The sequence below is a fragment of the Rutidosis leptorrhynchoides genome, chromosome 5, assembly GCF_046630445.1.
Source record: "Rutidosis leptorrhynchoides isolate AG116_Rl617_1_P2 chromosome 5, CSIRO_AGI_Rlap_v1, whole genome shotgun sequence".
NCBI classification, from domain to species: Eukaryota; Viridiplantae; Streptophyta; class Magnoliopsida; order Asterales; family Asteraceae; genus Rutidosis; species Rutidosis leptorrhynchoides.
In genome coordinates, this window is record NC_092337.1 from 60,779,254 (window position 1) to 60,851,342 (window position 72,089).

A 72,089-nucleotide genomic window follows, 5' to 3' on the forward strand; every position below is an offset into this window, starting at 1 on the left:
TGAAGTTGGTTAGTTTTTTTTTTTAATTTGAATTGGGATTGCATATGCTTTTTTAAAAAATGAGGTTGTTTGAGAAAACAAGGTTCATGAATTGCAGGTGATAAAACATGAAAGGGGGAAGCGAATTAAACGAAATGACGAAAATACCCTCACATGCCTAGCACATGACTCACTTTAATGGAAAAAGTTAACAGTGTTAATGAACTGGGCTATCCTTGCTCCACTTTTAAGTCACAAGGACTGTCCACACTCAAAATATCAACTTTGTCTATCCATGCTGGCTGGTACAAACCACAGGGACTATCCGCGCAATTTTCTCCTTTTTTTAACCCTAAGGTGGATTTCCATAGATTTAAAAACAAAATTTAAGCCCAAACAAATGTGAAAATCCATTAGCTGGGTGTATCGTTTTAGTGTGTTGATTGTTTATGTTTGTTGTTCTTGGTTTGTTGCAGGTTATGCAGTTGTTTTTGTTTGTTCTGGTTCAACTTTGCCCATGATGTCTTGGTTCGTGTAAGCCCTTTTGTGTTAACAATATATTTTTCTAAAAAAAAAGAACGTAACACTCAAATTTATGAGATGATAAAATATGGCAAAAACTATACCGAAAAAGGGTTCACGTGGATGTATTGGTTCCGTACATTTTTTTTGGGAAAAAAAAAACTTTATAACTAGAAACTTTCATCAAAAATATAAAGAATCAGAACCAACACAATCAAATAACGGAAAGACTCGTAACTAGAGAAATAAGTTGATTGAGCAACATCTACACTGATCAATTTTCAATTAAGTTTCCATGACTCAACAACTCGGGCGAGTGTTTCAAAACCCGACCCACCGCGACTCAGTGAGTTCCTACCACTCGCCTCCAACTCTTTAGCCTTACATCTCAATTTCTTACCTTTTTCACCTTCCATAACCTCCCTAACCACCTTTGCAATCTCATCTCTCCCCACCACCACCGTCTCACCGCCGTCCCCCACCACCGGCACCTTCACGGCCACCCCAACCTCATCACTCAACACCGTTGCATTCATCCTCTGCTCAGAATACATAGGCCTTGCGATCATCGGCACACCATGTTTAACACTTTCCAACGTCGAGTTCCACCCGCAATGTGACAAAAACGCTCCCGTACTCGAGTGCTTAAGCACCACCACGTGTGGGGCCCATGAATTAACCACCAACCCGACCCGATTCGTTCGTTTCAAGAACCCTTCTGGCAAGTAACTACTCACCTCTTCATACTCACTCCCTACATCAAAAAACGCTGCAGCAGCGTAATCACTCGGCTTCCGTACAACAAAAACAAACCGTTGCTGACTCAGCTCTAAACCATAAGCCAACTCAGTGAGTTGCTCACTTGATAATGTCCCACCACTTCCGAGTGCAATAAACAGAACCGAGTCTTTCGGTTGTTTATCAAGCCATGCAATAATTTCTTTCTCGTGTTCATTACAAACCGGTTCGACCCGTTTCGTGAGCGGTCCGATTGGATAAACCGGTGGTGTAGGGATATCAAGAAAGAACCTTTCATTTTTCACAGCTTCAAGCGAAACTGGTTCAAGATCATCCCAAGTATTTACAAATATCCCTTTAACCATAGGTAACTTGCTTACATGCAACATGTACCATTTGTACTCGTCGGATTTTGGGTTTACGACATGGTATGCGTCTTGGTTTCGGACCGGGTTACAACCCGGTACCTTTATCGTTTCATTTAGATCCACAAACTCGCCTTCAATTTCGCGGTCCAACTTAAGAAGATACAATGAGAGAGTAAAAAGGACAGCTGAAGCGGTGAAAAACGAATAAATTGTAGAAGTAAAATTCGTAAATACAAACTGAGTTTTATTACAAATTCTTAGAAATATAAAGTTGACTGAACATAATATAAATGATAGACTAAAACGGTAGCCGAAGCTTGCGTTGAACGCAATTCCCTTAAAACAGATACGAGCCTATTTCCCAGGGTACGACGGCCTCAAGCTGCGTACAGCCGGAGTAGAATACTTGCCTGAAAATGCAGAGGTAATGTAAAGTGTTTTATGTGTTTTTCTTGGTGTATCTGTAATGGATGGAGGTGGTATTCATTTATACACAAAATACTCCACCTTCCAACTAACTCATTAAATGAGATATTAAATGAGTATCAATACTTCCAACTAACTCATTAAATGAGATATTAAATGAGTATCAGTTATCTCTTAAGATCAGGGATTTTAATCTTAAAGGAACTGGAAAGCTACAACTCATTAAATGACATTATACACCTCTCTTCGTAACATGATATCTCATTCACCATTACATAACTTTGGACACATAATATAACATCTTTAATCCCTTGTAAAGAGCTACGTAATATTATTCATAAATATCTTATATATGTAGTGACCCGAACTTTTCCATGATTATTCCATGATTATATTAAATGAAAACTATATTTGCATGATTAAATGTTTCCAACATGTTAAGCAATCAAACTTGTTAAGACTTGATTATTTGAAATGAGTTTCATGTAGACAATTGACCACCCAAGTTGACCGGCGATTCACGAACGTTAAAACTTGTAAAAACTATATGTTGATATATATATGGACATATATGTAACGATTATCGTTGTAACGACATTTTAAAGTATATATATCATATCAAGATATATTCATTGTTGGTGATTTGTGTCACCAATATGATTTAATTGTAATGAGATTAATTTGTTAACTAAAATAACCTTGTTAAATATCGAACAAGTTTGGAGAAAGTGTGGAGTGCACAATTGTTTGAACTTATCTTGATTATGACGGGGGTTCGGGGGCAGCGCCCCCGATAGCGGGGTTCAAGGGGTGGCAACCCCTGGCGGGGTCCAAGGGGCAGAGCCCCTGGCTGGGGTCGAAATTTTTTTTTTGGGTTAATATCGCTTTATTAAAAATGTGTTAAAAATTTGATTTTAAGATTTCAACAACATTAAATAAGATCGTTAACTAAGACACATATCAAAGTACTTCTACTTAGCAAAAATGCTTACAATTACATTTCCATTCTTTTTTTTCATCAACAATTCTACTCGTAGTCATTCATTATTCGTACCCGTATTATACACAGCTGCTAGACGTACTTACTATGAGTATATACCAATAGGAACTAGCATGGGATTCCACTCTTGATTATGTCATGCATGACAAATCAAATTTAACTTCTACCATGAACTAGTCAACTAACTAGAGCTCCTTTTAACCCCACTCACCACTCATCATTCACCACTCACCAATCAATCCATTTCACTTCCAATTCTCTTTCTAATTCTCTCTAAACACACACACACACTTAGGAATGAAATTTCCAGTAAACTAATCATCATATTCATCAAAAATTACTTCAAGAATCAAGCTGTAATCATAATAGGAAGAACACTTCAAGAACACTTAGAAAATCCTTTCAAGTTTGCTAGTTTACTTTTAATCTTGCAAATCCATTCCAAGTAATCATCTAAGATCAAGAAACCTTTGTTAATTACAGTAGGTTATCTTTCTTATTCAAGGCAATACTCATATCCAAACTTTGATTCGATTTCTATAACTATAAACTATCTTGATTCGAGTAATAATCTTACTTGAAATTGTTTTCGTGTCATGATTCTGCTTCAAGAACTTCCAAGCCATCAAAGATCCATTCAAGCTCAAGATTATTTTTGTCATTTCCAGTAGGTTTACCTACTATACTTGAGGTAGTAATGATGTTCGTAACATCATTCGATTCATATATAAATAACTATCTTATTCGAAGATTTGAAAATGTAATCATTAGAACATAGTTTAGTTAATTCTAAACTTGTTCACAAACAAAGTTAATCCTTCTAGCTTGACTTCTAAAATAAACTAAACACATGTTTTATATCTATATGATATGCTAACTTAATAATTTAAAACCGGAAAACACGAAAAACACCGTAAAACCGGACATACGCCGTCGTAGTAACACCGCGAGCTGTTTTGGGTTTGATAATTAAAAACTATGATAAACTTTGATTTAAAAGTTGTTCTTCTGGGAAAATTATTTTTCTTATGAACATGAAACTATATCCAAAAATCATGGTTAAACTCAAAGTGGATGTATGTTTTTCAAAATGGTCATCAAGACGTCGTTCTTTCGACTGAAATGACTACCTCTTACAAAAACGACTTGTAACTTATATTTCCGACTATAAACCTATACTTTTTCTGTTTAGATTCATAAAATAGAGTTCAATATGAAATCATATCAATTTGATTCACTCAAAACGTATTTAAAACGAAGAAGTTATGGGTAAAACAAGATTGGATATTTTTTGATTGTTGTAGCCACGGGAAATATTGTAACAATTCTATACAAATCATATCCTAGCTAACTTATATTGTATTATACATGTATTCTAATATATTATGTAATCTTGGGATACCATAGACACGTATGCAAATGTTTTGAAATATCATATCGACCCATGTATATATATTATTTGGAACAACCATAGACACTCTATATGCAGTAATGTTGGAGTTAACTATACAGGGTTGAGGTTGATTCCAAAAATATATATGCTTTGAGTTGTGATCTAGCCTGAGACGTGTATACACTGGGTCGTGGATTGATCCAAGATAATATACATCGATTTATTTCTGTACATCTAACTATGGACAACTAGTTGTAGGTTATTAACGAGGACAGCTGACTTAATAAGCTTAAAACATTAAAACGTATTAAAAAATATTATAAATATATTTTGAACATACTTTGATATATATGTACATATTTGTTATAGGTTCGTAAATCGACCAGTGGCCAAGTCTTACTTCCCGACGAAGTAAAAATATGTGAAAGTAAGTTATAGTCCCACTTTTAAAATCTAATATTTTGGGATGAGAATACATGCAACTTTATAAATGTTTTACGAAATAGACACAAGTAAACAAAACTACATTATATGGATGAATGATCGAAGCCGAATATGCCCCTTTTAGCTTGGTAGCCTAAGAATTTGGGAACAGACCCCCAAATTGACGCGAATCCTAAAGATAGATCTATCGGGCCCAACAAGCCCCATTCTGGAATTTGGAATGCTTTAGTACTTCGAAATTATCATGTCCGATGGGTGTTCCGGAATAATGGGGTTATTCTATATGCATATTGTTAATGTCGGTTACCAGGTGTTCGCCATATGAATGATTTTTATCTCTATGTATGGGATGTATTGAAATATAAAATCTTGTGGTCTATTATTATGATTTGATAATATATAGGTTAAACCTATAACTCACCAACATTTTTTGTTGACGTTTTAAGCATGTTTATTCTCAGGTGATTATTAAGAGCTTCCGCTGTTGCATACTAAAATAAGGACAAGATTTGGAGTCCATGCTTGTATGATATTGTGTAAAAACTGCATTCAAGAAACTTATTTTTGATGTAATATATTCTTATTGTAAACCATTATGTAATGGTCGTGTGTAAACAGTATATTTTAGATTATCATTATTTGATAATCTACGTAATGTTTTTTAAACCTTTATCGATAAAATAAAGGTTATGCTTGTTTTAAAAAATAAATGCAGTATTTGAAAAATGTCTCATATAGAGGTCAAAACCTCGCGATGAAATCAATTAATATGGAACGTTTATAATCAATATGAACGGGACATTTCAATATACGTATACATATTTAGGTCCAAAGTTCAGGAAAATTATACACTTGGAAACTAATTTTTCAACAATCCCCCACATGAATAGATATCAATTTAAAACACACAAACATACCGCATTTTCAACAGTTGAGTCTTGCATAGGATAGGTAGGTTTTATCCTTTGAACCTTCCCTTATGAAACATACTTAGTCTCCTGGCTCTCAGTAGACGCGATGTCCTTGAACTGATATGCCGCTTGTGTATACGACAATACATTTCACACATGACTCTCCCTGACAATTTCAACTCCTCATAGTCGTGTTCGTTGTGGTCCTGAACACTAGCCTGGTTCTGCGAGAGCTCTAGGAATTTTGCCCAATAATTCCTTTCGAAGCGACTCCACTTCTCTCTCACATAGGTGATTCACACATAATCATTAAAAGCTAAATGCTTATCCTCATAATAATGTCACTGAGTTAATAGGAATGGGCTAGAGAGTTTATTTGAACTCCCCCACAGTGACCTCCCTCAGTCTATACAATTAGGTTGTCCTATTGAACCTAGATCTTGGGATCTCCAGTCAACCAGGTTAGGTTTCCTTCATATAAACTCATTCATTCAAGGGCTTTAGTCCCATTCCTCTTGACGACCTATACACTACCTCTCTGCTTAAACCTTTTGTAAGCGGATCCGCTATATTATCATTTGACTTCACGTAGTCAATAGTGATAATTCCCGTCGAGAGTAGTTGTCGTATCGTCTTATGCCTACATCGTATATGCCGAGACTTACCATTATACATTAAGCTGTGAGCTCTGCCAATGGCCGATTGGCTGTTACAGTGTATACATATGGCCGACACCGGCTTAGGCCATTCTGGTATATCCTCGGTGAACTGACGTAGCCACTCTGCCTCTTCTCCACATTTATCTAAGGCAATAAATTCAGATTCCATTGTGGACCTAGCTATAACTGTCTGTTTACAAGACTTCCAAGATATAGCTGCACCTCCCAATGTAAAAACATATCCACTGGTAGCTCTGGAATCCTTTATATCAGAAATCCAATTAGCATCACTAAATCCTTCGATTACGGCAGGATATCTATTATAATGCAGTCCATATTCATGAGTAAATCTCAAGTACCTAAGTAGCCGAGTTATGCTCTTCCAATGATCAGTGATCGGATTACTCGTATATCTACTTAACCTACTCACAGCATAAGCTATGACAGGTCTAGTACAACTCATCAGATACATTAGACTGCCAATTATTCTTGAGTATTCAAGCTGAGCCACGGGTGCTCCTCTATTCTTAGCTAGATGTTGACTCGTATCAATTGAAGTCCTAGCTATGTTAGAGTCATTCTCATTGAATTTCTCAAGAATTTTGTCCACATAGTGCTTTTGACTTAATATAAGTCCATTCTGGGTTCTTATGATCTTGACTCTAAGAATCACATCAGCTAAACCCATATCCTTCATGTCAAACCTAGATTTCAACATGTCTTTAGTAGATATTATCATATCATTATTGCTTACAATAATAAGCATATCATCCACATAAAGACATAAGATGACATATCCAGATCCTGTGTGTTTCACATACACACACTTGTCACATTCATTTATTTTGAATCCACATTCTAACATGATGTGATCAAACTTTTGATGCCATTGTTTTGGAGCTTGTTTTAATCCATACAATGACTTGACAAGCTTACACACTTTCCTTTCTTGTCCTTGAGACCCAAACCCTTCCGGTTGCTCCATATAAATCTCTTCTTTTAGATTTCCATTAAGAAAAACTGTTTTTACATCCATTTAACCTCCAAGTTTCTGATGGCTGCAATGGCCAATACCATTCTTATGGAAGTTATTCGGGTTACTGGCGAGTAGGTATCAAAATAATCAAGACTTTCTCGCTTCCTATAACCTTTGATCACCAATCTAGCTTTATACTTATCAATAGTGTCATCGGCTTTCATTTTCTTCTTGAAAATCCAACGATAGCCTAATGGTTTACATCCCAGAGGAAGATCCATTAGCTCCCATGTGTGATTTTGAAAAATAGAATCTTTTTCATCTTTGATGGCTTCTTTCCATTGTGGCCCTTCCGAAGAGGTAATTGCCTCTTGGTATGTCTTAGGATCACTCTCTACCATGTAAGAGACGAAATCAGGACCAAAAGATTTCTCAATCCTAGCCCGTTTACTTCTTCTGGGCTCATCCTCTTCTTCCTCAACATGTTCATGTCTTTCTAGACTATCCAGTCTATCATCATCATGAATAACCTCATTAGGTTGCTCACATGAACTTAGACAGGGAAACACATTTTCAAAGAATGAAGCATTCCTTGACTCCATAATGGTATTCTTATGTATATCTAGAATCTTTGACTCGTGCACCAGAAATCGAAAGGCACTACTGTGGTGAGCGTATCCAATAAATATGCAATCCACAGTTTTAGTTCCGAGTTTAAGTGCTTTAGGTGGTGGAACAACCACCTTAGCTAAGCACCCCCACACTTTCAAGTATTTGTATGATGGTTTTTGTCCCATCCACAGTTCATACAGGGTTTCATCCTTCTTCTTACGGGGTATCCTATTTAAAAGATAGTTAGCCGACAAGATGGCTTCCCCCCACATGCGCTGGTTCAACCCTGAACTAATCAACATGACATTCACCATTTCTTTCAATGTGCGGTTCTTCCTTTCCGCAATTCCATTCGACTGTGGCAAATTGGGTGTGGTGAACTCATGCCTAATTCCATTTTGTGAACAAAAGTTAGCAAATGGAGATACATATTCACCTCCCCTATCGCTTCTAACAACCTTAATTTTCTTGTTAAGTTGGTTCTCAACTTCACTTTTGTACAAGACAAATTTCTCTATTGCTTCATCTTTACTCTTAGGTAAATACACATAGCAATACTTGGTGCAATCATCAATAAACGTAATAAAATACTTGTTTCCACCTTGTATTGGAATCGATTTTAAATCACACACATCGGTATGTACTATATCAAGGGGTTCGGTTTTTCTTTCAACTGATTGAAAGTATGATCTTGTTGTTTTTGCTTCAACACATGTTGGACATTTATAATTTGACTCAATATGAAATGTTGGTATGCAGTTTAATTTAATTAAGCGACGGATAGAATTAAAATTTACATGACCAAGTCGGCCATGCCAAACATTTGATGACTCAAGCATATAAGCCGAACTAGTAGATGCTTTATTCATTTCATTTTTAGTCACCATTACATTAAGCTTAAACATTCCATCCTGGGCATAGCCCTTACCAACAAACATTCCATTCTTACTTATAACAACTTTATTAGACTCAAACACAAGCCTAAAACCAAACTTGTTAAGCAACCAACCCGAAACAAGATTCTTACGAATCTCGGAAACAAACAAGACATTTTTGAGCTTAAGCTCTTTTCCCGATGTCATCTTTAACACGACATCTCCTTCACCCTTGATCTCGGCGGTAGCAGAATTACCCATGAACAATTTATCTCCGTTATTCACCTCTACAAGTGTATTAAAGAGGTTCCTATCGGAAGATACATGGCGAGTAGCTCCAGTGTCAACCCACCATCCTTTAACATCAGATCCAACAAGATTAACTTCTGAAATCATGGAAGTAATATCGGAAACCATAGCCACGAGGTCCATGTCTTCATCCATCATGTTTGCTTGACGTGGGGCCTCTTATTTCGGCTGTTTGGACTTAGCAGCTTTGTGACCCGGATGGCCACAATTATAGCACTTGAACTTCTTGAAAGTTCCACTTTTAACACCAAGGTTCTCAAACTTACCCTTGTTCTTTACATTAGTCTTGCTTTTGGAAGATTGCCCCACCTCAACAACATTAGCCTTGGAAGAATCATTAGAGTAAGTGTTCTTCAAAGCTAACTTGTTATCTTCTTCAATTCGAAGACGAACAATCAGATCTTCCACAATCATCTCTTTCTTCTTATGTTTAAGGTAGTTCTTAAAGTCTACCCAACCAGGTGGTAACTTTTCAATTATTGATGCCACTTGCAGCGTCTCACACATTTTCATTCCCTCGGAATGTATATCATGCAAAAGAAGTTAAAGATCTTGCACTTGACTCATCACGGTCTTTGAATCGATCATCTTAAAATCCAAGAATTGGGCAACCACATGTTTCTTTGATCCAGCATCCTCGGTTTTATATTTTTGGTCCAAAGATTCCCAAAGTTCCTTAGCCGTTTCTGTAACATCCTGCCTTTTTCCATTTACCTTCCGTTATGTCATTTTAAAGTCCGTTATATAATTATGACATCTTCCGTTAATACGCGTTTTAAATTATCCCGTTTAGGTAATTCACGCACCCGATTCAAACTTGAGGGACTAAACTCGCCAAGATGCTAAACATTTGACTAGGTCAAATGGTCAAGCTTTTTCTCATCCATTCATTCATCACTCTCTCTCTCTCTCTCTCTCTAATACTTCCATTCTTTTCTCTCAAACAACCAAACAAATAATCATCATCCATTTTGAATCTAGCAAGCGTCCTTCAAAATAAATTGCATATTTGGAATCCTTGCAACTTCCTCTTCGAATCCATACCAACTTCATTACACTTGGGTAACTTTCTAAAAACACTAGATTTTGTGTTCTTGATGTTTTTAACTTATAAAAGTGTTAATTAGTGTCTATGGCTCAAGTCAAACAAGAATATGTGAATTATATGCTCGAATGCCCGATCTTGTTATTTTAAGTAACTAGCATGAACTTGAAACTTGGTGTGTTTGATCTTGAGGTTTGGTTGCTTAAATGTTGTTAGATGTTAGAAATCCATGTATTAAATGTGTTACTAGCATCACTAGCTTCATTTTGATGTGTAGGTTGATTAAGAAAGCTTCACTAACATGATTATTGATTTTGAGATTTTGGTTAGGGTTTGATAGACTTGAATATGAACTTTTGGTGCATTGAATGCTTAACAATGTTGATTGTAGGTGTTTAGATGCAATGTATGTTTAATTACCTTCGAAACGGCGTATCATACATGTAAATTGGTTGCCCGAATCATGAAACGCATTTAATGGACTTGAATGTAATAAATGGTGAGCATTTAATGCAATTTTGGTTGTTGTAAATGTTAGATTGATTGATGAAATGTGCTTAGTTGCGTTCCTCATAAAATTACCTTTCCAACGGTATAAGATACATGTTTTGATTGTTTGCGGATCATAATTTGTGTTTGTTTAAGTTTTGGTTCGTGCACTTGTGTAATTTCAGCAATCAGATCTGTGCACTAATCTGGACGCCTTCCAGATTCTTGGACGCCGTCCAAGCATTCACATCTGGACGCCGTCTAGCAAATCTGGACGCCGTCCAGATGAACTGCCAGGTTCTGATTTGGTTGGTCATTTTTCGTTAAATTCTAACTATGCTACGCACCTCCGATTCACATGCAACTTGTTCTAACATGCTTATATATGATTAAAAACCTCAGAAAAATAGTTCGGGACCCGACCCGAACGTGTTGACTTTGACCCGACCAAAGTTGACTTTTGATCAAACTTAACCAATTACTTATGCAACCATTCTAACTTACTCTTATACTTGTAGCTTGCATGAAACTTGGTAAATTTGATTCACATGCAAATTAATCGAGTCGTAACGAGCCATAGGACTAATTGAACACTTTGACCGACCGTGTTTACCGATATTGATACAACCTACTTGTTTAGGTCAAGACTAGCATTCGTTCTTGCACACGTTACTTTGTGATTTACCTTATTTACTCGTGCACTCAAGGTGAGATCATAGTCCCACCTTTTCAACAACTTTTACTTTTAAACTATGGGATGAGAAACATATACGTATCATACTTTTATGCTTTGAACACAAGTACGAAAACAAACATTCCACAACGAGTTAGAACGAAAAGCCTCAATTCAATTATCATTAGTTACACTTGCAGGGTGTAAACGTGAACTTATGTTATGTGATCACATTGGGTTTGACGAGCCCTCATTCGGACGGTTCGCTACCATTAGCGGATGAAATATATTTTCGAGTATAGTGTATGTTCTAACACTACGTAACAGGGTACAAAACAGTTAAGTTTGATAATTGGGTGCTCGCAAACATACTTTTGGAATACAAATGATTTGGATAATCAACTATATTAAATCTTGTGGTTCAAAGACAACGTTACTTTTACACCTATGATTTCACCAACGTTTTTCGTTGACAGTTTTCTATATGTTTTCTCAGGTCCTTGAACGCTAGGTGATACATGCTTCCGCACATTATTTTTGATACTTGCTTGGATGTTGAGTATACATGCATACGTGGAGCGTCTTTTGACTTAACTTAATTTGTGTCGCATAGGTTTCAGTTGTACTTAAAACATTGTAACATGTTTGGTCGTCGAACTACTTTGTAAACTTTGAAACATCTTTATAATTGAAATGAATGCGATATATTTTGGTCAAACGTTGTTTTAAAGACTTATGACCACGTAACGGGACCTAAGTAGATGGCGCCGTCAATGACGATTTTGTCGGGTCGCTACAGATGGTATCAGAGCAGGTTTAAATTTAGCCGTAAAGGTAGTCGCGCGTCCGGCTGTCACGCCGGGGCGGACTATCCTTTTTAGCGGGTTAATCGTAGAGGGGGTTCTCACAGTGTTACCTGCGACGAAGCATTGGCTCTTACCCCTTGCGATCCCTTGGTTAGAGGGTTGGCAGTTTGGCAGAAATGCGGGCCGTAAAATCAGTGTCTGAGGTACACTCAGTGGTCACCAAGCGGTTAGCTGGAAAGGCACTGGGTGGGTTTCTACCCAATTTGTCATTACAGATGGTATCAGAGCATTGGTTGTAGGGATTTAGAGTTCATTAGTGTCAACCCCGAGTCATAGGGTAAATTAGTGAATCTAGACTACAACCGGCATATGGACTTAAAGTAGGAATTACTTGACTACTTGTGCATTTATACTCGAACTCTTCTATTCATATCTAACTTTTATTCCATCTTAATCTCACGTTGTTTAATTTGATTGACACACCACCTTGACTTAGTGAAATAATGTCGAATGCACATATGAATTAGGGTAATATAATTTCCGGGATTATATTACGGTGACTCATATGAACGTTCCGACATTATGACATAAAGAGTTTAAGGCAAGTCAAGGAAAATTTTCTCTTTATCCTCATTCTATATCACAGTTAGTATTATTGAGAATACTAATCAACGATATTCTTGTGTTTTGTAGGAACAATGCCTCCTCGCCGTGTACCACGCCATAAAACACACGAACAAGCTCTACAACGAATGATAGCCACCGCCGTGGATGCGGCCATGGCCGGTCACTCTTCCAACAACAACAACAATAACAACAACCACAACAACAACAACAATGGAGCCGGTAACTCGAACGAGCGATGCTCCTATAAAGCTTTCATGGGATGCAAACCTCACACATTCGATGGAACCTTGGGACCGGTTGTGCTCACCTGATAGTTTGAGCAAACGGAAGCCGTATTTAGCATAAGCGATTGTCGGGACCAAGACAAGGTCAAGTACTCCACTCACACTTTCGCCGGTGTCGCGCTCACTTGGTGGAACACTTATGTACAATCGGTGGGTACCGATGAAGCTCACGCCCTCTCTTGGGCCGATTTAAGGGAAAAGATGATCATCGAATATTTCCCTCGTGAAGAAACCTGAAAGCTCGAACAAGAGCTAAGAACTTTAAAAGCGGTCGAAAACGATCTCAAGGCTTATAATCAATGATTTTCCGAATTAGCCTTGATGTGCCGGAACCTTGTGAACCCCTAGTCTTCAAGGGTTGAACTTTACATGGATGGTCTTCCAAAGAACAACAAACACGGAGTAATGTCATCCAAACTAACTAATCATCAAGAAGCTTTGAATATGGCCCGCAAATTGATAGAAACGGTGGATGAAATCGTAGTACCGGCACCTAAGGCCGAGGATAAATCGGGTGGTAACAAAAGAAAATGGGAAGCCACTCCATCAAGCAACTACCACAACAACACTTTCACCAAAAAGCCTTTCACCTCCGACGACAAGAAAGGTTATGTCAGGAATAAACCATTTTGCAACAAGTTCCACAAATATCATTATGGTGAATGTGGCAAGCCATTTTGCAACAAATATCAAAGGAGTGGCCATGTGGCCAACGATTGTAGAAACGCCGCTCCCGTTGCTCAAAAGGGGCCCAATGTGTAGTGACCCGAACTTTTTCATGTTTATATATACTAAATGAAATTGTTATTTACATGATTAAGTGTTTCCAACATGTTAAGCAATCAAACTTATTAAGACTTGATTAATTGAAATAGGTTTCATATAGACAATTGACCACCCAAGTTGAACGGTGATTCACGAACGTTAAAACTTGTAAAAACTATATGATGATATATATATGATTATATATATATATATATATATATATATATATATATATATATATATATATATATATATATATATATATATATATATATATAGTTAACATGATATTATGATAAGTAAGTATCTCATTAGGTATTTTAACAATGAGTTATATACATAAAATTGAGTTTATTGAATTAAGAAACTCAAAACGATATATATAACGATTATCGTTATAACAACATCTTACTAAATACATATGAATCATATTAAGATATTGATACACTATGTTTAATCATGATAAATGATAAGTAAACATGTCATTAAGTGTATTAACAATGAACTACATATGTAAAAACAAGACTACTAACTTAATGATTTCGAAACGAAACATATATGTAACGATTATCGTTGTAACAACATTTAACTATATATATATATCATACTAAGATATATTAATATATCATAATATCATGATAATGTAATAATTTAACATCTCTTTAGATATAATAAACAATGGGTTAACAACATTTAACAAGATCGTTAACCTAAAGGATTCAAAACAACATTTACATGTAATGACTAACGATGACTTAACGACTCAGTTAAAATGTATATACATGTAGTGTTTTAATATGTATTCATACACTTTTGAAAGACTTCAATACACTTATAAAAATACTTCTACTTAACAAAAATGCTTACAATTACATCCTCGTTCAGTTTCATCAACAATTCTACTCGTATACACCCGTATTCGTACTCGTACAATACACAGCTTTTAGATGTATGTACTATTGGTATATACACTCCAATGATTAGCTCTTAGCAGCCCATGTGAGTCACCTAACACATGTGGGAACCATCATTTGGCAACTAGCATGAAATATCTCATAAAATTACAAAAATATTAGTAATCATTCATGACTTATTTACATGTAAACAAAATTACACATCCTTTATATCTAATCCATATACCAACGACCAAAAACACCTACAAACATTTTCATTCTTAAATTTTCTTCATCAAATTGATCTCTCTCAAGTTCTATCTTCAAGTTCTAAGTGTTCTTCATAAATTCTATAAGTTCTAGTTTCATAAAATCAAGAATACTCCCAAGTTTGCTAGCTTACTTTCAATCTTGTAAAGTGATCATCCAACCACAAGAAATCTTTCTTATTTATAGTAAGATATATTTCTAATACAAGGTAATATTCATATTCAAACTTTGATTCAATTTCTATAAATATAGCAATCTTATTTCGAGTGGAAATCTTACTTGAACTTGTTTTCGTGTCATGATTCTGCTTCAAGAACTTTCAAGCCATCCAAGGATTCTTTGAAGCTAGATCTATTTTTCTCATTTCCAGTAGGTTTATCCACAAAACTTGAAGTAGCAATGATGTTTATAACATCATTCGATTCACATATATAAAACTACCTTATTCGAAGGTTTAAACTTGAAATCACTAGAACATAGTTTAGTTAATTCTAAACTTGTTCGCAAACAAAAGTTAATCCTTCTAACTTGACTTTTAAAATCAACTAAACACATGTTCTATATCTATATGATATGCTAACTTAATATTTAAAACTGTAAAACACGAAAAACATCGTAAAACCGGATATACGCCGTCGTAGTAACATCGCGGGCTGTTTTGGGTTAGTTAATTAAAAACTATGATAAACTTTGATTTAAAAGTTGTTCTTCTGGGAAAATGATTTTTCTTATGAACATGAAACTATATACAAAAATCATGGTTAAACTCAAAGTGGAAGTATGTTTCCCAAAATGGTCATCTAGACGTCGTTCTTTCGACTGAAATGACTACCTTTACAAAAATGACTTGTAACCTATATTTTTGACTATAAACTTATACTTTTTCTGTTTATATTCATAAACTTAAGTTCAATATGAAACCATAGCAACTTGAAACACTCAAAACAGATTTAAAATGAAGAAGTTATGGGTAAAACAAGATTGGATATTTTTGCTTGTTGTAGCTACGTGAAAATTGGTAAAAAATTTATATTAATCATATCCTAGCTAACTTATATTGTATTATACATGTATTCTAATATATTATGTAATCTTGGGATACCATAGACACGTATGCAAATATTTTGACATATCATATCGACCCATCTATATATATTATTTGGAACAACCATAGACACTCTATATGCAGTAATGATGGAGTTAGCTATACAGGGTTGTGATGACCCGGAAATTTCTGACCAAATATAAACTTTATCTTTAAATGATTTAATGTTTCTGACACGATAAGCAAAGTCTATGAAGTTGAATCTCAAAATTTTAAACTATTCAATTACTCTTCAATTGTTCTCAACGATTCGCGAACAATTATATGTAAATAGATACATATGCTATAACTTGAAAACGTAACAAAGTGTTATGAAAATGATACTGTGCATTAACCTTAATGGTTTGATTATCTGTTTGATATTTAGATAAGTTAACTAAAACGTTTAAGATGAACCAGTAAAACACTAATTTGCTACAGTATTTTCGAATTGCTACAGTACCCGAAAAGCTACAGTGTTTTCAAAAATCACTATTTGCTACAGTAAAAATGACTTTGCTACAGTAAAACACTATTTGCTACAGTAACACTATTTGCTACAGTACACTATTGCTGCAGTGAACACTATTTGATGTCGACAAACTAGCAAACAAAAACGGATAAGGCGGTCATGCGATCGCATGGCAAAAACACTGAAAACTCATGCGATCGCATGAGGTACTGTAGCAGGCCACATACTATAAAAGCTCGATTCATTCCTCCGTATTATTATTATTATTATTATTATTATTATTATTATTATTATTATTATTAAGATTAATATTATTATTATTAATCTTATTATAATATTATTATTAGTAGTATATATACCTAAAATACTACGACGAGGTTATGAGCGTGTCACCTTCAAAATGGGTTTTTGAGCGGGATAGAGCTAAGGAAATTATGGGTTATTGCCAAGGAGGTTATGGGTAATGTTCGAGGGTATATTTGTGAATCAAATCTAGTGTTTATCATCTCTGTTGCGTCTACGTACTTTCATACAATATTGAATCTCAATATTGATACGTAAGCACTCATATTTTATCTTTTATACATTAATTGTGTATCCATGTCTAGTGCTCGAGTATATATATTTATGCAAGCTTGTATGCTAAATTTTGTCGTTAAACAGTTATGATGAATTACGAATATAATATATATATTACTGATAAAAGGTATATGATATGCATGTTTTTGGAAAGCTGGCGAAAAATCAATAACTTTTCATTTAGAAATCGTGAAATTTCGATGAACGAATTAAAAGATATGGGCAATTGAATTATGATCAACGTTAATTGAAATTGCTTTTGAATCTGCAATTAAGATTTAAACAACTTGTTTACGAGATTGATAAAATGGATTTTTAAATATTACCAGCCGAGTAAATGAATCCTTATTTAAGGCACGTCTCGTTTTGTTGAATAATTGTCAAAATTGACTGTTTTATCATGTTTTAAAGCCTTATAAAAACTATAGACTAATTTTACAAGAATTGGGAAACTATGTGAAATATTAAAATGTTTCGATTGCCATGATCATTGAACTATAGTATTAAGTCAGAATGACTTTTTGAAATGACTTTTGATAAACTTTTGTATGTCGATCTCGAGCATTAGGATTGTGCTATGACCTGACCTAGCTTGATAGACATTTATTGACCAACATATGTTTTCTAGGTTGAGATATACGGTTATTTGGTAATCCGAGTTTCAGTCACATTTTGGTGAACGACTTTATATGCTGCTAAGGTGAGTTTCATATGATCCCTTTTACTCAATATATTTTTGGGCTGAGAATATATGCGACTGTTTATAAATACTGAAAATACTAGATTTATATGCGTGAGTTTCATATGATCCCTTTTACTCAATATATTTTTGGGCTGAGAATACATGCGACTGTTTATAAATAAAGAAAATACTAGATTTATATGCGTGAGTTTCATTGATCCCTTTTTAATTGCTTTTGCAATATATTTTTGGGCTGAGAATACATGCAATTTATTTTAAACGCAATGGATACAAGTACATACTTAATTATACACTGAGTTTAAACCAAAAATCCCTTAGCTTTGGTAACTAGTAACTGCCAGTACATAGGATGTGGACTGGTGGGCGCGAATAACAGTATATGGATCCATAGGGCTTGATATCCCCGTCCGAGCTAGAGCACTAGCCTTTTAACGGACGTATGCTATTTGAGAAGCGTACACGTTGGTTTGCGTGTATTATTAAGATGATTATACAAAGGGTACAAATTATATATACGTTAAGTTTAGTTACCAGGGTGCTCAATTTCGTAGAATATTTTGATAAACGTTTCTGGATGAAACAACTGAAATCTTGTGATCCACCTTTATGTACAGATTATGCAAAACATTAAAACTATGAACTCACCAACCTTTGTGTTGACACTTGTTAGCATGTTTATTTTCAGGTTCCCTAGAAGTCTTCCGCTGTTTGCTTATATGTTAGACAAGATATGTACATGGAGTCTTACATGGCATATTTTTTAAGGAAACGTTGCATTCACCAAATCATCACCATGTATCTTATTTTGACTGCATTATCAACGGAAGTACTATTGTAAAATATTATTTACGGTGATTGTCTATATGTAGAAATCATTAGATGTCGAAAACCTTTGATTTAAATATTCATTTATGGTGTGCCTTTTCAAAAGAATGCAATGTTTACAAAACGTATCATATAGAGGTCAAATACCTCGCAATGAAATCGATGAATGACGTGTTCGTCCATATGGATTTGGAGCGATCGTCACAAGGGTTGAGGTTGATTCTAAAAAATATATATACTTTGAGTTGTGATCTAGCCTGAGACGTGTATACACTGGGTCGTGGATTGATTCAAGATAATATATATCGATTTATTTCTGTACATCTAATTGTGAACAACTAGTTGTAGGTTACTAACGAGGACAGCTGACTTAATAAACTTAAAACATTAAAACGTATTAAAAATGTTGTAAATATATTTTGAACATACTTTGATATATATGTACATATTTGTTATAGGTTCGTGAATCGACCAGTGGCCAAGTCTTACTTCCCGACGAAGTAAAAATCTGTGAAAGTGAGTTATAGTCCCACTTTTAAAATCTAATATTTTGGGATGAGAATACATGCAGTTTTATAAATATTTTACGAAATAGACACAAGTAAATGAAACTACATTATATGGGTGAATGATCGAAGCCGAATATGCCCTTTTGCTTGGTAGCCTAAGAATCATAAACCGATCTACTAATTGACGCGAATCCTAAAGATAGATCTATTGGGCCTAACGAACCCCATCCAAAGTACCGGATGCTTTAGTACTTCGAATTCGTTTTTATCATGTCCGAAGGATTTCCCGGAATGATAGGGGATATTCTTATATGCATCTTGTTAATGTCGGTTACCAGGTGTTCGCCATATGAATGAATTTTATCTCTATGTATGGGATGTATATTGAAATATGAAATCTTGTGGTCTATTATTATGATTTGATAATATATAGGTTAAACCTATAACTCACCAACTTTTTTGTTGACCTTTTAAGCATGTTTATTCTCAGGTGATTATTAAGAGCTTCCGTTGTTGCATACTAAAATAAGGACAAGATTTGGAGTCCATGCTTGTATGATATTATGTAAAACTGCATTCAAGAAACTTATTTTTGATGTAATATATTCATATTGTAAACCATTATGTAATGGTCGAGTATAAACGGTATATTTTAGATTATCATTATTTGATAATCTACGTAATGCTTTTTAAACCTTTATCGATAAAATAAAGGTTATGGTTGTTTTAAAAATGAATGCAGTCTTTGAAAAATGTCTCATATAGAAGTCAAAACCTCGCGACGAAATCAATTAATATGGAACGTTTATAATCAATATGAACGGGACATTTCACAATGCACCAAGACCGGGTGTTTGTTTTGAATGTGGCCAACCGGGTCATTATAGGAATGCGTGCCCAAAGAAGAAAGCTAACCCTAATACACATGGCCGAGCTTTCAACATCAACACCGAGGAAGTCCGGGATGACAATGAACTAGTCACAGGTACGTTTCTTCTCAACGATTCTTATGTCTCTTGTTTATTCGATTCGGGTGCCGATAAGAGTTTTGTAATCAAGACTTTGACTCATTCTTTTAGCACTCCACCACTTCCACTAGATACTACTTATACCATTGAAGTGGCCAACGGGAAACTATTGAGTGCCGACAAATTTTACCGGGGGTGTACGTTAAACTTAATGGGTAAAGAGTTTGAAATCGACTTGATACCTATAGAACTAGGGAGCTTTGATGTAATCATTGGTATGGATTGGTTAACTAAAACGAAATCTCACATTCTTTGCGATCTTAAAGCGATTCAAATTCCTATCGAGAGTGGTGAACCCTTGATTGTATATGGCGATAAGAGTTGCACCGGACTCAACCTCGTCTCGTGCCTTAAAGTTGAAAAGTACCTTCGTAAAGGTTGTTTCACAATTCTAGCCCACGTTAAGAAAGTTGAAACCGATGAGAAGCATACCGATGATGTGCCAATTGTTAGTGACTTTTCCGATGTATTTCCCGACGAATTGCTGGGACTTCCACCTCATCGACCGGTTGAATTCCAAATCGATCTTATTCCGGGAGCCGAATCCGTAGCACGTGCACCGTATAGACTTACTCCATCCGAAATGCAAGCATTGCAAAGTCAAATCCAAGAACTACTTGACTGTAGTTTTATCCAACCTAGCCATTCACCATGGGACGCTCCGATTTTATTCGTTAAGAAGAAAGATGGATCCCTACGAATGTGTATTGACTATTGTGAACTGAACAAATTGACGATTAAGAACCGATATCCTCTTCCATGCATCGATGACCTCTTTGATCAATTACAAGGATCTCGTGTATATTCGAAAATCGATCTCCGCTCGGGTTATCATCAATTAAGGGTTAAGGGGGAAGATGTCTCCAAAACCGCTTTCCGGACTCGTTATGGTAGTTATGAATTTCTTGTAATGCCATTTGGTCTCACTAACGCACCGGCAGTGTTCATGGATCTTATGAACCGCATGTGCAAACCATACCTCGACAAATTCATTATCGTGTTCATCGATGATATTTCGGTCTATTCTAAAAGCGAAGAAGAGCACGAACAATATCTCTGACTTGTGCTTGAACTCTTGAGACAAGAACGACTCTATACCAAATTCTCCAAGTGTGAATTTTGGTTGAAGGAAGTTCAATTTCTTGGTCATGTTGTAAGTGATCAAGGTATTAAGGTCGATCCATCGAAAATCGAAGCCATTAGCAAATGGAAAACTCCTACTCACATTTGTCAATTCTTGGGTCTCACCGGGTACTATCGTAGATTCATCGAAAACTTCTCCTTGGTTGCTCGTCCTCTAACCGCATTAACTCACAAGGGAAATAAATTCATTTGGGCAACCGAACAAGAATCCGCATTTCAAGTCTTGAAGACGAAGCTAACCACCGCACCTATCTTGTCACTTCCCGAAGGCAATGATGATTTTATTGTATATTGCGATGCCTCTAAACATGGTTTTGGGTGTGTATTGATGCAACGAAATAAAGTCATTGCTTATGCCTCTCGACAACTAAAAATTCATGAACGGAACTACACGACACATGATCTCGAACTCGGAGCCGTTATCTTTGCACTCAAAATGTGGAGACACTATCTTTATGGAACCAAGAGTACTATCTTCACCGATCACAAAAGCCTTCAACACATCTTCGATCAAAAACAACTAAACATGAGACAACTACGGTGGATTGAAACATTGAACGATTATGATTGCGAGCTTTGTTACCATCCCGGGAAGGCAAATGTAGTAGCCGATGCCTTAAGTCAAAAGGAAAGAGAGGTGCCTCTTTGTGTCCGAGCTTTAAACATCACCATCCACACCAATCTTAATAATCAAATTCGTGTAGCCCAAGATGAGGCTCTCAAGGATGAAAACATCTCTCTCGAACACTTGAACGTCCTCACCTCTCGATTCGAAGTTAAAAAAACCGGACTCCGATATTTCGCCGGAAGAATTTGGGTGCCTAGTTATGGAGACCTAAGTAGCCTTATTTTAGACGAAGCCCATAAGTCAAGATATTCGATTCACCCCGGTGCCAATAAGATGTACCACGACCTTAAGGAACAATATTGGTGGCCGAACATTAAAAGGGACGTCGCTACTTATGTTGGAAAATGCCTAACTTGCTCCAAAGTCAAAGTCGAACAACAAAGACCGTCCGGACTACTTCAACAACCCAAAATCCCGCAATGGAAGTGGGAAAGGATAACGATGGATTTTATCACAAAATTACCAAGAACGGTGAGCGGTTATGATACTATTTGGGTTATTGTAGACCGTCTCACCAAATCCGCGCACTTCCTAGCCATGAAGGAAACCGACAACATGGAAAAACTTGCACAACTTTACATTAAAGAGATCGTTGCCCGTCACGGTGTGCCTTTATCGATTATTTCCGACCGTGATGGCCGTTTTGTTTCTAGATTTTGGCGTACTTTACAAGAAGCGTTGGGAACACGTTTAGACATGAGCATCGCATATCATCCACAAACCGATGGACAAAGCGAACACACGATTCAAACCTTGGAAGACATGTTACGAGGTTGCGTAATTGATTTCGGAAAATCTTGGGACAAGCACTTGCCTCTCGCTGAATTCTCTTACAACAATAGTTATCACGCGAGTATTAACGCCGCACCATTCGAAGCATTATACGGCCGAAAATTTCGTTCACCTCTTTGTTGGACCGAAGTAGGTGACACACAAATCACCGGACCCGAACTCATTCATGAAACGACCGAGAAGATCGTTCAAATTCGAGATAGGCTTAGGACGGCCCGAAGTCGTCAAAAGAGCTATACCGACAAAAGATGCAACGACCTCGAATTTCAAGTCGGCGGCCGCGTAATGTTGAAAGTCGCGCCTTGGAAAGGTGTGATCCGTTTTGGGAAGCACGGGAAACTAAATCCGTGGTATATTGGTCCTTTCGAAATCTTGGAGCGTGTTGTAACCGTTGCTTATCGTTTAGATCTTCCGCCTCAACTGAGCTCCGTTCATCCTACTTTCCATGTATCGAACTTGAAGAAGTGTTTTTCCGAACCCGAACTCGTCATTCCTCTCGAGGAACTTACTATTGATGACCAACTTCATTTTGTGGAGGAACCGGTTGAAATTGTGGACACCTTCGTCAAAACGCTAAAACAAAGCCGAATTCCAATTGCCAAGGTCCGTTGGAATGCCAAAAGGGGACCCGAGTTTACTTGAGAAAGGAAAGATCAAATGCGAAAGAAATACCCTCATTTATTCGTGGATTCTGAAACGCCAGTTCTCGAGGAAGAAACCACGACCACTACGCTTACTTAAATTTCGGGACGAAATTTCTTTTAAGGGGTAGGTAATGTAACATCCCGCCTTTTTCCATTTACCTTCCGTTATGTCATTTTAAAGTCCGTTATATAATTATGACATCTTCCGTTAATACGCGTTTTAAATTATCTCGTATAGGTAATTCACGCACCCGATTCAAACTTGAGGGACTAAACTCGCCAAGATGCCAAACATTTGACTAGGTCAAATGGTCAAGCTTTTTCTCATCCATTCATTCATCACTCTTGTGACGATCGCTCCAAATCCATATGAACGAACACGTCATTCATCGATTTCATTGCGAGGTATTTGACCTCTATATGATATGTTTTGTAAAATTGCATTCTTTTGAAAAGGCACACCATAAATGAATATTTAAATCAAAGGTTTTCGACATCTGATGATTTCTACATATAGACAATCACCGTAATATAATAATTTACAATAATACTTCCGTTGATAATGCAGTCAAAATAAGATACATGGTGATGATTTGGTGAATGCAACGTTTCCTTGAAAAATATGCCATGTATGACTCCATGCACATAGCTTGTCTAACATATAAGCAAACAGCGGAAGACTTCTAGGGAACCTGAGAATAAACATGCTAAAAAGTGTCAACACAAAGGTTGGTGAGTTCATAGTTTTAATGTTGCGCGTAATCTGTATATAAAGGTGGATCACAAGATTTCAGTTGTTCAATCCAGAAACGTTTATCAAAATATTCTACGAAATTGAGCACCCTGGTAACTCAACTTAACGTATATATAATTTGTACCCTTTGTATAATCATCTTAATAATACACGCAAACCAACGTGTACGCTTCTCAAATAGAATACGTTCGTTAAAAGGCTAGTGCTCTAGCTCGGATGGGGATATCAAGCCCTATGGATCCATATATAACTACTCGCGCCCACCAGTTCTTATAACCGGCAGTTACTAGTTACCAAAGCTAAGGGATTTTCGGTTCAAACTCGGTGTAGAATTTAGTATGTACTTGTATCCATTGCGTTTAAAATAAAGTGCATGTATTCTCAGCCCAAAAATATAGATTGCAAAAGCAATTAAAAAGGGAGCAAATGAAACTCACCTTAGCAGCATATAAAGTCGTTCACCAAAATGTGATCGAAACTCGAATTACCAAATAACCGTAGATCTCAACCTAGAGAAAATATGTTGGTCAATAAATGTCTATCAAGCTAGGTCAGGTCATAGTGTATAACAATCCTAATGCTCAAGATCGACATACAAAAGTTATCCAAAGTCGTTTCAAAAAGTCAATTTTAACAATAATTCAACAAAACGAGACGTGCCTTATATATGGATTCATTTACTTGGCTGGTAATATTCAAAAATCTAATTTATCATTCTTACAAACAAGTTTCAAAAGCAATTTCAATCAATGTCAATCATAATTCAGTTGATCATATCTTTTAATTCGTTCACCGAAATTACGCAATTTCTAAATGAAAAGTTATTGATTTTTCGCCAGCTTTTCAAAAACATGCATATCATATACCTTTTATCAGTAATATATGTATTTACTTCGTGATTCATCATAACTGTTTAACGACAAAATTTAGCATACAAGCATGCATAAATATATATACTCGAGCACTAGACATGGATACACAATTAATGTATAAAAGATAAAATATGAGTGCTTACGTATCAATATTGAGATTCAATATTGTAGGAAAGTACGTAGACGCAACAGAGATGATAAACACTAGATTTGATTCACAAATATACCCTCGAACATTACCCATAACCTCCTTAGCAATAACCCATAATTTCCTTAGCTCTATCCCGCTCAAAAACCCATTTTGAAGGTGACACGCTCATAATCTCGTCGTAGTATTTTAGGTATATATACTACTAATAATAACATTATAATAAGATTAATAATAATAATATTAATCTTAATAATAATAATAATAATAATAATAATAATAATAATAATAATAATAATAATAATAATAATAATATAAAAAATAATAATACGGAGGAATGAATCGAGCTTTTATAGTATGTGGCCTGCTACAATACCTCATGCGATCGCATGAGTTTTCAGTGTTTTTGCCATGCGATCGCATGGCCGCCTTATCCGTTTTTGTTTGCTAGTTCGTCGACATCAAATAGTGTTTATTGTAGCAAATAGTGTTTACTGTAGCAAATAGTGTTTACTGTAGCAAAGTCATTTTACTGTAGCAAATAGTGTTTTACTGTAGGAAAGTCGTTTTTACTTGTACATATATATATATATATATATATATATATATATATATATATATATATATATATATATATATATATATATATATATATATATATATATACATACATATAATTGTTCATGAATCGTCGAGAGCAGTCAAATGTAATGAAACAGTTCTAAAATTTTGAGATTCAACTTCATAGACTTTGCTTATCGTGTCGGAAACGTTAAATCATTTAAAGATAAAGTTTAAATTTGGTCAAAAATTTCCGGGTTGTCACAACACTCTCTCTCTCTCTCTCTCTAATACTTCCATTCTTTTCTCTCAAACAACCAAACAAAGAATCATCATCCATTTTGAATCTAGCAAGCGTCCTTCAAAACAAATTGCATATTTGGAATCCTTGCAACTTCCTCTTCGAATCCATACCAACTTCATTACATTTGGGTAACTTTCTAAAAACACTAGATTTTGTGTTCTTGATGTTTTTAACTTATAAAAGTGTTAATTAGTGTCTATGGCTCAAGTCTAACACAAATATGTGAATTATATGCTCGATCTTGTTATTTTAAGTAACTAGCATGAACTTGAAACTTGGTGTGTTTGATCTTGAGGTTTGGTTGCTTAAATGTTGTTAGATGTTAGAAATCCATGTATTAAATGTGTTACTAGCATCACTAGCTTCATTTTGATGTGTAGGTTGATTAAGAAAGCTTCACTAACATGATTATTGATTTTGAGATTTTGGTTAGGGTTTGATAGACTTGAATATGAACTTTTGGTGCATTGAATGCTTGACAATGTTGATTGTAGGTGTTTAGATGCGATGTATTTTTAATTACCTTTGAAACGGCGTATCATACATGTAAATTGGTTGCCCGAATCATGAAACGCATTTAATGGACTTGAATGTAATAAATGGTGAGCATTTAATGCGATTTTGGTTGTTGTAAATGTTAGATTGATTGATGAAATGTGCTTAGTTACGTTCCTCGTCAAATTACCTTTCCAACGGTATAAGATACATGTATTGATTGTTTGCGGATCCTAATTTGTGTTTGTTTAAGTTTTGGTTCGTGCACTTGTGTAATTTCAGCAATCAAATCTGTGCACTAATCTGGACGTCGTCCAGATTCTTGGACGCCGTCCAGGCCTTCACATCTGGACGCCGTCCAGCAAATCTGGACGCCGTCCAGATGAACTGCCAGGTTCTGATTTGGTTGGTCATTTTTCGTTAAATTCTAACTACGATACGCACCTTCGATTCACATGTAACTTGTTCTAACATGCTTATATATGATTAAAAACCTCAGAAAAATAGTTCGGGACCCGACCCGAACGTGTTGACTTTTTCGTTGAGTTTGACCCGACCAAAGTTTACTTTTGATCAAACTTAACCAATTACTTATGCAACCATTCTAACTTGCTATTATACTTGTATCTTGCATGAAACTTGGCAAATTTGATTCACATGCAAATTAATCGAGTCGTAACGAGCCATAGGACTAATTGAACACTTTGACCGACCGTGTTTACCGATATTGATACAACCTACTTGTTTAGGTCAAGACTAGCATTCGTTCTTGCACACGTTACAACCTACTTGAGTCCAAGTTAAGCAAACTAAAGCATCATAATAATGATAGTAGCAACCTTTGACCAAATAGGTTTGAAATATATTTTATTTTATTAGATGTGCAGTGAGCTAAATGAAAGATATTTAGTGGAAACCACATCATAATATATCAATTAAATATGATATCATGATGAGATGAAACCACAAAATTTTGACACCAAACATGCAGACATCCAAAAGGTACTTTAAATTAAAACTCATGTCGGCCATAAAAAGAAGGTTTCAATAATTAATATCTATTTAGTCTAAATAGAGACAAACATGAGCAATATAAAACCCAGCTAACTAGTAAACGATACATAAACTTGATACAAACAAAATCACAGAAAAGATATCATGTTATTTGCAGAATGATAATCAATATTCATCTCGATACAAAACTGGTTCATACGAAACGTATATTGAAGATCAGGCAGAAAGTAAACAAGCATAAGGTAAATCGTATGAAAATTACTCAGTTTGTTTCGTATCTATTTTAAGACTGTAGAAGTAAAATTCGTAAATACAAACTGAGTTTTATTACAAATTCTTAGAAATATAAAGTTGACTGAACATAATATAAATGATAGACTAAAACGGTAGCCGAAGCTTGGTTGAACGGAATTCCCTTAAAACAGATACGAGCCTGTTTCCCAGGGTACGAAGGCCTCAAGCTGTGTACAGCCGGAGTAGAATACTTGCCTGAAAATGCAGAGGTAATGTAAAGTGTTTTATGTGTTTTTCTTGGTGTATCTGTAATGGATGGAGGTGGTATTCATTTATACACAAAATACTCCACCTTCCAACTAACTCATTAAATGAGATATTAAATGAGTATCAATACTTCCAACTAACTCATTAAATGAGATATTAAATGAGTATCAGTTATCCCTTAAAATCAGGGATTTTAATCTTAAAGGAACTGGAAAGCTACAACTCATTAAATGACATTATACACCTCTCTTCGTAACATGATATCTCATTCACCATTACATAACTTTGGACACATAATATAACATCTTTAAGCCCTTGTAAAGAGCTACGTAATATTATTCATAAATATCTTATATACGTATACATATTTAGGTCCAAAGTTCGGGAAAATTATACACTTGGAAACTAATTTTCCAACATAAATCGGGATTGATAAATCGGTACAAGTTTCGAACACGTCTGTAGAGAAAATGTCGATAACAAGAGCTTTTGGTTTCGTGTCGTTTAATTGGGATAATATGGAACAAAATTAAAGAATGTGATGTTCATGTTGAATGATTGTGCTTAGGCAGGCAATGGGTGTGGTGTAATTTGAGAGAAGGGTGGACATGTCATGATGAGGTGGCGGGAGGTGGATGACGTGGAGGTTTAGATGTGGGTTTAATTTGAGGTATTCGGTTTAGGCGCGGGTGGAGCCCGTTTTGATGAAGAGAAAAGTGACCCGAATGTTATGTTGGTTTACGAGGGCGAGCTCGTAAAGAGGGGTGAGGTGGCCTATTCCGGGGCTTGGGAGAAATACAACATGAGATTTTTGTAAAGACCCGTCCTAATCCATAAGAACGAATACAATAACATATGATTACATCGCGAGGTATTTGACCTCTATATGATACATTTTACAAACAATTCATTCATTTTAAAAGATAAACTTTCATTACATCGAAAGTTGACAGGCATGCATACCATTTCATAATATCCATCTATAAATGATCTAATCTGTCATTTACTTAATCATAATCTTTACTGAACTCAACGACTTGAATGCAACATCTTTTGAAATATGCCATGAATGACTCCAAGTAATATCTTTAAAATGAGTAAATGCACATCGGAATATTTCTTTAACACCTGAGAATAAACATGCTTTAGAGTGTCAACCAAAAGGTCGGTGAGTTCATTAGTTTATCATAAACGATCATTTTCATCATTTTAATAGACCACAAGATTTTCATTTCCATTTCTCATAAATATACGTCCCATGCATAGAGACAAAAATCATTCATATGGATTGAACACCTGGTAACCGACATTAACAAGATGCATATAAGAATATCCCCATCATTCCGGGACATCCATTGGACATGATATAAAAACTCGAAGTACTAAAGCATCCGGTACTTTGAATGGGGTTTGTTAGGCCCAATAGATCTATCTTTAGGATTCGCGTCAATTAGGGGTGCACTAATTCTCAAAATTAGTGATGTTCCTTAATTCTTAGGCTACCAAGCAAAAAAGGGCATATTCGGCTTCGATCATTCACCCATATAATGTAGTTTTGATTTCTTGTGTTTATTTCATAAAGCATTTATAAAACTTCATGTATTCTCATCCCAAAAATATTAAATTTTTAAAAGTGGGACTATAACTCACATAATTGTAATCGAACAAATTTATATATATAAATTTATTAATTATATCATTTTTATATTAATAACCTATTTGTTTCATATAGTCATTTTATATATATAAAATAAATAAAAATATACATTTTATTATGTTATATGTTTTAAAATATATATATATATATACATATATATATATATACATATATATATATATATATATATATATATATATATATATATATATATATATATATATATATATATATATATATATATATATATATATATATATATATATATATATATATATCGTTTGTTTGTTAAAATTATAATAATACTAAGATAATATTAGTAATGATAAAAATAATAATAATGATAATAGAGTTAAAAATGATACTCTTAATATAAATGATAAAGATGATAACTTTAATAAAAATGATAATTTTTAATAAAAATGTTAATGATAATGAATACTAATAATAATAACTATAAAAATAATGATTTTACTAATAATAATAATAATAATAATAATAATAATAACTATGATAGTAATAATAATGCTTATAATACTTATATAAATGATACTAATGTAAACTATATTAATAATAATAATAAAAATCATGATATCAATAATATAATAATAATAATAATAATAATAATAATAATAATAATAATAATAATAATAATAATAATGATAATACTTATACTCCTAATGATAATAATGTTAATGGTAATAATAATTCTTATCTTTAATAATAATAATGATTGATAATAATAATATCAATAATAATAATAATAATATTAATAAAAACTACCTTCAATGCTTTCCTAAAAATAAAATGCCTTAGACAGGACTCGAACCCGCGACCTCCAGCTCACTCACAAACACCTCTAAACCATCCATCTATTTCATGTTTTCTGATTTAATTCAGATATTAATTATATATAACCCGTATACAATTAATTTCCTTTTCTTCTTACAAACACCATTAATCATCATCATTATCGTTATATTAACAAACCCGTTGAGCAGATTAATGGCCCAGGACTACGACCCAACAACACACCAATCTAGTAGTCCATTAACCATGGCTAATTTAAATTGAACGATGGGTTTAGGTTTTAAAAGGTATACTTGCTTGATCCCAGCAGCTACGGTTGCTATCCCTATCACTTTTTAAAACGTCATCATCATTCTTTATAAAAAAACTCAATCATCCTCATAATCTAACGTTTATCATCACCATGATTAATCTTAAACTATTGTCATCAAACTACATCATGTCAATTGTTACCATATGATGTCGTGCGAGGTGTATATAAAATAGCTTATATTTTTACAGGAAAAACTATTAAATACGATACAATTTTACACAAGATATTTATTTATTCATAGAATGGATATACTTAAACCTTGCTACAACACTTATAGGCAGTGTACCTAATCGTACAGTAGTGTAGTTTTTAGTAAGTCCGGTTCGTTCCACAGGGAATCTTTTAATCAAAGCTTAACGCTATATTAGTTTACTTTTATAAAAATACAAATATATATATATAAGTAATATTATTATTATAAAGGGGGGGTTTTTACCGTTTAATGACCGGTTTGTCGATTTTAAAACTTTAGTCGCAGTTAAAACCAAATGTAAAATATTAAAATTAAATACAAGACTTAAATTAAAGCGTAAAGTAAATAACGATAATGAAATTGCGAATAATAAAAGTGCGATAAAATAAACTTGCGATAATTAAAAAGTACGATAATTAAAAGTGCAATTAAATACAATAACAATAAATAAAAAATGCGATAATTAGAAGTGCAATTAAATATGAAATAAAGGAAATTAAATATGAAATAAAAGAATTATGCTTATTTAAACTTCCGTAATCATGATGTTTGACGTGTTGATTTTAGTTTTATGCCCAAGGGTTAATTGTCCTTTGTCCTGGATTATTTAATATGTCCGTCTGATTTTTGTCCATAACAGTCCATCAGTCATAAATATAAAGTGCGAGTATCCTCGTCAAATTATCCTTATACCCGAAGTTAAATATTCCAACTAATTGGGAACTTAAACTGTAACAAGATTTTAATACTATGTTTAATAATTACACCAGGATGTCGACTGAGTGTAACCCAAGGTTTTAATATTTTGTTATCAATTATACCAAGTGTCCTTGTACATAATTTCACCCCTGTTTTAATTATTCTAGTGGCTATTAATCCATTCCCGTGTCCGGTTAAATAAACGATTATTTGTACATATAAATAACCCGCCCATCGTGTCCGATCGAGTGTATATGGTAATTTATAGGGACGCCCAATTGTAAATCTTTATATTAACATTAACAAACTATCATTTAGTTAAACAAATATAAAGCCCATTAATAGCCCATAGTCTAATTTCCACAAGTGTCGTTCTTTTGTCCAAACCCCAATTATGGTACAAAGCCCAATTACCCAATTTTAGTAATTAGCCCAACATCATGATTACTTCGTTTTAAATAAGCATAATAATAACTTAGCTACGAGACATTAAATTAAAAAGGTTGAACATAACTTACAATGATTAAAAATAGCGTAGCGTTACACGGACAGAATTTCGACTTACACCCTTACAACATTTGCTAACATACCCTTATTATTAGGATTTAAAATTAAAATTAAAATTAAAATATAAATTATATATATATTTTTACGTATATATTGAGAGAGAGATAGATATTAGATGATGAAAAATGATCAGAATTCGGTTGGCTTTATAGGGAATTGCAGAATTTGGGGCTCCGCGACTCGCAGCCCTTTTTGCCTTCAAACTCCGCGAGTCGCGGAGTTTGTAAATACAGCTCACTCATTTTGGAGTCTTTCTTGCCGACGGATTATTATTATTTATATAATATATAAATAATTATAAGAATTATTTAAATATTATATTATATTTATATGCATAGTTGACTTGTAATTTTTAGTCCGTTGCGTCGAGCGTTGAGAGTTGACTCTGGTCCCGGTTCCGGATTTTCGAACGTCCTTGCGTACAATTTTAATATCTTGTACTTTGCGTTTTGAATCTTGTACTCTTCTAATTTCGAGACGTTTCTTATCAATCCGGGGAGTATTTTTGGCACTTTTTAATATCTATCTAATATCTATTTACAATGATTTTGGGGGTGTTTTTGCATGTTTTTTCGAGGGTTATTTTCGCAGTGTTTTCTGTGGGTTTTGTGTGGACTGAGCTGTTCCAGCTCTTATATTTTTTTCTGTAATTCGATCCCTCCGCGAGTCGCGGGGTTTAATGATAATACTAAAAACGAACATATATTTCATAGCATTATTCCTCAAGAAAGACAAGCTTTTAGTTGCAATTGTTCTATTTACAAGTGATATTCGTTTAAATAATAAAAGGTGAAGACAAAAGACAGATTCGACGAATTGAAGACGCAAACGACCAAAAAGCTCAAAAGTACAAAATACAATCAAAGAGGTTCCAATTATTGATAAGAAACGTCTCGAAATTAGAAGAGTACAAGATTCAAAACGCAAAGTACAAGATATTAAAATTGTACGCAAGGACGTTCGAAAATCCGGAACCGGGACCAGAGTCAACTCTCAACGCTCGACGCAACGGACTAAAAATTACAAGTCAACTATGCATATAAATATAATATAATATTTAAATAATTCTTATAATTATTTATATATTATATAAATAATAATAATCCGTCGGCAAGAAAGACTCCAAAATGAGTGAGCTGTATTTACAAACTCCGCGACTCGCGGAGTTTGAAGGAAAAAAGGGCCGCGAGTCGCGGAGCCCCAAATTCTGCAATTCCCTATAAAGCCAACCGAATTCTGATCATTTTTCATCATCTAATATCTATCTCTCTCTCAATATATACGTAAAAATATATATATAATTTATATTTTAATTTTAATTTTAATTTTAAATCCTAATAATAAGGGTATGTTAGCAAATGTTGTAAGGGTGTAAGTCGAAATTCGGTCCGTGTAACGCTACGCTATTTTTAATCATTATAAGTTATGTTCAACCTTTTTAATTTAATGTCTCGTAGCTAAGTTATTATTATGCTTATTTAAAACGAAGTAATCATGATGTTGGGCTAATTACTAAAATTGGGTAATTGGGCTTTGTACCATAATTGGGGTTTGGACAAAAGAACGATACTTGTGGAAATTAGACTATGGGCTATTAATGGGCTTTATATTTGTTTAACTAAATGATAGTTTGTTAATGTTAATATAAAGATTTACAATTGGGCGTCCCTATAAATTACCATATACACTCGATCGAACACGATGGGCGGGGTATTTATATGTACGAATAATCGTTCATTTAACCGGACACGGGAATGGATTAATAGCCACTAGAATAATTAAAACAGGGGTGAAATTATGTACAAGGACACTTGGTATAATTGATAACAAAATATTAAAACCTTGGGTTACACTCAGTCGACATCCTGGTGTAATTATTAAACAAAGTATTAAAATCTTGTTACAGTTTAAGTCCCCAATTAGTTGGAATATTTAACTTCGGGTATAAGGATAATTTGACGAGGATACTCGCACTTTATATTTATGACTGATGGACTGTTATGGACAAAAACCAGACGGACATATTAAATAATCCAGGACAAAGGACAATTAACCCTTGGGCATAAAACTAAAATCAACACGTCAAACATCATGATTACGGAAGTTTAAATAAGCATAATTCTTTTATTTCATATTTATTTTCCTTTATTTTATATTTAATTGCACTTCTAATTATCGCATTTTTTATTTATTGTTATTGTATTTAATTGCACTTTTAATTATCGTACTTTTTAATTATCGCAAGTTTATTTTATCGCACTTTTATTATTCGCAATTTCATTATCGTTATTTACTTTACGCTTTAATTTAAGTCTTGTATTTATTTTTAATATTTTACATTTGGTTTTAACTGCGACTAAAGTTTTAAAATCGACAAACCGGTCATTAAACGGTAAAAACCCCCCTTTATAATAATAATATTACTTATATATATATTTGTATTTTTATAAAAGTAAACTAATATAGCATTAAGCTTTGATTAAAAGATTCCCTGTGGAACGAACCGGACTTACTAAAAACTACACTACTGTACGATTAGGTACACTGCCTATAAGTGTTGTAGCAAGGTTTAAGTATATCCATTCTATGAATAAATAAATATCTTGTGTAAAATTGTATCGTATTTAATATTTTTTCCTGTAAAAATTTAATAGCTATTTTATATACACTCCGCTACCACATCAAAGTATTTTTGGCGCCGCTGCCGGGGAATCGCTTAAAAGCCGGAAGCGCAACGCTAATATAAAAAAAAAAGATTTTTAGTTTACTTTTATTAAAATTCGTTTTTATAAAAATACGTTTTAAATATTCGAAAATATAAAAAGAAAAACAAAAATATAAATATTTTTAGGAGTTTGTTAAATATTTAAGTTTTATAAAGTTTCTTTAGTTTGTAAAAATATAAGTTTTATTTAATTTATTTTATAAATATATTTTATAAATATAAAAAACCGAAAATTTTTTTTTTTTTTTAAATCTATTTTTAAGATATTTTTAAAAATATAAAGTAGTTCTATTTTTATTTAAGTTTTTAAATATAAGTTTTTATTATACAAATATTTTGATATAAACAGAAAATATAAAAACAGAAAAAAAAACATCAAATTTAAAACTGTACCAGAATTGAATTTTGAAACCCCGCGACTCGCGGGGTTTGCTGCTTGAAATACCGCAACTCGCGGAGTTACTCTGACACCGACAGAAACCCTAAACATCATTAATTACGGGGTATTTATTAATTATTATTATTATAAACCCTAATTACTTATTATTATTATAATTAGTTTTATTTTAAAGTTTCTTTTTATTTAATTTGTTTTATTTAGTTAAATTAGTTTAATTAAATTGTAAAATTAATAGTTTTAATAAATAAATAATATAAAAATAATATTTTTATAAAAATTGTACTTTTTACAACTTTTTGTATATTTTTATATTTTGTCCCTTTTTAATCGTTTTAGTGTAATATTTGTATTTTTCGCTCATATTTAGTTTTAAACTTAGTTTTTGCCATAGTTATTTTTACTTCTAGATTTTTAGGCTTTGCCGTAGAATTCCTTAAGTGCTTTTTCTTTAGACTAAGATTTAGGTGCTTTAGAATTTTGCGACGCCTTTTTTAAGTTTTAGTTTCTTTTTAAGTTATTTCCATTTGGGATATAGTTTTTCCTGTAAGCTTTAATATTTTTAGACGACTTTTACCTATGTATCAATTATCATTCCAATTAGTAATCTCAATTTGCGATTATAATTTTAAGTTAATTGTAGTAATAAGGTTAGGTTAGTCAAGTATTTTTAAGTTTTATAAGTTTCTTTTATTTTTCCGTCACCTTTTATTTTTCAACCATTTTTCTTTTTCGACCTTTTTCCGACGAACTCTTTTTCTTTCTTATTTCTCGCTATTCTAGTTTTAGGACATAGATTTTTATTCTACTTCTTATCTAAATTTCTTAAAATTACGAAAATTTATTTTGAGTGGTTAAATTGATAGACATCAAAATTTTCTGGTTCGTAGTAATAGTTGGATTTGTACGTGGACCGGGTTATTGGAGCCAAACAGTACTCAATTATATTGAGACCAAACGAATCCTGCCCCTCTACTGCATCTTTTGGCTATTCGAAACGTGGGCAAAATCAGAAAAAGACTATTGATTGGATAACTTATTATAATTTTTCTTTCCTTTTAAAAACTAATAGGATATTCAGTGAATGCACCGAGCAAGACGTTCACCACCTTTTGTACGTTCACCACCTGTAACTAGATCAAGACATTTAGCAAATATTACTGCCGTTGATTTTTCTTTAGAATCGTCATCCAGTCGACCAAGTACTCCAGTTCAAATTTCCGATAATCCATTTTTTGAACCCGACCTCACAATTGAGAATCCGGAGAATATTCAGGAACGATTCATAGATCATGAACCACTAAACTTTCCTCCGGAACCACCAATCATTCAAACAGAGATTGTTGAGGAACGAACCATTAAATCAGAATCCTCTAGTGATTCCAATTCAACAAGTTCAATTATGGAGAATCTGGAACCTTTAAGTATGGAATACCGAATGAGAGCTAAACGCACTGGCCAAGGTCACGCAATAACTCATCCAGACATTAATGCGCCAGATTATGAAATCAAAGGACAAATTCTACACATGGTGACTAATCAATGCCAATTTAGTGGTGCGCCGAAGGAAGATCTAAATGAACATCTACGTACCTTTAATAGGATCTGCACACTATTTAAAATAAGAGAAGTGGAGGATGAACAGATATATCTCATGTTATTTCCCTGGACTTTAAAGGGAGAAGCCAAAGATTGGTTGGAATCGTTACCTGAAGGGGCGATCGATACATGGGACGTTTTAGTTGAAAAATTTCTTAAACAATTCTTTCCGGCATCTAAAGCCGTAAGACTTCAAGCAGAAATTGTTACGTTTACACAGAAGCCGAATGAAACTCTATATGAGGCGTGGACAAGATTTGGAAAGTTATTAAGAGGATGTCCGCAACATGGTTTAGACACCTGTCAAATAGTACAAATATTCTACCAAGGATGCGACATCACTACAAGGAAAGACATAGATATAGCAGCTGGTGGTTCTATTATGAAGAAAACCGAAACTGATGCTTACAAAATTATTGATAACACTGCTTCCCACTCACATGAGTGGCACCAAGAAAAAGATATCGTTAGATCATCTAAAGCAGCTAGAGCCGATTCTAGCCATGACTTAGATTCCATTTCCGCAAAGATAGATGCTGTCGAGAGACGAATGGAAAAGATGACTAAAGATATTCACTCAATACGAATTAGTTGTGAGCAGTGTGGAGGACCACATTTGACAAAAGATTGTCTCAGTATTGAATTAACAATGGAACAAAGAGAGAATATTTCATACATAAACCAAAGATCTGGAAATAATTATCAGAATAATTATCAACCGCCAAGACCTATTTACAATCAAAACCAGAATTATAACAGAAATATTCCATACAACAACCAACAAGGTCCTAGCAATCAATAAGTATCCAATAATACTTACAATCAGCAAAGACCTAATTTTCAAAACCAACCACCACAACAAACCGATGATAAAAAGCCGAATTTAGAAGATATGATGATGAAGCTAGTTGAAACTCAAACACAGTTTTTCACATCTCAAAAACAAACCAATGAACAAAATGCTCATGCATTTAGAAATCAACAAGCTTCTATTCAAAATCTGGAACAAGAAGTAAGTAACCTAGCAAGGTTAATAGGTGAAAGAAAACCGGGAAGTCTACCTAGTGATACAAATGCTAACCCCCGGAATGAAACAGCTAAAGCCATTACCACAAGAAGTGGTACAACACTTAAACCACCTGTATTTACCTATAACTTCTGATGAAGCTATTCCTACTCCACAAGAACCACAACCTGATCAAGATAAGGAAAAAGAACCGGTAGTTGAAAAGGTTAATGAAGATAACACAGTTAAGGCTAAACCTTATGTTAAACCATACCAACCACCACTTCCTTACCCGAGTAAAATGAAGAAAGAGAAACTTGAAGCCGAGCAATCCAAATTCTTGGATATGTTTAAACAGATAAATGTAAATCTTCCTTTCATTGATGTGATTTCAGGAATGCCTAGATATGCTAAATTCTTGAAAGATCTAATCTCAAATAGAAAGAAAATGGAAGAACTCTCGGCTATTACTATGAATGCTAATTGTTCAGCAGTGCTGTTGAATAAGATACAAGAAAAATTATCTGATCCAGGAAGTTTCACAATTCCATGTTTTCTGGGTAGTCTTAGTTCAATAGAAGCATTGGCAGACTTAGGTGCTAGTATAAATTTAATGCCGTATTCACTATACGCTAAACTAGACCTTGGAGAATTGAAACCAACCAGAATAAGCATACAACTAGCCGATAGATCAATAAAATATCCTAGAGGGATAATGGAGAACATGCTAGTTAAAGTTGGTACTTTAGTATTTCCAGTAGATTTTGTTGTTCTGGACATGGAAGAAGATTCTCAAGTTCCTCTCATATTAGGAAGACCATTCTTAAACACAGCTAAAGCAATGATAGACGTGTTCGGTAAGAAATTGACCCTAAGTATAGAGGATGTGAGTGTTACCTTTTCAGTTGATAGAGCAATGCAACAACCGCAATCTGCAGATGATACATGTTATTATATTCAAACTATAGATGCACATGCAGAATTATTAGAAGAATTTCCAGAATTACAAGGAACAGGAGAATGTTCTTTAGGAGAAGGTAATGAACCAATTGATGAAGCTGAAATGTTAGCTACACTTATAGCTAATGGATATGAACCAACAACAGAAGAAATTCAAATGCTAAAAGAAGAAGACAGATATCGATACAAATCATCGATAGAAGAACCTCCGAAATTAGAGTTAAAGCCACTTCCAAACCATTTGGAATACGCTTATTTACATGGTGAATCTGAATTACCTGTAATAATATCGTCTTCTCTTACTGAAATTGAGAAATCACAACTCATTTCTGTGTTGAAAGCTCATAAACCAGCCATTGCATGGAAGATTCATGATATTAAAGGAATAAGTCCTTCGTATTGCACACATAAAATCCTTATGGAAGAAGGTCATAAAACGTATGTGCAACGCCAACGAAGACTAAATCCTAATATGCAAGATGTAGTTAAGAAAGAGATTATTAAACTGCTAGATGCAGGTTTAATTTATCCAATCTCTGATAGTCCATGGGTAAGCTCAGTTCAATGCGTGCCTAAGAAGGGTGGCATGACTGTCATTACAAATGAGAAAAATGAGCTTATTCCTACTAGGACTGTAACAGGATGGCGTGTGTGTATTGATTATAGAAAATTAAATGACGCCACCAGAAAAGATCACTTTCCCTTACCTTTCATAGATCAAATGTTGGAAAGATTAGCCGGAAATAGTTACTATTGTTTTCTAGATGGATTTTCCGGATATTTTCAAATTCCAATAGCACCCGAAGATCAAGAGAAAACCACATTCACGTGCCCTTATGGTACTTTTGCTTACAAACGCATGCCATTTGGACTTTGTAACGCCCCTGCAACCTTTCAAAGGTGTATGATGGCGATTTTTCACGACATGATAGAAGAATGCATGGAAGTTTTCATGGATGACTTTTCAGTCTTCGGTGATACATTTGAAACATGTCTAGCTAATCTTGAACGAATGCTCATTAGATGCGAACAATCAAATCTAGTACTTAATTGGGAGAAATGCCATTTCATGGTTAAAGAAGGCATCGTTCTTGGACATAAAATTTCAAAAGAAGGAATTGAAGTGGATAGAGCTAAAGTAGATGTAATTGCTAAACTTCCACATCCCACCAATGTTAGAGGAGTTAGGAGTTTTCTAGGGCATGCCGGTTTTTACCGACGTTTCATAAAAGATTTTTCTAAAATTGCCACTCCTATGAATAAACTCCTAGAAAAGGATGCTCCATTCATCTTTTCAGATGAGTGTATCAAATCTTTTAATATTCTTAAAGAGAAACTCACTAATGCACCGATCATGATAACACCAAATTGGAATCTACCATTTGAACTAATGTGCGATGCAAGTGATTTTGCAATGGGAGCCGTTTTAGGACAAAGGATTGAAAAACGATTTCAACCTATATATTATGCTAGTAAGACGTTACAAGGAGCACAAACGAACTATACAACTACTGAAAAAGAACTCCTTGCTATTGTCTTTGCTTTTGACAAATTTCGTTCATATCTCGTTCTAGCAAAAACGGTGGTCTATACCGACCATTCTGCTCTTAGATACCTATTTTCAAAACAAGATGCTAAACCAAGATTAATTCGTTGGATCTTACTCTTACAAGAGTTTGATATTGAAATCCGAGATAAAAGAGGAGCAGAAAATCTCGCCGCTAATCATCTTTCTCGTCTTGAAAATCCCGAATTAGAAGTTCTAAATGAATCGGCCATACAAGACAACTTTCCTGATGAATATCTATTGAAGATAGATTATAAAGAAATTCCATGGTTTGCAGACTATGCAAACTATTTAGCATGTGGATTCCTTGAAAAAGGATTATCGTACCAAAAACGAAAGAAATTCTTCAGTGATATAAAACACTATTTTTGGGAAGATCCACATCTGTTTAAAAGTTGTCCCGATGGAATAATACGCCGATGTGTATTTGGAGATGAAGCTAGTAAAATTTTAAACCATTGTCACACAGGACCAACAGGAGGGCATTATGGGCCTCAACTAACAGCAAGAAAAGTTTATGATGCTGGATTCTATTGGCCTACAATTTACAAAGACGCACACCTTCTTTGCAAATCCTGTGATGCATGTCAAAGGGCCGAAAAAATAAGTCAACGTGATGAAATGCCACAAAATGTCATCCAAGTATGTGAAGTATTTGACATTTGGGGTATTGACTTTATGGGTCCATTTCCAAAATCTCATAATAATCTATATATACTCGTAGCCATTGATTATGTATCTAAATGGGCGGAAGCACAAGCTCTCCCAACTAACGATGCACGAGTTGTAGTCAACTTTTTAAAACGTCTTTTTGCAAGGTTTGGAACACCGAAAGCTTTAATAAGTGATCGGGGTACTCATTTCTGTAATAATCAACTTGAGAAAGTTCTTAAAAGATATGGAGTAACTCATAAAATCTCCACCGCATATCATCCACAAACAAGTGGACAAGTTGAAAATACCAACCGAGCTCTAAAACGTATTCTAGAGAAAACCGTAGGATCAAATCCGAAGGAATGGTCCATTAAATTGGAGGATGCACTCTGGGCTTTTAGAACAGCCTACAAAACTCCAATTGGAACCACACCTTTTAGACTTGTTTATGGAAAAGCATGTCATCTTCCAGTAGAAATTGAACACAAAGCATTTTGGGCTTTGAAGACATGTAATCTTGATTTACATGAAGCCGGACGTCTACGATTAAGTCAACTAAACGAATTAGAAGAATTAAGACATGAAGCATATGATAATTCGTTAATCTATAAAGAAAGAACGAAGAAATGGCATGATAAAAGAATCAGAAGTTCAAAAGAATTTAAAGAAGGAGACATAGTTCTTCTTTTCAATTCACGATTCAAGCTATTTCCTGGAAAATTGAAATCAAGATGGTCTGGACCATTCATAGTTAAAAGAGTTTTTCCATACGGAACGATAGAATTAATAAATTCAAATGGGATTGAATTTAAAGTTAATGGTCACAGAGTTAAACACTACATAGATAGTCCGATGGAAGTCGACAACGAAGTTAATCACAATTTCGACACCACAGCTAACTAAGTGTGGGGAGAATCAAGTCTTTAAAGGATAATATGTATTTTTGTTAGAGTTAGATTGTCTGTTTTCGTGTAGTTCTCGAAAATGGAACCCGAATGGTCTTTCCCTAGCAGACCCTAAAGAACTAGTCTTCTCCCCCCATTCTGAATTTTTAATTTTTTTAGGTTTTTACAAAATGAAGACTGCCTGTGAACTAAACCATGGTCTAATGCTACACGCTTTGATCACTAAACATAATAATGACACACTTTCGAGTGAAATAGTATCAGTAATCAGAGAAAGAATGGACGGAGTTAGAAAAGAATCCATATGCGAAGATAATAAGTTACAATTTGGTAAAGGAAAATCAAAATCCGCAGCAAAAAGAAGAGCACGACACCTAGAAAGATGTCACAAATGCGGAAAATGGTCACATAGAGGTAAATGTTCAAATAATAAACCTATTCAAATACCGAATTTGTTACTTTATGCAGAGACGGACCGTTCATATGTTTAGAAGAAAAGACACTGAATGCTCGAGGTTACGCCTATGTAGCTATGGAAAACCAATTAAACCGACTATCTTATGAATGGGATAGATCATATAACTAAGAAATCTATTTCACAGGTATGTTTATACAGTTTTTTTTTATTTTTTTTATTTTTAACCTTTTGATAATAAACGCTAATTTGTTCGCTATAAAGTATTAAATTGGTATTGAATAAAATTAGGTTTGGCGACCGAAATTATTGATATCATTCAAAAATTTATTACATCACTGCGAAATTTAACGTTTATTCTTAAGGTATAAATATCTTTAATCAATCAACCCAAAATATTTCAAAAATTCGTCATGAGTTAAATTAGGTCTTGGAATCGAAATTACTTTACCGAAAAGAGGGGCGCATATTTTTGATAATATTTGATTGATAAAAGTGGGATAAAAAGCCAAAAAGATTTTTAATTTTATTTTTACCATGTTTTTGTAAACTTTGTAAAAATAATATATTTAAAATTGTAAATATTTGAAAAATTAATATAAGTTTGGTGTGAATTTATAATCGGCATTTTTAAATTAAGTTTGGTGTGAATTTTTTTTTTTATTTTTAAAATATGAATTTTTAATTTTATGCATTTCAAATTTTAAGTTTGGTGTGAATTTTTAATATTAATTTTGAATTTTATATTTAAATTGTGTGAATTTAAAAACAAAAATTTACTTTATCTCATTAAGTTAAAAATATGATTTTTAAAATTCGTCGTAAGTTGAAGACTAGGTCTTTGAACCGAAATTGCTTTACCCAAGGGAGGGACGAGAACTTTTATTATCATTATTTTTAATCTTATTGAATTAAAGTATGCTAAAAACATAAAAAAAACCCCAAAAATCTTAGCTTTTAAAACAATCGCTACAAAAAGACAAATTTTAAAATTTTGTCGAGGAACGGACTACGACATCGATCCGAAACGACCTCGTCCTAAATAACAAGGGAAACAAAATTTTAAAATTAATTACTTAATTGTTTTAATTAGTATAAGATATATAAAAAAAAACAAACTCCGCGACTCGCGGAGTTTGAAGCTTTAAACCCCGCGACTCGCGATGGGATCGAATTACAAAAAAAATATATAAGAGCTGGAACAGCTCAGTCCACACAAAACCCACAGAAAACACTGCGAAAATAACCCTCGAAAAAACACGCAAAAACACCCCCAAAATCACAATTTTTAACCGTTAATCATCAAATCTTTTACTAAAATCATGTTGAGAAGGATGCTATCAAGGAATTACTCAAGAAAAATGGTAAATTTCTACACCTAAACACCATTTAATCCGAAAATTAGTGTTCTTGAGCAATTTTTTCCCCAATTTGATTTTGATGCTTTTTAGTGTAATTATGCTTAAATTGTTTATGTATTATGCTTGTGTAACCTAGATTGATGCTATTTAACATGATTAGAAGCCTTAAACTTCAAATTTTGAGTAATCTAGGGTTTGTGTTCTTGAGCAAATTTGGGGCTTTTTGATATAAACAGGTTATGGCCGATTTTTGTCATGAATTGTTGCTAAATTAAGTAGTGTAACATGTTTAGGTAGTTAAATGATCCAAACTTTGAGCCTAAACATGATTTTGAGAATTAAAGTGGACTTTTTCAAGTCTAAAATTCATGAACTTGATTTTTGAGAGATAATGCCATTTGAAACTTGTTTAATTGCTAGTAATGATTATTTTAACATGTTATTTGAGTTGAATGCTTATGAACTTGACGAACATTTTCGTATATGCTTATTTGAAAAAGTGTAGATTTGATAAAAATGTGAAAATGAGCTTAAGTTTGATATAAATTGATCATGTCATTGTAATTATTTTGATTGATTATTTTTCTGACACTAATGCATATTTGGATGCACAAAAATTGTGTTTGATGTGTTTTGCAGACTGAAAAGGGTGAATCTTCATCCCAAGCTCGCAATGCTCCTGCTGAGAATGCGGAACAACAGGAGGGGGATAACTACTACAAGCAAGATATACCTCATCCAGTCATGACATTTTCTGATATGCACTTGGAAGATTTGCACCCGAACCTGAGATTTGACAGACTTTGGATAGATTATCCAAAATACCAAAGGGATTTGCATACTCTTCATTCTAAAGTTGTTGAGGTACCTAGGGTCATAGAATGAGGACCATTAGAAGCTGTAGAATTGGCCGGGCCAATTAGGAAATTACTTGCACAGAGGTATGGTAATTCTACTTTTAACGACTGGGTACGTTTATTCACCAAGCGTAGACCTGTATATAAAGTATGGTGTGAAGAATTGTTGTGTAGTATAGAATTAAATGATCGGGTAGCTAGTTTAACCGATCGATCTTTTATTAGATTTTTGTTAGGAGGTTCGATGCGCCACATGTCTTTACTAGACATGGCTCAGGCTTTACGTATATATACACCTGAGGAGTTAGCATCTGCCGATTGTAGAGGGTTGATACTAAATGGTAGAAAGATAGATGAAAATTTTGATACACATGGTGTATGGAGTCAAATGACAAGCCATCACCGATTCAAAGGGGGAAATTACTCTTATTTAGATATAGATAGAGCTGAATTAAGAGTGATTCATAGGTTTTTAGCTAATTCGATTACACAAAGAGGTAAGAACAAGGAAAAGGTAAATGAACAGGATTTGTTTTACCATATGTGTATTCGAGACCCACAAAGCGCTGTAAGTATACCTTATTGTGTGGGTTATTATTTATCAGCTATGGTTAGGGAGATGAGACCGCATAGCATAATAGGAGGTGGTATTTTTATTACTTTGATTGCTGAATATCTCGGTGTGGATATAAGTCGGGGGGGATTATTAGTCGAAGAACCAGAACCCCGCAATACTATAGGTTTAAATGTATACCATGGTGCGAAAGTTTTGAAGAGGCGAAATAACGCCACAGTACAATACCATGGTAGACATCCACAGGTTGAGAGAAACCAACAACACGGTAATGTAGGAGGGGGAAATGAAATGCAAGAAATGCAAAGGTTTATAGCTTCACAGGAGTACGAAAATGCTAGCCAGAGAGCATTTGAAGATTGGCAAGTTCATCAAAACCAAATCATAGCTCATTGCCAACATATAGGTAGAAACTATATTCCTACCCCAAAACCCATATTCCCTCCCTGGTCTATAGAGATGCAACCACCGTATCCTACGTATAACCCTGCCGAAGCATTTTATAGCACCTATGGTTATGCTTGGAACCCCTATTGGTACCAGTATCATCCCTAGTCTACTTAGTTTTATTTATTTTGTAATTTGTAATGTTGATACGTTTAATACTTATGTTAATATTGTAATAGTTTTTATAATTTTCTAACTTTTATTCTTAGATTTTAATAATTTTTGAATGTGGGGTAATATACCAAACTTCAAAAATATGTATATATGTTTGCAGTTTATCTTATGTACACAACAGGGTAAAACAACGCATTTTCAAAGACTGGCATTAAGTTCAGCAAAAGCAACTAATTTTGAAGACAAGATGCAAAATATATGTGAAATAACAACAAGACGGAATGAACAAATGATGTGCACCATTTATCATTCAGCAAACAAATGCCAATATATTTGGAAACTTTGGTAAAATTTAATCATTTTCACACAAATCACCCTCAATAATTTAAATTGTTACTGATTTCTTGCAAATGAGGGCATTGCAAGATCTTAAGTGTGGGAAGGGGTTAAATTCTTTCGTATTTTAAAATTTTTACTTTATACACTGGGTTACCATTAAAAATACTAGTAAATTAGTAGTTGTATTAGAATCTAGTGCTCTCTGATAATAAAGAACAGCCCTAGTCTTATATACTGACTACCCAATTCTAGTAAAATTTTTCAAAATTTTCAATTAAATGAACTCAAAATCATGTTTATACATATTTATGAACGATAAAACTAGGTTTTAACACCGAAATTATTGTAACCTCGGAAAGGACATAAATTGAGAAACAAACCAAAATGTTAAAATTCATTTAAAATGGAATAGAGGACAATAAAAAGGAAAATAAAAGCCAAGTGTGGGAAAATTCTCCAAGTTATTCAAAACATATGTCACATATTTTTGTACAAATAACTGAAAATACTTTTGCTTTGGACTAAACTAAACTGTTTTACCCGATGAAAGAAAAGAAGAGATGGATCTACACGATGAATCAATTCCATCATTAAAAGGAAGTAAAGTCTTTCAAAAAAAGACACGCGCTTCTTGATATAGGTCAAGAAGTTGTCGTCCAGACCAGCTGTAGGTTGACGAAAAATCTAGAAAAGTCATCACTAAAATCAGCAGGAAATCCACGGACCTCAGCATTAAACAAGGTCGCCAAGTGGTCAGATTTATCCTAACCATGAGAAGGATTTATCTCGTAAAATGGGGGGGCACCATGCAAATTAGCTGGATAAGACTAATGAATCAGATCCCCAGAAAGGATAATCTCCTTAAAAGATTAAAAATCAGCTTTTAAGCCTGATATTACTCAATCCTTGAGATTGACCTTAAAGATTGAGAATTACAAACTCATGGAATTCAATGATATCTAAACTCGAGCTTGAACGAGAAAATATTTTGATCAAAATTACAAACCGATTTGTTTTCTGAAAACCCTATTTTCAATGCGTTCATTACCATTGAACGTAAAATCCTAGGAATTCACCTGGAATTCATTAGGTCACCTGAACTAAATCGGGTGTCAACCATAAGAACGGTGGTTGCATAGCATGGTCAAAGACAGGACCTTGTGCCAGACCGAAAAATCATAAGGGTGAGCTTTACTATTGCTCCTACCAAGGATAGTAATTGCGTCCGACACGTTATAGACCATAATTAAAAGCATGTCAGGGGACATTGCCTTAACAGTTGCTTGTTCAACGCTTTCCTTTACAACCGGACGGTAGTTTACCGAAAGGTAATATACGGGACAAGTAAACTGGACTTGTTGCTTTCCAAATACAAGGTTAGCAAGTGGGTGACACAAAACCATAAGTTTTGAGCTAAAATTTTCAAATCTGAAACCCACCAAACCCACAAAAATATTTTGCAAACACCGGTAAAGGGTTATTCTGGAAAACTTATCTAGGGTAAAAACTAGATTTAATTTTCAAAAGATCAAATGTTTTCATAAAGATCCAATTTCCTTAATGGATCTAAATTTTTATAGTCATGTGGGACTGTAAACCATATCGTTACTACCATTGTTTATACCGCCGTAAAGAAATCACTGATGTACAAAGTGTGAAGAATAAAGAAGTGATTCTAGTATTTCAAGACTATATTGCTTGAGGACAAGCAACGCTCAAGTATGGGAATATTTGATAATGCTAAAAACGAACATATATTTCATAGCATTATTCCTCAAGAAAGACAAGCTTTTAGTTGCAATTGTTCTATTTACAAGTGATATTCGTTTAAATAATAAAAGGTGAAGACAAAAGACAGATTCGACGAAGTGAAGACGCAAACGACCAAAAAGCTCAAAAGTACAAAATACAATCAAAGAGGTTCCAATTATTGATAAGAAACGTCTCGAAATTAGAAGAGTACAAGATTCAAAACGCAAAGTACAAGATATTAAAATTGTACGCAAGGACGTTCGAAAATCCGGAACCGGGACCAGAGTCAACTCTCAACGCTCGACGCAACGGACTAAAAATTACAAGTCAACTATGCATATAAATATAAAATAATATTTAAATAATTCTTATAATTATTTATATATTATATAAATAATAATAATCCGTCGGCAAGAAAGACTCCAAAATGAGTGAGCTGTATTTACAAACTCCGTGACTCGCGGATTTTGAAGGCAAAAAGGGCCGCGAGTCGCGGAGCCCCAAATTTTGCAATTCCCTATAAAGCCAACCGAATTCTGATCATTTTTCATCATCTAATATCTATCTCTCTCTCAATATATACGTAAAAATATATATATAATTTATATTTTAATTTTAATTTTAATTTTAAATCCTAATAATAAGGGTATGTTAGCAAATGTTGTAAGGGTGTAAGTCGAAATTCTGTCCGTGTAACGCTACGCTATTTTTAATCATTGTAAGTTATGTTCAACCTTTTTAATTTAATGTCTCGTAGCTAAGTTATTATTATGCTTATTTAAAACGAAGTAATCATGATGTTGGGCTAATTACTAAAATTGGGTAATTGGGCTTTGTACCATAATTGGGGTTTGGACAAAAGAACGACACTTGTGGAAATTAGACTATGGGCTATTAATGGGCTTTATATTTGTTTAACTAAATGATAGTTTGTTAATGTTAATATAAAGATTTACAATTGGGCGTCCCTATAAATTACCATATACACTCGATCGGACACGATGGGCGGGGTATTTATATGTACGAATAATCGTTCATTTAACCGGACACGGGAATGGATTAATAGCCACTAGAATAATTAAAATAGGGGTGAAATTATGTACAAGGACACTTGGTATAATTGATAACAAAATATTAAAACCTTGGGTTACACTCAGTCGACATCCTGGTGTAATTATTAAACATAGTATTAAAATCTTGTTACAGTTTAAGTCCCCAATTAGTTGGAATATTTAACTTCGGGTATAAGGATAATTTGACGAGGATACTCGCACTTTATATTTATGACTGATGGACTGTTATGGACAAAAACCAGACGGACATATTAAATAATCCAGGACAAAGGACAATTAACCCTTGGGCATAAAACTAAAATCAACACGTCAAATATCATGATTACGGAAGTTTAAATAAGCATAATTCCTTTATTTCATATTTAATTTCCTTTATTTTATATTTAATTGCACTTCTAATTATCGCATTTTTATTGTTATTGTATTTAATTGCACTTTTTAATTATCGTACTTTTTAATTATCGCAAGTTTATTTTATCGCACTTTTATTATTCGCAATTTCATTATCGTTATTTACTTTACGCTTTAATTTAAATCTTGTATTTATTTTTAATATTTTACATTTGGTTTTAACTGCGACTAAAGTTTTAAAATTGACAAACCGGTCATTAAACGGTAAAAACCCCCCTTTATAATAATAATATTACTTATATATATTTGTATTTTTATAAAAGTAAACTAATATAGCGTTAAGCTTTGATTAAAAGATTCCCTGTGGAACGAACCGGACTTACTAAAAACTACACTACTGTACGATTAGGTACACTGCCTATAAGTGTTGTAGCAAGGTTTAAGTATATCCATTCTATGAATAAATAAATATCTTGTGTAAAATTGTATCGTATTTAATAGTTTTTCCTGTAAAAATATAAGCTATTTTATATACACCTTGCACGACATCGTTACGCCAGTTGTCACTGAATGTAACCCACCTTAACTTTAATTAGCCTTTTAATTATTAATTCATTCACGTATCCGTTTCAATGAATAATTTTCTATATATATAAATAATCTGTCTTCCGTGTCCGGTCAACGTATGTTGAAACAACCCGTCCTTACCCCCCTGGACGAAGTCATCAACATTTAGTCCCATTGCGATGATCGACTCCAAGTAATGTCCTTAAATTGAGCAAATGCACAGCGGAAGACTTAATTCGTACCTGAGAATAAACATGCTAAAAGTGTCAACCAAAAGGTTGGTGAGTTCATAGGTTTATCGTAACAACAGTTATCAATAGTTTCAATAGACCACAAGATTTCATAATCATAAACATAATACACTCGCAAGTGTATGTAAAGCATTCTAAGTGGTTGAGCACTTGGTAACCATACTTAACATTTAATCAACGTCGCATATCCCCTTTATTATGAAATCTCCCTACACTGTACCAAGTGTAGTAACGAAACGAAGTACTGTGCAACCGTTGAATACTGGTCGTCCAGTCCGGTTGGGGTTGTCAGGCCCGATAGATCTATCAACAGGATTCACGTTTACAATACCGCATGTAAATGGTAGTTACCAAGCTACAGGGAAATATGCCAGTGGTACAACTCAACGTAGAATACATTTTTAAGTACTTGTGTCTATTTTGTAAACATTTATAAAAGCAGCGCATGTATTCTCAGCCCAAAAATATATATTGCAAAAGCAATTAAAAAGGGAGCAAATGAAACTCACCAATTGTATTTTGTAGTAAAAATACATAGGACGACATTTAACAAGTATAGGGTTGGCCTCGGATTCACGAACCTATATCATGTATATATATATTAACACACATTTATTGTAATCGAACAAAGTTATATATATATATATATATATATATATATATATATATATATATTAGTTATATTATTTTTATATTATTAACCTATATGTTTAATATATTCATTAAATAAAAATATAAATTTTGTTATGCTATATATAGTAAATATATTTTTGTATATATACATATAAATATATTTTTGTATATATATATATCGTTTGTTTGTTAAAATTATAGTAATACTAAAATAATATTAGTAATTGTAAAAATAATAATAATGATAATAGGGTTAAAAATGGTACTTTTAATATAGATAATAAAAATTGATACTTTAATAAAAATGATACTTTTTTAAAAATATTAATTTTCATAATAATAAATAATAATTATTAAAAAAATAATGATTTTACTATTAATAATAATGATGATGATAATAATAATAATAATAATAATAATAATAATAATAACTACCTTACAAGAAAAAGGCTCCAAAAAAGTAATTGCCCTTGCTAGGACTCGAACCCAGGACCTCTCGCTCACAAAGACAACACCCTAACCAACCCTCCATTATTTCGTTTCTGTTTAATATACATACCGTAAATTTATATCTATTTATTTCGGCCCAAATAGCAAAGGAAGAACTCGACCCGACAGTTGAAGAATCACGGCCCAACAGGAACATTTATTGGACTTCGGCCCAACTTAATAATAATAGGATACAGGCCTGTTTCTTCGATCCAGTAAACATGTGGTATACTTCCATGGAACACTTCACTAGTTTAAAAAAAAATAATCACACTAAAAAAAAACGTCTCCTTTATTTGCCTCCCTTTGGTCGGCCATAATTGGTCACTTTATCCCACTTGTTTTATTAATACATCATCATATATTAATAATTCTATAATCCCACTTATTTTAATTTATAAATCCCCTTTTCTTTTGTTAAGGTACTTGACCTAAGAGTAACGAATAGCAGGCATAGCAGCTTTGCAGCAGTTAGTCGCTGCTTTGGATGTCTGTTTTCGACGGAGACAACAAGCAAATGCAACAGAGTTCGAGAGAAAAGAAGTTGAAAGGTTGATCTAGGTTTACGAATAAGAAATTCAAGAAAGAGAGAAAAATGATGTAGCGACGTTTTGGGCAGCAGCAAGTTTATATATTCACGATGGGTTTGAGAGTTTTAAATTCGGTTAAAGATGCTGATGAGGGTGTCGAAGGGATTAGTGGTTGTCTAAATATTCATGGTAATGGCGGTTTGATTATATATAGAAAACCGATGCAACAAATTAAGAGAGAGAGTGATATAGTGTGAGGTTCTTGGTAATGATGGTTAGCGATGGAGGTGGTGGCGGTTCGAGATGGTTGAGTGATGGTTGTTCATGGTTGTCGAGTGAGAGAGAAAGAGTGAGATGACACTATGGTTTTTGGATGGTTCGAAGTAACAGAAGAAAACAGATAGAATATTTGTAGTAGTTTAGCAAAAATTGGTGATCAAGGTGGTGGTTTACTATGTTGTAATCGTAGCTCAATGGTGAAGAAGAAAGACAAGTAATGATGGTGTTCAAGTTGGGTTTGGAAGTGGTGTTGAAGAGTTTGGGTGTCGGGTTGTTGAAGATGAAATGGGTGTGATGATCTTCGAACAAAAACAAACAACGGTTTCGGGTGGTGTATATGGTGATTAATGGTTGTGAACCGAAAGGAAGCAGAGAAATAAGGTGTAGTGTGGTGTTCGATTTTATAACGGTTGATCGAAGATGGTTTTAGTTCTTGGTGCTGATCTTGAGTTCGGTGAAGATAGTTATCGAGCAAAACTAGGAGTGAGAGGGAGATATAGAGAGAAGGGAAAGAGATTGAGGCTGTAGAAGGTGGTGTATCATAGTTGCAATGGTTGCCAAAAACAGAAATAGATATATAATATTTCATGTGTTACGTACATATATATAGATAGTGCACTGAGATGAAGAAAAATATAATACATATAGGATAGATAGATGAGATTGGGGGTAGGTGGTAAAGGAAAGAACAAAAACGTTATCAATCATTCAATTAGACACAGTAATGTTACTTTTAATAATTCAATTCATGTGATAATTTTTAACCGTTTCTATGTCGACATATATTTAGGGGTATTATTTCGTACTCCGTTGTTACTCAGTGATGGATAAAAAAATCCCAAAATTTTAAATTAAATGTCTTTATTTATTTCAGTCATTATGGTATAAAATTCAATCATTAAATAAATAAAAAAAATTTAACTCACTGTCCACTCCTGATCCCAAGTAAAAAAAAATTTAAAACTTATCAAATAGTTGTTAAATACATATTTACTAAGCCTATAACTTATATAACTCATTTTCGAATCACCATTTATTTTAGAATCATATAATTTCGAATTTAACTTGTTTATTATCAATCGAGCATATTACAATTATTTAATATTTATCTTTAATATACTTTCATTTATGTTTTTAAATACTAAATATTATAATATCATATTTCATGACAATAACGTTTAATATTTCAAACTATACCTCCAATTATTATTTATACATATACACACATATCTATTTACAATTAGTTGTTCGTGAATCGTCGAACACAGTCGAAGGTCAATTGAATATATGAAATAGTTCAAAATTTTGAGATTCAATATTATAGACTTGCTTATCGTATCGAAATCATATAAGATTATGTTTAAATTTGGTCGAAAATTTCCGGATCGTCACAGTACCTACCCGTTAAAGAAATTTAGTCCCGAAATTTGAGTGTGGTCGTCATGGCTAACAATAAAAATGTTTTCATGACGAATATGAGTTGATAAATAGAGTTTTATCATCATTGAGTGACATGGATAAACAATTCGATTACTCAAAGAGTAAGAGTGAATCTGTCACAAAAGAGTGAAATGAGGAAATTAAAGATTCGTCTTAACTTTTAACGTAGTCATGGTGGATTTTCGAAATTCAAGGAATTTAAGGAAATCTTCTAATCAGAAAGAAAATGTAATAGCACGATTTACTAGCAGACTGTTGGAATTACGGAAGAACAGAAATATCAAGGAAATATTTCCGTGATATGCTTAGAGATTAAATAGAATGAAAGAGTCGTGTGACATGGCACATGATGAGGGTAAGATCTGTGAACCATCATCACATTCCATTAGAAATTTAGCATGACTTACTGTAATATAATCACGTTGGCCTGACATCATTATATTATACTAACTCATGCTTCAATTCCCTACACTTCTCTAGGAAATCATTCATATTTTATACTTAGATTTTACAGAAGTTTTCAATATAATGGAATACTGAAAACACGAAGAGGTAGATAATTCCGGACAGGAATATTTATGAAAATATCCTCAAAATATCGAAGATATTTATGATGATATTTTGGAATTTCTAAGTTCGAGAGTTGATGAAGAAAGGTTTTCGCAAGATTTTAATCTGACTTCGGAGCAAGATATTTTCTAAAGATTTCAGCGGATCCAGAATTACCTGGATTCTTTGAATACAGGGTTTGGTTCTTGTATTCGTCCTTGATCTCCTTCATGATTAACTTAATCCATTTTTCAGTTCCAAATTTTCTATCGAGCATTCCCAACACTCCATTCTTTTATCAAGTTTTGGCCATTAAGACCGTCTACAACATGCTGATTCGTCAGCATTTTCAAAGTTAACAGATATGGATCATTGGTTATCAAATCGAGGTGTTTTCAGGAGAATTGCGTTTTGAGATGATTAAATGCTGATGATAGTATGGTGGAATATAAAAGGTTCTCTGGTAACAATAACAATGGCAAGCGTATATATCCAAGTTATAATAAGGTTGATTCGAACGAAAAGTCGAAGTTGACTTGCTGGAGCTGTGACAAAATTTGCTAATTTGAAGAAGAACTGCAAAGTTATTTGGGTAATAATAACACTAAAGGAATTAGCACATCTACGTGTTAAACGTTTACTCAGTTTCCGAGGGTTTTTCAGGTGTATAACTATATGCATCAATCTTTTCTTCCGTAGATGAAGTGCGGCTGGTTCATTCTCTCGATCGAGGTGTTTTCAAGAATCATGAAAGATTTAAACATGGATTGGAATCGTCAAGATTCAAATGATGTTTAAGATGAAATCAAGTGGCAAACTTGAAGAAATGTTTAGTTTCATATGTTATAATCAATATTTTAATTCATTTTAATTGTCCAATATTATTAGTCCAATAATTCATATATAGTTTAATATATAATATTCGAATTAATTAATACGTTTCGTGACCCGTATACGTCTCAGACTCGATCACAACTCAAAGTATATATATTATTATAGAATCAACCTCAACCCTGTATAGAGAACTCGATCATTACTGCATATAGAGTGTCTATGGTGATTCCAAATAATATATATAGATGCATCGATATGATATGTCAAAACCTTGTATACGTGTCCCGATATTTAAAGTGCGTAAAATAAATACAGAAATTAAATGACGATAAATAAAATGCGTAAAGTAAATAACAGAAATTAAATGACGATAAATAAAATTGCGAGAATGTAAATTGCGATAATTAAATTGCGATAAATAAAGTGTAATCAGTTAGCTGGGAACAATTAGCTAGGAACAGTTAGTGTGGATTCTTAACAAAATTTCTCATTGTTAATTTGTTTGTTTCTAACAAATTTTATTTTGTCAAATGTTTCCTTCATTAAGCCACTTGATTTTTGATAAATCAAAATCCAAATATGAAATTGGATGAATATGATTATTCTGCGGTGAATGGATACGTATATCTGTAGATGTAAACAGGATAGTAAATGACTGTTGAATCAGATTTGAAAGAATGTACAGTGTAACTTATTAATTTGAAATCTAAATATTCCTCGAGTATTACCTACCCGTTAAAATATTTTCACCATTAACAATTTGTACAAAAGAATTATTAATTACATTCTTTATGAAAACATATATACATATATATTTTCTTCAGATGTAATCATAGATTTAATGAGTCAATAAGATATTAAACTCATTTGATTTATCGCTAATACTAGATTACATAATCTCTAAAACTTTAGAAATTACGTAATCGCCATGTCGAGCGAAGATAATCGATGTAGAACGATATGTAGAACGAAGATCATACTCGAAGTACAGATGGTGATATTGAAGCGTGTGAGATTGATATCCGAGGTACAGTTTATGATGTTGAGGTTTATGACGCGATTGTGGTTGGGAGTGATAAGGGTACTGTTGGCGTTGATGATGGTGGTACTGATTATGCTGCTGATGCTGCTGCTGGTGTTTGCAACCTCCGCACTATGTTCTCCAAGGCCGTCACGCGAGCGCGGAGTTCGTTAACTTATGCTAGTACACCGGGATGATTGGTGGTTGGAGCGAGCGAATGAACAAGATCTGACATATGGGATATTATGTAATCGTGACGAGATACTCTAGAAATGAGAGAGAAAATGGTTTCTCGAACAGGTTCGCCGGTAAGTGCTTCAGGTTCATCGCCAAGAGGGCAATTTGGTAGATGGAATGGATTACTTTCTTCTTGTCTCCAGTAATTTAGTATATTACAGACCCATCCCCAATTCATCCAGAATAGATGATGGGAAATTGGTTGATCCATTCCGGTCACACTGTTGTCGGAGCTCGAGTGAGAATCCATATCGGAATAGTTGTCGGGATCGGAGGAATTTGAACTAGATGCGGAATCCATCTTGTATAATCGGGGAAATGAATTTTTGGTATGGAATAGATTATAGAAGTTAGATTTGGTACTATTCAATACATAATTTACATATGTATATATAATACCAAAATCCCGTAAATTACGGAGAATCTTTGAAAAGATGTCAGCCAAAGTCCAAAGTAACAGATATGCTAAGATATGAATTTTTTTCTATACACTATCAATGCACTAAATGCAGTAAGACGTGTCTAGACTTATGAATGGTAAGCAGGCAATTCCCTAAGAATGATAAGATGTTTTCCGACTAATTATGATAAGCAAAACTTTTGACATGCAGACACGGTCAAAGTCCAGACCCGCTAATGCATCTAAACAACTATCAGCTAGACACACTAATGCAAGACCTGGTTCGCTAAGACCAAGGCTCTGATACCAACTGAAACAACCCGTCCTTACCCCCTGGACGAAGTCATCAATATTTAGTCCCATTGCGATGATCGACTCCAAGTAATGTCCTTAAATTGAGCAAATGCACAGCGGAAGGCTTAATTCGTACCTGAGAATAAACATGCTAAAAGTGTCAACCAAAAGGTTGGTGAGTTCATAGGTTTATCGTAACAACAGTTATCAATAGTTTCAATAGACCACAAGATTTCATAATCATAAACATAATACACTCGCAAGTGTATGTAAAGCATTCTAAGTGGTTGAGCACTTGGTAACCATACTTAACATTTAATCAACGTCGCATATCCCCTTTATTATGAAATCTCCCTACACTGTACCAAGTGTAGTAACGAAACGAAGTACTGTGCAACCGTTGAATACTGGTCGTCCAGTCCGGTTGGGGTTGTCAGGCCCGATAGATCTATCAACAGGATTCGCGTTTACAATACCGCATGTAAATGGTAGTTACCAAGCTACAGGGAAATATGCCAGTGGTACAACTCAACGTAGAATACATTTTTAAGTACTTGTGTCTATTTTGTAAACATTTATAAAAGCAGCGCATGTATTCTCAGCCCAAAAATATATATTGCAAAAGCAATTAAAAAGGGAGCAAATGAAACTCACCAATTGTATTTTGTACTAAAAATACATAGGATGACATTTAACAAGTATAGGGTTGGCCTCGGATTCACGAACCTATATCATGTATATATATATTAACACACATTTATTGTAATCGAACAAAGTTATATATATATATATATATATATATATTAGTTATATTATTTTTATATTATTAACCTATATGTTTAATATATTCATTAAATAAAAATATAAATTTTGTTATGCTATATATAGTAAATATATTTTTGTATATATACATATAAATATATTTTTGTATATATATATATCGTTTGTTTGTTAAAATTATAGTAATACTAAAATAATATTAGTAATTGTAAAAATAATAATAATGATAATAGGGTTAAAAATGGTACTTTTAATATAGATAATAAAAATTGATACTTTAATAAAAATGATACTTTTTTAAAAATATTAATTTTCATAATAATAAATAATAATTATTTAAAAAAATAATGATTTTACTAATAATAATAATGATGATGATAATAATAATAATAATAATAATAATAATAATAATAATAATAATAATAATAATAATAATAATAATAATAATAATAATAATAATAATAATAATAACTACCTTACAAGAAAAAGGCTCCAAAAAAAGTAATTGCCCTTGCTAGGACTCGAACCCAGGACCTCTCGCTCACAAAGACAACACCCTAACCAACCCTCCATTCTTTCGTTTCTGTTTAATATACATACCGTAAATTTATATCTATTTATTTCGGCCCAAATAGCAAAGGAAGAACTCGGCCCGACAGTTGAAGAATCACGGCCCAACAGGAACATTTATTGGACTTCGGCCCAACTTAATAATAATAGGATACAGGCCTGTTTCTTCGATCCAGTAAACATGTGGTATACTTCCATGGAACACTTCACTAGTTAAAAAAAAATAATCACACTAAAAAAAAACGTCTCCTTTATTTGCCTCCCTTTGGTCGGCCATAATTGGTCACTTTATCCCACTTGTTTTATTAAAACATCATCATATATTATTAATTCTATAATCCCACTTATTTTAATTTATAAATCCCCTTTTCTTTTGTTAAGGTACTTGACCTAAGAGTAACGAATAGCAGGCATAGCAGCTTTGCAGCAGTTAGTCGCTGCTTTGGATGTCTGTTTTCGACGGAGACAACACGCAAATGCAACAGGGTTCGAGAGAAAAGAAGTTGAAAGGTTGATCTAGGTTTACGAATAAGAAATTCAAGAAAGAGAGAAAAATGATGTAGCGACGTTTTGGGCAGCAGCAAGTTTATACATTCACGATGGGTTTGAGAGTTTTAAATTCGGTTAAAGATGCTGATGAGGGTGTCGAAGGGATTAGTGGTTGTCTAAATATTCATGGTAATGGCGGTTTGATTATATATAGAAAACCGATGCAACAAATTAAGAGAGAGAGTGATATAGTGTGAGGTTCTTGGTAATGATGGTTAGCGATGGAGGTGGTGGTAGTTCGAGATGGTTGAGTGATGGTTGTTCATGGTTGTCGAGTGAGAGAGAAAGAGTGAGATGACACTATGGTTTTTGGATGGTTCGAAGTAACAGAAGAAAACAGATAGAATATTTGTAGTAGTTTAGCAAAAATTGGTGATCAAGGTGGTGGTTTACTATGTTGTAATCGTAGCTCAATGGTGAAGAAGAAAGACAAGTAATGATGGTGTTCAAGTTGGGTTTGGAAGTGGTGTTGAAGAGTTTGGGTGTCGGGTTGTTGAAGATGAAATGGGTGTGATGATCTTCGAACAAAAACAAACAATGGTTTCGGGTGGTGTATATGGTGATTAATGGTTGTGAACCGAAAGGAAGCAGAGAAATAAGGTGTAGTGTGGTGTTCGATTTTATAACGGTTGATCGAAGATGGTTTTAGTTCTTGGTGCTGATCTTGAGTTCGGTGAAGATAGTTATCGAGCAAAACTAGGAGTGAGAGGGAGATATAGAGAGAAGGGAAAGAGATTGAGGCTGTAGAAGGTGGTGTATCATAGTTGCAATGGTTGCCAAAAACAGAAATAGATATATAATATTTCATGTGTTACGTACATATATATAGATAGTGCACTGAGATGAAGAAAAATATAATACATATAGGATAGATAGATGAGATTGGGGGTAGGTGGTAAAGGAAAGAACAAAAACGTTATCAATCATTCAATTAGACACAGTAATGTTACTTTTAATAATTCAATTCATGTGATAATTTTTAACCGTTTCTATGTCGACATATATTTAGGGGTATTATTTCGTACTCCGTTGTTACTCAGTGATGGATAAAAAAATCCCAAAATTTTAAATTAAATGTCTTTATTTATTTCAGTCATTATGGTATAAAATTCAATCATTAAATAAATAAAAAAAATTTAACTCAGTGTCCACTCCTGATCCCAAGTAAAAAAAAAATTTAAAACTTATCAAATAGTTGTTAAATACATATTTACTAAGCCTATAACTTATATAACTCATTTTCGAATCACCGTTTATTTTAGAATCATATAATTTCGAATTTAACTTGTTTATTATCAATCGAGCATATTACAATTATTTAATATTTATCTTTAATATACTTTCATTTATGTTTTTAAATACTAAATATTATAATATCATATTTCATGACAATAACGTTTAATATTTCAAACTATACCTCCAATTATTATTTATACATATACACACATATCTATTTACAATTAGTTGTTCGTGAATCGTCGAACACAGTCGAAGGTCAATTGAATATATGAAATAGTTCAAAATTTTGAGATTCAATATTATAGACTTGCTTATCGTATCGAAATCATATAAGATTATGTTTAAATTTGGTCGAAAATTTCCGGATCGTCACATATGTGATTAATTATACATATATCAAATTAAAAGTATAAGTGTAATGTGTTTAACAAGTCGTCACTTAGTTAATTAATTACCATACCCATTCATAGTTAAAATCCCAATTTTCCTTAAGGTCGTTCTTTATTTAAATATTAACCGTTGTACAAATTTAGATTAACCCATTTCCTATTTTTAGTCAAACATCACAACTACTTGGGTTAAATAAGCATAATATTAATTTAGCTACTAAACATGGTAGAAAAGTAAATAATACTTACAAAAAAGTTCTTAGCTTCCATTAATTCGATGCGGTAGAAACTTGATAGAAATAACCCGTTCGATAATAAATTATAATACCCAAACTACTAATTTAATATAAGTGAAATGGAACTTGAAACTGAAAATAAAAGTACTCTGTAACTGTGTAACACTGTGAAAACTCTCTGTGTATCCCTCTGAATGTAACTGAATATTTTCTGTGACCAGTCTCCGAATTGTGAACTGAATTGTGAATTATATCTCTCACTTCTAACAGTGTATGACAGCACACCTAAATTAATTGTAACTTGTGTGCGTAACTTTCTTCTTCTCAAATGTTAGAATATATAATTTAGAAAAGTTGCATCTCTTTCCTACTTGTCTGCCATTACTCTTGAATCCTTTGTCTCATTGCATTTGGTTTGAAATGAAAAGCATCCAACTCATTTCAATTATTCTATGCATATGTTTTCTCTCTTGGCTGCTAGTGTTTGTTTTAGTATTATTTTAAACGTCCACTAACTCGAGAGGCTGCAACAAACTTTCTTTGGTCAGACACCCCATGCGATCGCATGGGGTTATAGAGGAAAATCCATGCGATCGTATGGATCCAAATTCCAGCTCATTTGATTTTTGTACACTAGCTTGTAGGCATATTATTTAAATATATATAATATATATAATTTATATTAATTATATATATATATATATATATTATATTATATTCTTGTGCATAGTTGACTTGTAATTTTAGCTCTGTTGTCTCGTACATTTACGCCTGGTTTATATCTTTGTTCCGAATTTTCGAACGTCTTTTCGTACGTTTAGATATCTTGTACTTTGCATTCCGCGGCTTGTACTCTTATCAATATTTAGACGTTATTCATCAATAAATTGAACCACTTGGATTGTAACTTGTACATTTGAGCTTTTTGGTCATTTGCGTCTTCAAATCTTCGTTTTCTTCTTTTGTCTTCGCACTTATTTATTTAAACGATTATTACATAAAAATAGAACAATAGTAACTAAAAGCTTTACATATTGGAAGGATATTGCGCCTAAATATATGTTCATTTGGAGCACTATCAAATATCCCCACACTTGAATGTTGCTTGTCCTCAAGCAATACAGAACTTGAAATAAAACAAACTTCACTCGAATCACTTTTTTATTCTCACACTTTATACATCAGTGATTTTGATACAGCGGTATAAACAATGATAGTAACGATGTGGTTTACAGTCCCACATGACTATGAAAATTTAGATCCTTTAAGGAAATTGGATCTTATGAAAACATTTGATCTTTTGAAAATTCATTCTAGCTTTTAACCTAGATAAGTTTTCCGGAATAACCCTTCACCGGTGTTTGCAAAGTATTTTTGTGGGTTTATTTTGGGTTTCAGATTTTAAAATTTTAGCTCAAAACTTGTGGTTTTGTGTCACCCACTTGCTAACCTTGTATTAGGAAAGCACACGTCCAGTTTACTTGCTCCGTATATTACCTTTCGGTAAACTACCGTCCGGTTGTAAAGGAAATCGTTAAACAAGCAACCGTTAAGGCAATGTCTAATGACATGCTTTTGTTCATGGTCCACAACGTGTCGGATGCAATTACTATCCTTTGTAGGAGAAATAGTAAAGATCACCCTATAGTTTTTCGGTCTGGCACAAGGTCCTGTCTTCAACCATGCTATGCAACCACCGTTCTTACTGTTGACACCCGATTTGGTTTAGGTGACCTAATGAATTCTGATGAATTCTCAGGATTTTACGTTCAATGGTAATGAACGCATTGAAAATAGGTTTTCAGAAAACAAATCGGTTTTAATTTAATCAAAATATTTTCTCGTTCAAGCTCGAGTTTAGATATCATCGAATTCCATGAGTTTGTAATTCTCAATCTTTAAGGTCAATCTCAACGATTGAGTAATATCAGGCTTAAAAGTTGATTTTTAATCTTTTAAGGAGATTATCCTTTCTGGGGGTCTGATTCATTAGTCTTATCAAGCTAATTTGCACGGCGCCCTCCCCATTTTACGAGACAGATCCTCTCATGGTTAGGATAAGTCTGACCACATGGCGACCCTGTTTGATGCTGAGGTCCGTGGATTTCCAGCTGATTTTCGAGAAAACTTTTCAAGATTTTTCGTAGACTCTACAACTGGTCTGGATGACAACTTCTTAACCTAAATCAAGAAGCGCATTTCTTTTTTTTAAGACTTTACTTCATTTTAATGATGGAATTGATTCATCGTGTAGATCCATCTTTTCTTTCATCTTTATTAAAATATTACGGGTAAAGCAGTTAATTTAGTCCAAAACAAAAGCATCTATAATAACTTTATAGAAACATGTGATAGACAATTTTTAATTGAATAACTTGGTACATTCTCCACACTTAGCTTTTTTTATGCGTCTTTTTATTTTTAATAAATAAATTCAAGCGTTTTAGTTGTTTCTCAATTTATGTCCTCTTTTTAGGGTAACAATAATTTCGGTATTAACACCTAGTTTTATCGTTCATAAATATATATAAACAAGATTTTGAATTCATTTAGTTGAATTTTTTTTTTTAAAATTCTCATAAAATTTAGAAAATAAGCCAAGTATAAACCCGAGAGAATTTATAACCCTTTCCCACACTTGAGATCATGCAATGCCCTCATTTGCATGAAATCAGACTATAATTATAAATTCATGAGGGTGATTAGTGTAGAAAAGTAATTAAAAATACCCAGTTTGTAATTACAAAGCTCGTCGAATGATGGATGGCGCTCCTCTTTGTTCATTACTTTTGTTGTTTTATCACACATGTTTTTCTTCAAAAACGGTTGCTTTTCTGAACTGTTTGCTAATTTTTGAAAATGCGTATTTTACCCTAACTTATCATGCGTTTTTATTAATGATTTATGCACTAATCCGAACCCCGTATTTAACGTTAAGTGGGGTTAGACTTCCCCACACTTAGTTGACGACATGTGAAGTCGATAGAATAAGTTCCACGAATTAAAATAGTGAGCCAGTTATTTATATCTCGGGTGGTGTATAATATATCAATGGGTTTAAAGTTTAGACCCACCCGATCGTCAATTCTTAATTCTTTTTTAAGTGTAGCTTTTAGTAAATGGATATGTCTCTTTTCTGGTTCTTGATCAAATGGATCGTTATACACTGACATAAATATTTCTTTAGGGTGGACAATTCCTAACATTTCCTTCCGTCTATTTTCGGGATCAAAGTTTTCACCTCTATTACCCAATTGGGTGAAATCCGAGGTGTCAATATCTATTACAGCTCGTAGTTCATCTTTGGTAGATGACTCGTCTATTGATAATATTGGGTTGGAAGGTTGTGGGATGGTGAATTTCGGGATCGAAGCAAATTCTTCTTCTTTAACGGTCCTTATTGGTCCCACCACTTTGGTCTCGGGGGTAAAATTTTTAACGTTATCGTTTTTCCAAGAGTACCAATTTGTCACCCTTACTTCTTCTTCATCCATTGATGGATTGATGATTTCGTCGGTAGAGGCTAATGTGTCGATATGTTGTGAAATTGGTAAAACTGAATAAAAAGTATCATCGGGATAATTGGTGATTTCGGAGCTCTCGAATTCATCAAAATTCGATGATATGAGATTTTTTTGCACAATACTCCTCAGATCAACGGGTGTATAGTCTGATAGAGTTTCAGTTTGCCTAGTTGCAAACTCTCTCATTTGTTCATTTTGAGCATTAAGTTCTTCGAGTTTGATTTTCATATAATCTAAAAAAATTTCAGACACATAATTTTCCTCGTCCTCTAGTTGTTGAGTTTGGATATATTCTTGAGAATAATCCCAATTTGAATTGTATTCCTCATAATCATTCCATTCAGGTTCCCTAGGTGCATAATTTTCTATAGGAACGTAATAATAACATTCCCATGTTGAATGATAATCTCCACAGATTTCACAACCAGTTATTGTTTCGTCATTCGTGATCCAATATTGACTGAACGAATTGTCATCAACACCCGTTTGAGAGTATTGATGTAATTGATTTTGTATTTCAAAAAGAGTTTCCAAGGTCTTTTCTTCAAAAATTTTCATTATATTGTTATGACCAAATTTTTAGCTACAAACTTAATGTCTAAAAATTATTAACTTTTATTAAAATCTATATTTCTATATCTATCTAATTAAGTATTAAGTAAAATTAATATTAAAATTCCTATTCCTAATAAAATAAAACTAATAATAAAAAGACAGTGCAGTAGATTAGAGTAGGTACTCGAATAGTGTAAATTTTGATAGGAATCTCATTTTCTCTATCTACACCTCATTTCAACTACAGTATCTTTCTGTCTCTATTTTCAATATTTTGTACGAAGCATTTTAAATAAGCTTAGAGATTTGAATTGTAGTTAATTTTTGGGTGTAATTTTTATGTCCTATATATTACCTCAAATTTTTTTTTTTTTTTTTTTTGAGTTGGGAGTTGCGATTGCAGCAGCCGTGTGCCTTTACCTTTAACAAAAATCAAGGTTAGCAATAGTAAAGTAATTAACTAATCAAAATATTATATCCCATGAAAATGAAAGCTTGTCGTAATTTTGTGGGTATTATGACTTTTTGCATGGATTCTTGAAAAAATAGAGAAAATATATAAGAAAGAAAAAAAAATACAAATATTTATATATTCAAACTATGTAGAAAGTGGGATTTCACTTTGGTCAAAGCAACAATAAAAGAGAAAAAGAGTTGGTGGTTGCAACGATTGGGACCCCCATCTTGTGAGGGTAGTTCTTGTTTGTGTCTTTGGCCACGAAAACCAACAGAGTACAATAGGCAAAATTATTTTGGGCAATTGGTGCAAGTCAAATAACTGGGTCCACCTTGATGTGAACCCGCGTGTATAGATCAAGGAAAGAAGGCAAAATAAATTAATTGTTTATGTCGGTCTTGGGGTCATGAACAGAAGCACATGAAGCCAAAATATGTGTATCTATATTCGTACCTATTGATAAGTATGTCTAACCACAAAGTACAAACTAAATGTAAAACAAAAGAAATAATGTGATTAATAAGTTGAATGGTCAACTTAATACACCTACGGGCTAAAATTGATCATTATGCAAAACAAAAGGAGTTGTAAGGCTAGGTGGTTTGGAATGGTTAACTAGAAATTACTTTCGAATTAAAAAGTCATTATACCCATTTCTAAGACTAAATAATTATACACATTTACAACTCATTTGTCCACTAATTTATACTAATAATCAAACGCATTTATCCACTATGATTAAATAATTGTCCACTAAGATTAAATTATTTGTCCACTAATTACACAAAAACTAGTTAGTAGAAATGGTTATTATTGACATAAACTAATTACAAGTGTTTACAGTGAGTTTTCTTGTGGAAATAGAAATGACGATAATACACAAAAACTTGATGTTAAAAATGAAAAAACTAGATGTTAAATATGTCCAGACACTTGATGTTAATTAAATAGCACTTGTGTAAAATTAATTTTTTTTTTCAAATATAATTCAATCTATACTTATCTAAAATTTATGTATTTTACAAATTCTAACTTAACTAAGTTAAATATCTAAAATAACCCGTAAAGACACAAAAAGTGTCCCCGGCAGCGGCGCCAAAAATACTTGATGTGGTAGCGGAGTGTATATAAAATAGCTATTAAATTTTACAAGAAAATACTATTAAATATGATACAATTTTACACAAGATATTTATTTATTTTGAGAATAGATATACTTAAACCTTGCTACAACACTTATAGGCAGTGTACCTAATCGTAGAGTAGTGTAGTTTTTTAGTAAGTCCGGTTCGTTCCACAGGGAATCTTTTTAAACAAAGCTTAACGCTATATTAGTTTACTTTTATAAAAATACAAATATATATATAAGTAATATTATTATTATAAAGGGAGGTTTTTACCGTTTATTGACCGGTTTGTCGATTTTAAAACTTTAGTCGCAGTTAAAACCAAATTAAAAATAAATACAAGACTTAAATTAAAGCGTAAAGTAAATAACGATAATGAAATTGCGAATAATAAAAGTGCGATAAAATAAACTTGCGATAATTAAAAAGTACGATAATTAAAAGTGCAATTAAATAAAATAACAATAAAAATGCGATAATTAGAAGTGTAATTAAATATAAAATAAAGGAAATTAAATATGAAATAAAAGAATTATGCTTATTTAAACTTCCGTAATCATGATGTTTGACGTGTTGATTTTAGTTTTATGCCCAAGGGTTAATTGTCCTTTGTCCTGGATTATTTAATATGTCCGTCTGGTTTTTGTCCATAACAGTCCATCAATCATAAATATAAAGTGCGAGTATCCTCGTCAAATTATCCTTATACCCGAAGTTAAATATTCTAACTAATTGGGGACTTAAACTGTAACAAGATTTTAATACTTTGTTTAATAATTACACCAGGATGTCGACTGAGTGTAACCCAAGGTTTTAATATTTTGTTATCAATTATATCAAGTGTCCTTGTACATAATTTTACCCCTGTTTTAATTATTCTAGTGGCTATTAATCCATTCCCGTGTCCGGTTAAATGAACGATTATTTGTACATATAAATACCCCGCCCATCGTGTCCGATCGAGTGTATATGGTAATTTATAGGGACGTCCAATTGTAAATCTTTATATTAACATTAACAAACTATCATTTAGTTAAACAAATATAAAGCCCATTAATAGCCCATAGTCTAATTTCCACAAGTGTCATTCTTTTGTCCAAACCCCAATTATGGTACAAAGCCCAATTACCCAATTTTAATAATTAGCCCAACATCATGATTACTTTGTTTTAAATAAGAATAATAATAACTTAGCTACGAGACATTAAATTAAAAAGGTTGAACATAACTTACAATGATTAAAAATAGCGTAGCGTTACACGGACAGAATTTCAACTTACACCCTTACAATATTCGCTAACATACCCTTATTATTAGGATTAAAATTAAAATTAAAATTAAAATTAAAATATAAATATAAATATATACGATATAGATAGAGAGATGGATATATGAGTTATGAAAAATGATCAGAATTCGGTTGGCTTTATAGGGACTTTCAAACTTTGGGGCTCCGCGACTCGCGGCATTTTTTGCCTTCAAACTCCGCGAGTCGCGGAGTTTGTAAATACAGCTCACTCCATTTTGGAGTCTTTCTTGCCGACGGTTTATTTTATTTATATAATATATAAATAATTATAAGAATTATTTAAATATTATATTATATTTATGTGCATAGTTGACTTGTAATTTTTAGTCCGTTGCGTCGAGCGTTGAGAGTTGACTCTGGTCCCGGTTCCGGATTTTTGAACGTCCTTGCGTACAATTTTATATTTTGTACTTTGCGTTTTGAATCTTGTACTCTTGTAATTTCGAGACGTTTCTTATCAATAATTGGAACCTCTTTGATTGTCTTTTGTACTTTTGAGCTTTTTGGTCGTCTGCGTCTTCAATTCGTCGAATCTGTCTTTTATCTTCACCTTTTATTATTTAAACGAATATCACTTGTAAATAGAACAATTGCAACTAAAAGCTTGTCTTTCTTGAGGAATAATGCTATGAAATATATGCTCGTTTTTAGCATTATCAAATATTCCCACACTTAAGCATTGTTTGTCCTCAAGCAATATCGTCTTGAAATACTAGAATCACTTCTTTATTCTTCACACTTTGTACATCAGTGATTTCTATACGGTGGTATAAACAATGGTAGTAACGATATGGTTTACAGTCCCACATGACTATAAAAATTTAGATCCATTAAGGAAATTGGATCTTTATGAAAACATTTGATCTTTTGAAAATTGAATCTAGTTTTTACCCTAGATAAGTTTTCCGGAATAACCCTTCACCGGTGTTTGCAAAATATTTTTGTGGGTTTGGTGGGTTTCAGATTTGAAAATTTTAGCTCAAAACTTATGGTTTTGTGTCACCCACTTGCTAACCTTGTATTTGGAAAGCAACACATTCAGTTTACTTGTCCCGTATATTACCTTTCGGTAAACTACCGTCCGGTTGTAAAGGAAAGCGTTGAACAAGCAACTGTTAAGGCAATGTCCCCTGACATGCTTTTAATTATGGTCTATAACATGTCAGACGCAATTACTATCCTTGGTAGGAGCAATAGTAAAGCTCACCCTTATAATTTTTCGGTCTGGCACAAGGTCCTGTCTTTGACCACTATGCAACCACCGTTCTTACGGTTGACACCCGATTTGGTTCAGGTGACCTAATGAATTCCAGGTGAATTCTTAGGATTTTACGTTCAATGGTAATGAACGCATTGAAAATAGGGTTTTCAGAAAACAAATCGGTTTGTAATTTTGATCAAAATATTTTCCCGTTCAAGCTCGAGTTTAGATATCATTGAATTCCATGAGTTTGTAATTCTCAATCTTTAAGGTCAATCTCAAGGATTGAGTAATATCAGGCTTAAAAGCTGATTTTTGATCTTTTAAGGAGATTATCCTTTTTGGGGATCTGATTCATTAGTCTTATCCAGCTAATTTGCATGGTGCCCCCCCATTTTACGAGATAAATCCTTCTCATGGTTAGGATAAATCTGACCACTTGGCGACCCTGTTTAATTGCTAGTAATGATTATTTTGACATGTTATTTGAGTTGAATGCTTATGAACTTGGCGAACATTTTAGTATATGCTTATTTGAAAAAGTGTAGATTTGATAAAAATGTGAAAATGAGCTTAAGTTTGATATAAATTGATCATGTCATTGTAATTATTTTGATTGATGATTTTTCTGACACTAATGCATATTTGGATGCACAAAAATTGTGTTTGATGTGTTTTGCAGACTGAAAGGGGTGAATGTTCATCCCAAGCTCGCAATGCTCCTGCTGAGAATGCGGAACAACAGGAGGTGGATAACTACTACAAGCAAGATATACCTCATCCAGTCATGACATTTTCTGATATGCACTTGGAAGATTTGCACCCGAACCTGAGATTTGACAGACTTTGGATAGATTATCCAAAATACCAAAGGGGTTTACATACTCTTCATTCTAAAGTTGTTGAGGTACCTAGGGTCATAGAATGGGGAACATTAGAAGCTGTAGAATTGGCCGAGCCAATTAGGGAATTACTTGTACAGAGGTATGGTAATTCTACTTTTAACGACTGGGTACGTTTATTTACCATGCGTAGACCTGTATATAAAGTATGGTGTGAAGAATTGTTGTGTAGTATAGAATTAAATGATCGGGTAGCTAGTTTAACCGATCGATCTTTTATTAGATTTTTGTTAGGAGGTTCGATGCGCCACATGTCTTTACTAGACATGGCTCAGGCTTTACGTATATATACGCCTGAGGAGTTAGCATCTGCCGATTGTAGAGGGTTGATACTAAATGGTAGAAAGATAGATGAAAATTTTGATACACATGGTGTATGGAGTCAAATGACAAGCCATCACCGATTCAAAGGGGAAAATTACTCTTATTTAGATATAGATAGAGCTGAATTAAGAGTGATTCATAGGTTTTTAGCTAATTCGATTACACAAAGAGGTAAGAACAAGGAAAAGGTAAATGAACATGATTTGTTTTACCATATGTGTATTCGAGACCCACAAAGCGCTGTAAGTATACCTTATTGTGTGGGTTATTATTTATCAGCTATGGTTAGGGGTATGAGACCGCATAGCATAATAGGAGGTGGTATTTTTATTACTTTGATTGATGAATATCTCGGTGTGGATATAAGTCGGGGGGGATTATTAGTCGAAGAACCAGAACCCCGCGATACAATAGGTTTAAATGTATACCATGGTGCGAAAGTTTTGAAGAGGCGAAATAACGCCGCAGTACAATACCATGGTAGACATCCACAGGTTGAGAGAAACCAACAGCAAGGTAATGTAGGAGGGGGAAATGAAATGCAAGAAATGCAAAGGTTTATAGCTTCACAGGAGTACGAAAATGCTAGACAGAGAGCATTTGAAGATTGGCAAGTTCATCAAAATCAAATCATAGCTCATTGCCAACATATAGGTAGAAACTATATTCCTACACCAAAACCCATATTCCCTCCCTGGTCTATAGAGATGCAACCACCGTATCCTACGTATAACCCTGCCGAAGCATTTTATAGCACCTATGGTTATGCTTGGAACCCCTATTGGTATCAATATCATCCCTAGTCTACTTAGTTTTATTTATTTTGTAATTTGTAATGTTGATACGTTTAATACTATTGTTAATATTGTAATAGTTTTTATAATTTTCTAACTTTTATTCTTAGATTTTAATAATTTTTGAATGTGGGGTAATATACCAAACTTCAAAAATATGTATATATGTTTGCAGTTTATCTTATGTACACAACAGGGCAAAACAACGCATTTTCAAAGACTGGCATTAAGTTCAGCAAAAGCAACTAATTTTGACGACAAGATGTAAAATATATGTGAAATAACAACAAGACGGAATGAACAAATGATGTGCACCATTTATCATTCAGCAAACAAACGCCAATATGTTTGGAAACTTTGGTAAAATTTAATCATTTTCGCACTTTTATTTACTCTTCATCAATTGGTTCATTACCTTCTCCTAAAGAACATCCTAATGACCGGTTTGTCGATTTTAAAACTTTAGTCGCAGTTAAAACCAAATGTAAAATATTAAAATTAAATACAAGACTTAAATTAAAGCGTAAAGTAAATAACGATAATGAAATTGCGAATAATAAAAGTGCGATAAAATAAACTTGCGATAATTAAAAAGTACGATAATTAAAAAGTGCAATTAAATACAATAACAATAAAAATGCGATAATTAGAAGTGCAATTAAATATAAAATAAAGGAAATTAAATATGAAATAAAGGAATTATGCTTATTTAAACTTCCGTAATCATGATGTTTGACGTGTTGATTTTAGTTTTATGCCCATGGGTTAATTGTCCTTTGTCCTGGATTATTTAATATGTCCGTCTGGTTTTTTTCCATAACAGTCCATCAGTCATAAATATAAAGTGCGAGTATCCTCGTCAAATTATCCTTATACCCGAAGTTAAATATTCCAACTAATTGGGGACTTAAACTGTAACAAGATTTTAATACTTTGTTTAATAATTACACCAGGATGTCGACTGAGTGTAACCCAAGGTTTTAATATTTTGTTATCAATTATACCAAGTGTCCTTGTACATAATTTCACCCCTATTTTAATTATTCTAGTGGCTATTAATCCATTCCCGTGTCCGGTTAAATGAACGATTATTCGTACATATAAATACCCCGCCCATCGTGTCCGATCGAGTGTATATGGTAATTTATAGGGAC

General features: G+C 33.4%; 1 protein-coding gene across 1 annotated transcript; it reads right to left on the minus strand.

Annotated features, from left to right (window-relative positions):
• Nucleotides 1-782: 782 nt before the first annotated feature.
• LOC139848665 (anthocyanidin 3-O-glucosyltransferase 5-like) lies at nt 783-30,649 on the minus strand. The gene is made up of 4 exons (XM_071838378.1): nt 30,596-30,649; nt 28,842-28,946; nt 28,537-28,625; nt 783-1,809 (listed from the first exon to the last, which is right to left on the minus strand). The coding sequence occupies exons 1-4, from the start codon at nt 30,647-30,649 to the stop codon at nt 783-785; spliced, it is 1,275 nt and encodes a 424-aa protein (XP_071694479.1).
• Nucleotides 30,650-72,089: the final 41,440 nt, after the last annotated feature.

Bases quoted from the DNA above. Each gene is read 5' to 3' on its own strand.
- LOC139848665 (XM_071838378.1), bottom strand. From the start codon at position 30,649: ATGGATGGTTTAGAGGTGTTTGTGAGTGAGCTGGAGGTCGCGGGTTCG. The intron at 28,947-30,595 runs GTCTAAGGCATT...CTTATGGATTAG, and splicing joins AGGTCGCGGGTTCGAGTCCT to GACGGGTCTTTACAAAAATC. The intron at 28,626-28,841 runs GTCACTTTTCTC...TTATCCCAATTA, and splicing joins TAAACCAACATAACATTCGG to AACGACACGAAACCAAAAGC.